Here is a 72,089-nt window from a genome sequence, read left to right on the forward strand (position 1 = left end):
TAAAATCTAACGGAGGGGTTCAAATTGACTGCGATTGAAAGTTCAGGGGTTCAAATTGAGAGGTTTTGAAGTTTATGAGACTTGTCAAAACGCGCGGTAATTCTAGGGTTTAAAGTAAAGTTTCCCTTTAAATTATTATCATATTAACTTATCAAGCTCTGCTCTCACTCCCCCACGCCACGCCTTCAGATTCTGGCAACGCCACACCCACACAGATCGGAGACGCCACCCTAGGATGACAACCAACAATGCTGCCACCCACCATCCAGTGCTTCTCTCCTCAAACGCTCCTCTCGCACCTCCCTTTCTATTCCCCTTCGTTCTTTAGAACCCACACATTCCGCCTCTACCACTTCTGGAACTGAAATCATCGGCTATGCCCACCCACCACGACACCAACTCAGACAACCATCGGCGATGCCCACCCACGCTTTGTTTTGTTTGCTTCCGAAAATGGGTAAGAATTTTAGGGCTTTGAAGTTACGAGTTTGAAACGGAATTTTTGGGTATGTGATAGATTACCAATTGTGGGCATGCAATTTCTGTGTGTCTTTTTGTCGATTTGCGTTGGTTTAGTTTTCGTAGATTTTGGGCATTCGGTTGAAACCCAATTTTGTGACAACCCGCTTAATATGACATGACTATTTTTTTTTTCTTTTAAAAAGCATTATCTACAATAAAGCGGATTGTCACAGTGGCATGGCGATACCGCAGTATGTCATGAACCCATGCATTAACCTGATTGACAGTATAATATGCTACACAGAGCGACATGCATCATCAATGATTTGTCAGAGTTCATATCTTTGCAGCGGAATATAAATAGCGTTAGACATATGTATCACATCAGAGCTGATTAATACATCTAAGTGATTAAAGCTTACATACAAAAGAACGGCTATACAAAAGTGTCACATGCGAGACGAGCCATATACAAAATAATAATGCCTAAGCATATACATGAATGCTCTACAAAAGAGGGCTATCAACTAGTCCAACAAAGTAAACACCCAATGTATCTAGGCCTCAGAATCCGTGGTAACCTAGATACATGGCTACAGGGACATCGTCTATTGTCTCTGTACCTGCATCAACAACATCGTCTGCACTTTGGGAATCACCACCACCCATGATACAGGCGGAATCATGAGTCCGCCGTCTCCACAAAATAGAGACGCTCAGCAGTATAAAACTTACTAGTTTTATCCAAAATAACAATTGAACTTTGTTCACACTACAAGATACATAGGCCAACGATAAAACATAGGGAAGTCATCATGCAATGTCTAGCCATAACAATATACATATATGTTCCGTCCCATACCAGTCACATATGCATATTGATACGTCTAGTAAAATCATCATCATCATACAATCATATGCTATGCATGCTTATGCTTATGCTCATGCTCATCATCTTGTGATAGTTCCATTGTGAGGCCAGCTCTCAATTGTGAGACAATACTCAATCACCACCAGAGTTATACATGAGGCCCGCTCAACGGTAGTGAGACCATACTCAATCACCACCGGAGTCATACATGCGGCCAGCTCTCGGTAGTGAGACCACACTCAATCACCACCGGAGTTGTCACCCTGTTTTCAATTATGCATTGGGCTAACTCAACAGTAGTGAGACCATACTCAATCACCACCGGAGTTGTCACCTCGTTTTTCATTATGCATTGGGCCAACTCCACAGTAGTGAGACCATACTCAATCACCCCGGGAGTCGAACCCCGTTTCCGTTATGCATGGGCTAGCTCTACGGTAGTGAGACCATACTCAATCACCACCAGAGTTGAACCCTGTTTCCGTTTCATTTCTCATGTCATGTTCATGCTTATGTCAATAAATTCTTGAACTCATATGCTATCATAACTCATATCATAAAATCATAAAATCATATCATAAACTATGTCAACCATCAAAATGCTCATAACAACATAATCATCACATTATCTTGTAAACCCATAAAATCTCATAGAAACATTACATCAAACATTCATCCAACATATCTCATGGAACATCATTAAATAGTCATATAATCACAAAACACCTTGTATCAATCATTCATCCAAAACATATTTTATACTTTAAAAACATAGTATCTTTTTGCCTAGTAAGTAAAATACTTGCCTTGATCCACTTGGGTTCTCTTAGCAACCTTGACCCACTTGCGAGTACCTATATATTTACATGATAAATACATAGTTAAACTCTATTATAGGATTTAACAACACAAACTTCACCAATATACTTGCATCCCACAAGCATCTCTCACTACAAGGGGACCCATAGAATTCATTTCCATGAAACCCATGAAAACCTAGGATTAATATGCACCTTAAATGTAATTAATCCATTTTAAATAGCATTCCTAGTGTTCCTATACCAAAAGCCCCAAATTTAATTCAAACTATAAAATTAGGGTTTACACCCATATTTCAATCGTTGGCAAAATTTAAGTTTCATTCCATTAATTTAACAACCCAATGCTTAAATAACGTGTAGCAATTCACTACACACAAAAGCGCTAAGCCAATTTTAGGAATTTAGCCATACACCCAAAAATTGACCTAACTTAGAGGAAAAATTAAGGATTACAAAATTACCTCAATCCAATCGGTAAATTGGATGTTTGAATGCCAACAAACGAAACCCGGTACTTGGAAATGGTAGTAAAGTGGGTTTGAATCAAAGCCCAAACTCAAACCTAGTTCATACATGAAAGAGAGTGAAATTGCTTGAGTGAGAACAATGGGTTTTAAGCCATAAAGAAAAATGTGTACAACCTTCTTAAGGGTGATTTTTGAGTTCAAAACCCAACTCCAACAATCTTAAACCCATATGGAATAGCAAGAGAAAATGAGGAGGAGAGAGTGAGAGAAATGAACTTACTATTTAGTTAACTATTTGCTATGGCTTCACTATTAGAAGCTCAAAATCCATGGCCAACCTTCATGCTTCACGTGGGAGAGGAAGAAATGAGAGAAGAGAGGAAATGGGGGAGACTTTCGGATGGGTTGGTTCTTCTCAAGTGAGGAGAAGCTAAAAAAATATGGAAGGAAGCAAGCTCAATGTGTAGTTCACGTGAGCCAAGGGAGCGGATAAAGGTGTGATGCAGAAATTACAGAAATGCCCCTCTAGCTTAAATGAATTTGAAGAAGAATGGGCCAAAACTTGACATTAATACTTGGGCTCAAAATGGGTAGTTTAGTTCTCTCATTAAATGGGCTTTTCATTATGACCCACAATATAAGAAATAGGCATCTTAATATCTTATATTATTTTACCACACAAATTTAACTTATTTTTATTTAGGGTTAAATGCTCCATACCCCCTAGGGTTTTCCAACTTTATTTTTTTCCCCCTGTGGTTTCATTTTTATCATCGGAGGTCCCTGTGGTTTTGATAAGTGACCAAATTAGTCCATCTGTTAGGTGACCGTTAGGGCTGACACGTGGACCAATCAAACGTCGACACGTGGCACATATTTAATTTTTTTTAAATTTTTTTTTAAAAAAAAGACGAAAAAAATTGGGGGTGACCGAGCCACCCCCTTGGCCATTTGGGGGTGGCTGAGGCCATGGGGGTCGCCTGGCCACCCCCATCTGGTCGGATGGGGGTGGCCGAGCCACCCCCTGGTCGGCCACCCCCTTAGAGCCCAAGGGGGTGGCCGAAACCACCCCCAGTGGGTACTGGGGGTGGTTTCGACCACCCCCTTGGAGCCCAAGGAGGTGGCCGAGCCACCCCTCGGTGCCCAGGGGGTGGCTCGGCCACCCCCATCCGGCCAGATGGGGGTGGCCAGGCCACCCCCATGGCCAAAGGGGGTGGCTTGGCCAAAGGGGGTGGCCAAGCCACCCCCAAATGGCCAAGGGGGTGGCTCGGCCACCCCCAATTTTTTCCGTTTCTTTTTTTTTAAAAAAAAAAAATTACATTTTTTTTAATTTAAAAAAAAATTTAAAAAAATTAAATATGTGCCACGTGTCGACGTCTGATTGGTCCACGTGTCAGTCCTAACGGTTAACAAACGGTCAATTAATAGATGGACTAATTTGGTCACTTGTCAAAACCACAGGGACCTCCTGTGACAAAAATGAAACCACAGGGGGAAAAAAAATAAAGTTAAGAAACCCTAGGGGGGTATGGAGTATGTAACCCTTATTTAATCATAATAAAGTCATTAAATAATTTATCGGTCATTACAAATTTTGTGAAGATTTTGGGAATTTTGGGCATTTGGTTTCTTGAACGTTATAGACCTTTCCTCTCCTTTTTTCTTCTTCTTATTTTTCTCTATTTCTCTTCTTATGCTCTGTTATGGAAAAATCAAAACAAAATAAAAATAAAATAGAGACTGCTATATATCTTATTTTGCTTATATACAATTGTCTCTTTGTCATCTACACGATTGATATATGCATTTGGTATGTTGCTTATATATTTGTAAGATTCTCAAGGTTGCAATGTTTCACATTTTGGAGTGCATATATTTGTATGTCGTTTATATGTTTGTAAGATTCTCACAGTTGTAATACCAACTCTAATTGTTGGTATGTTGTTTATATATCTGTAAGATTCTCACAGTTGCAATGTTTCTATGTTGCTTTTGACAGAAAATGGTGTGTCTATGTTACCTATGTTTGTAATTTGTGTATTTTTAGCTGGTCAAAATAGTGAGATAGTTGGGTTTGTCGCTGGCTGCAATTCACCAAAGAATTAGGGCTCGTATTTTTATGTTAAAAGCTAAGAAGATTGCTCATGGCAAAAAAAATTGTCAACGACTTTTGGATCTATACTCTTTGAATTACTGGATTGCATATAGTTTTCAATGTTTTATCATCATGGAATATGTTCAATAAAAATTAAAGAACATAGCGATCAATTTACCTTTTCAAAGAGATGCCAAGTGAATATTTGTACGCAAATTGTCATCACACAAGTCCATCTTCCTCTATATTAAAAAAACAAATTCAGTGCATTATAATAATAAACGATGGGGACAAGCAGTCTGAAAGGGGGCCATTATAGTGATACCTAACACAGGGAACCAAGCACGTGCATTGCACATGCCATCCCGACTACTTTTTTGAACAATGTTTTGACCATTTTTAGAAATGAAATTGAACCATTTGTAACAATTTTTTAAAACTAAACCATACGACGTCGTTTTACACTTAAAACCATTTTTTTAAAAAAAAATTAATTACCGTAAAAACAACATCGTTTTGCATTTCTATATATTCATCTCTTCTTCCTAACCCTAAACCTAAACGAAAATCACTCAGCCTCTCACCGTCTCACGCTCACGCTCATGCCGTCACTCTGCATCTCTCTCCCAGTCTCTCGTCTCCCGCCGTCTATTCTCTCGTCTCTCTTTCGCTGTTGTCCTTACCTCACTGTCACTCGGTTTCCCTGCTGTCCTCACCTTGCCATCTCTCATCGATTTGGTGGATCTCGGCAGTAAGGTCCACCAGCTCCCTTGCTCCTTCAAGTAGGACAACCCTTCCTCTATTTCCCACTATGTCAAACCCAAACCCACTGGTAATCTCCACCGTCTCTCCCTCTCTCTCTCTCTATGCCTTTGTAAAATTCTCTGAAATTTGTGCTCTTTAGTAAATGGGAAGGGATTGAGGTGTAGGGGTTAGAGCTGCAGGAAGCCCATTTCAGAGGAAGGAAGTTGCAGGGAACGGTCATTCCAATTCCATAGGGGTATTCTGGTTTGTGTTCTCGAGCCCAAGCTCGTGCCCTCGAGCTCGACCAAAATAGACGAGCTCGAGCTCGAACAGTGTTCCAATCCTCTCGAGTCGAGCTCGAGCTCAAGCCTAACCCTATAGTAAACAAGCCGAGCCCGAACAAAGGGAAGCTCGCTCAGGCTCTGCTCGTTTACACCCCTATATCTAATAATGCTTTGATTAAAAGGATGATGGCACAATAAATTATACAGTTATGAGTTATACCATATGATATAATGATTAATGATTATATCGAATATTTATTATTATTTACCATATATATTTTATATTTCTTATATGTGTTTATATAATATATACATATACATATACACAAATGACACATATATAAATAACAAAATAAAAATAAGTTATATAGTATATTAGTATATTTGTTATTATTGAGTAATATTGACTATATATTGTTATTTGTTACTTAATAAAAAACGTATGAGTCAAGCTTAATAAGCAAGTCGAGTCTTATACGAGCTTGCCCACGAGCCTAACCGAGTTGAGCCGTGCTTGCTTCGTTTAATATTTGAGCCTTTAATAATTGAGTCAAGCTTATACGAGCTGATCCCGAGTTCGCTTGCGAGCAGCTTCGCTCGCAAACACCTATAATTTGAAGACTCCTAAAAGTGCATTGTTCGAACAAGTTTTAACCTGGCCGTGTTTTTTCCTTTTCTCTTTTATCTTTTTATTTCACATTCAAATGACACGTGTAGTTTATAATATTTGTTCTGTTCTCTTATTTTTGTAGTACAACAGCAAACAAAAATCGACAAAGAAAAGGGTTTTGGCTAAAACCCTAATAGAGAAGGAAAAGCGACATCGTCTCTCTAGTTGTTCTCTCCGTCCAATACTAGGTAACCCTAAACCTAACCTCTGCAACATTGATAGGATTTACAATCTTCACTTTTTCTACAGAAGTTTTAACCAACTTAACCGCAATGTGATTTGTTGATTCTGAAATTTTGCTTTCTGGTTTTCCAAATTTTGGTGTTTTGTTTTTTTTTCTAGTGGGCAGTTAATTTGGTGTATGATGGCTGCTTTTGAAGGAAGCAAACGGTCTCAAGCTTCAACAACTCTACCTCCACGCAAAATCAATGTCAAGAAATTCACGGAGTCTCGAGGTCCCGGAGCTTGAGGCTCTTCACTCAATAGTTGCGGACCGGTTGAGCAAGAATTTCAGGTCTCGGAGGAACAAGAGATGGAGAACCATTGCATACAACAATCAGGTTGTGTGGAAGAGATGCAGGAAGAGGCGGAAGTTAGGAGGAGAAGTTGCTAAGGGCAATGCTTTGGACGAAGATAAGGAGAAGAAGGCTCCTCGGCGTGTTCGTCATAGCGTTGAGCTTCGAAAGAATCCAGAGAATGGTTTTGTTACTTCTGAAGATGGGACTAAGAGACTGAGAACGCATGTTTGGCATGCAAAGCGATTCACAATGACGAAGCTCTGGGGGTTTTTTATCTTCCTCTGGGTTTGCAGGGAAGGTAATGGATTATTATTATTATTGCTTTTTTCTTCCTCAAAATGTATGACTTACAGAGATATTTCAAAGTCCATGAATCTTGTTTTGAAATCATATAGGATTTTGATGTGCAAGTGCTTGTGCCATTAATTGCCTAATCGGAGTGTGCGTGTGTGTTAGATGCCATACTATAGTTTTATTTTATTTATGATGGGAAATATATGTGGCTAACTTATGAGTAAAGATTTTAACTTTATTATGTAGTGTAAGGGATTCTAGGGCGCTCTTGAAATGGTTCAAAAACGGGGTGCTCGTACATGATGCAAGCTATCATGTTGCTGTCCAATTGGAGTGTTGGTGTGCCAAATACTACATAAATTAATAGATAATATTTAGTACGTTTTAACTCGCAAGTGCACAAGATGAAAACAATAGTATAGTGCAGCAAGTACGAGATCGATCCCACAGATATTGTTGATTCTATTTAGAATTAATTAAAATATCAAAGTTGTCACGAAATTGATATTGATATGTTGAAAAGAAATAAAGATTAATAAAAGGTAGGACTTTGATATGCACCACTAATCATGCTCAAATAATATAACAATATGCCAATGCTTTAATCATATTATGAATACTTAATGTTTGCCAACCTAAGGGTATGGGTGTCTACTCCTTAAGCTATTGATCTTCCTAAGCAACGAATTAGGCACGGGTGTCTACTCTAATTCTTTTCTTTCTTAATGAATTAGGCATGGGTGTCTATTCTAATTCTTTTCTTTCTTAAAGGATTTAGCATGGGTGTTTACTAAGTTGTTCTTTAAGAAAGCATAAATCTATGGAAATCGACAAATACATGAGGCCTAGGGCATAGGTGTCTACTCTCGGTTCCCCATGTTGATAAACCCAAGAACTCGAGGTGAGATTCTTTTGTTACTCTATTAAACCCAGGACTCGATTATCCAAATTGATTTAATTAACTAGTCCGTGCCACATGCATATAATGGCCAATCACACACATATGAGGAATTCAATAAAACAAGTATTAATCAAGTTAAGTATCACAATATGATTATCATAAAGGCGTCAATATTGAAATATCTAATAAACATAATTAGGACTTCAATCTAGCGCTACTAAAGGTTTAGTTACACATAATTAAAATAAAACTAAAAAGAAAAGGGAAAGAAAGAACCAAAAACCGCTCCTAGAAGTAGTCTCCAAATTCCCTTCTCTAAAGTTGTCCCCTCAATTGTGTAAAGATGGTCTATTTATAGACTTAAGAATACTCTAGAAAACCTAGAAACCCTAGTAAAATAGTAGGGTTTAGTCCTAGTGCAACTAGGACTAGAAAAACCCTAATATGGAAAGCAATAAGTCTAGCCGCAGCTTCTGGAATTCTCCAGTGCACGAGTGCGCTCGATCGCAGCCCATGTGCACTCAATCACACGGCTGCGATCGATCGTGTATCTTCTACGCTCGATCACAAATGCGATCGAGTCTTCTCTTGTGCGCATGAGCGCACGCCTTGCTCTTCACGGCTGGACCTCTCTGGAAGTGCGCTCGATCGCAGGTCCGCTGCAATCGATCGCACTACTAGAATGCCTTTTCTTGCTTTAAATCTTCTAGCTTTTTTCCAATTTTGTCTTTTAAGCCCGATACTTCCTAGAATGCTTTATTTTCTTCCAAAAAGCTATAAAACAATGAAAATACAAAAAGGAAAATAAAATAGCATAAACTAACAAAACTAAGGAATTAACAAATATAAGTTAAGGGCTAAAATATGAATATTTTGGCACTTGTCATATCCCCAAACTTACATATTGCTAGTCCCTTAGCAATACAAAACTAAAAACAAAATGAAAAACAAAAAAACAAAAAGATAAATCCATCTTTCGTGGGATGTACGATTACATTTAGTGTATGCTACAAGCCTTTTAAACCTCTAGGCATTCCCTGGAGGACGAGTGAAGTTTCATGAGGGTTTTTCAGGAATGTTACCCACAAACATTATGCAAAAGTTCAGGTTATCCAAAAATTGAGTGTCACTCAAAACCGTGATTTTCATTCATTAGCAAACTTAAAAAGATTTTCTCTTTTTATATATATAAATATGTCAAAGTATCCATCTAATAAGTCATCCAGTTTTACTCAAGACATAGAAACATACACATCAGACTTTCATGTCATACCCCACAACTTATGTGCTAATGTGCTTCTCTAAGATCAGATCAAACATGTGAATTCTCAATTGCCCTAAGCAAGTAACCAAACTAAAAAACTCTATCATTAGATCATGTGTTCAAAATTTTAAGCTCACCAATGAGAATCAAATCACAATTTTTAAGATCAACCAAAATTTTAAGACAACATGAACATGCATATTTTTTTCTTTTTAAAAAATGGGACAAAGTGCGTGTAAAGTGTCTCCCATACCCCCAAACTTAAATTACACATTGTCCCCAATGTGTGTATAACATGGAAATATCTTACCCGGGAGATGGACGAAACTGTCTAGAATAGCATGGCTCATAGCATACCCCCAAACTTGAATTGAAGCACACTTGTCCCTGCAAAACAAAACACTATAGTAACAAAGGAAAACAAAAACAAAATAAAAATAAAATAAAGATAAAATAAAAATGAAATAAAAACAAAAAAAACAAAGAAATAAAAAGGATATGCTATAGGGTGCCTCCCATGAGCGCTAAGTTTAACGTCTTCAGCCAGACTGTGGCACTTTAAACTTGAAGCATCTGTCTTTCCTTCTCTTGCACCAAAGGGAACAAATTTTTTCTATTGCAAGGTGATTCCAAATGTTTATAGATCGGGGAGGACCACTTTGAGTTTTCTCCAACAGTTTCTCATTCGGGAGGGAATCATGAACTGGATAGTACTCAAGAAATTCGTCTATCTTGTTGTCCTCAATTTGCTCATCACATAACCCCAGCAGACTTCTCTCTTGGATTCTTGGTAATTTGGGAATCGGAGCTGATGTTGAAGAAGTCTCAATGCTCTCTTCCTTTTCCCATTGTAGCTCCTCTAGAACCTCAGTTTGCTCATCTTCTTCTTCCACCTTGTTGTTCTCAGGAGTGGAATCCAATAAGGCCTCAGCTTGCTCACGTATCATGGCAAGGTCCAGATCAAATTCATATTGAGCAAAGTGCTCTTTCAATGGATCCTCCAGACTTGACTCACTAAACATCTCAGCTTGCTTGAGGAACTTGTCAAGATCCAGGTCAAATTCAAATTGATCAAAACACTCATTCAATGGATCCTTAAGACTTGGCTGATTAGAAATATCAACATACTTAAGTAGCTTGTCCAGGTCTAGGTCACCTCCAAATTCATCAAAGCACTCTCCTAAAGGATCCTCAAGACTTGCTTGGCTCATTAGAAGTTTCAGCTTGCTCTAGTAGCTTGTCCAGGTCTAGGTCACCTCCAAATTGATCAAAACGCTCTCCCATCGGATCCTCAAGGCTTGGCTCACAAAAACTCTCCTCAACAGTTTCTTCATTCCCAAGTGTGTTGGTTGTTTGCTCATGATAGTAAGTGCACTCATCCTCCATGTAGTGCTTATTAGGATTGGCCACCAACTGACTTGGACACTCTTCTTCTTCTTCTTCTTCTTCTTCTTTAAGTATATTTGATATTGCTTGAAGTGATCCTCTGTATTGGCCAAGGTGGATTGCAACTGTTGATAATAGGCCTTACTATGGCTAAGAAAAGCTGACATTGTTTCTTCTAAACTAGCATGCGCTTCTTCTAACGCAGAATTCTTCGAAGGAGGTATCTCTTCTTGGTATTGTTGAGGTAGAGAGGAATATGAATAGTCATATATGGGAGATGGTTCCTTTTCATGGAGTTATTGTGCTTGAATTCCAAGAGCTTGAGCTTGCCACGAGAAATTAGACTGTTGGCTCCATGACGAGTTTTAGGAATCAAAATAGCTGTCGTTCCCCAATGTGTTTATATGCCCAAAAAAATCGTTAGAATTTTGTCTTAGTGAGGGACAATTTCTAACATGGTGATAAGGGTCATGACAAAATGAACATGGTCCATGAGGTGTCGGAATGCCTCCCCACATGTGTGAATCAAAAATAAAATAACAAAAAGTTAAAATAAAAAAAATAAAAACAAAATTTAAAAATAGAACTTTCTAATATGCAGACTCGAATGACCCTGCATAAAAAGAAAAAAATTAGATCTGTAATTAAAACAATTTCTATGCTACTGTCCGGATGTGCGATCAATCGCACTTGCTCATGCGCTCGATTGCACTGGTACGCTTGATCGCCCAGGAATGGGCGCTCGAGTGCACCTCCGGAGGCAGAACAGTAACTGCGGAAAATTAGAAAAACATAAAGAAAACTAAAATAAAATAAGGAAAAAAAAAAAGGTCCAAACAAAATTAAACAATCCTCGGAAACGGCGCCAAAAACTTAGTGTGCCAAATACTACCTAAATTAATAGATAATATTTAGTACGTTTTAACTTGCAAGTGCACAAAATCAAAACAATAGTATAGTGCAGCAAGTACGAGAACGATCCCACGGAGATTGTTGATTCTATTTAGAATTAATTAAAATATCAAAGTTGTCACGAAATTGATATTGATATGTTGAAAGGAAATAAAGATAAATAAAAGATAGGGCTTTGATATCCACCATTAATCATACTCAAATAATATAACAATATGTTAATGCTCTAATCATATTATGAATACCTAATATTTACCAACCTAAGAGTATGGGTGTCTACTCTTTAAGCTATTGATCTCCCTAAGCAACGAATTAAGCATGGGTGTCTACTCTAATTATTTTATTTCTTAAAGGATTTAGCATGAGTATCTATTAAGTTGTTCTTTAAGAAAGCATAAATTTATGAAAATCGACAAACACATGAGGCCTAGGGCATGGGTGTCTACTCCCGGTTCTCCATGTTGATTAACCCAAGAATTCGGAGTGAGATTCTTTTGTTACTCTATTAAACCCAGGACTCGATCATCCAGTTTGATTTAATTAACTAGTCCATACCACATGCATATAATGACTAATCACACACATATGATGAATTCAATAAAATAGGTATTAATCAAGTTAAGCATCACAATATGATTATCACAAAGGCGCTAATATTGAAATATTAAATAAATATAATTAGGGCTTCAATCTAGCCCTAGTAAAGGTTTAGTTACAGATAATTAAAATAAAACTAAAAAGAAAAGGGAAAGAAAGAACCAAAAACCCCTTCTAGAAGTAGCCTCCAAATTCCCCTCTCCAAAGTTGTCCCCTCAATTGTGTAAAGATGGTCTATTTATAGACTTATGAATACTCTAGAAAACCTAGAAACCCTAGTAAAATCGTAGGGTTTAGTCCTAGTGCAAGTAGGACTAGAAAAACCCTAAGTTTAAAAGCAATAAGTCTGGCCGCAGCTTCTGGAATTCTCCAGCGCACGAGTGCGCTCAATGGCAGCCCGTGTGCGCTCGATCGCACGGCTGCGATTGATCGTGTATCTTCTGCGCTCGATCGCAATTCTTCTCTTGTGTGCACAAGCGCATGCCTTGCTCTTCACAGCTGGACCTCTCTAAAAGTGCGCTCGATAGCAAGTCCCCTGCGATCGATCGCACTACAAGAATGCTTTTTCTTACTTCAAATCTTCTAGCTTTTTCCCAAATTTGTCTTTTAAGCCCAATACTTCCAAGAATACTTTATTTCTTCCAAAAACCTATAAAACAAAGAAAATACAAAAAAGAAATAAAATAGCATAAACTAACAAAACTAAGGAATTAACAAATATAAGTTAAGGGCTAAAATATGAATATTTTGACACTTATCAAGGGTCTGGAGGTAGGCATTCCCTCTTCTTTGTTACAAGATTTTATATTCTACGTCTTTTTCCCCTTTCTGTTCACATTCTTAGATAATAAGGCCTCTTAGGACTGAGGAACAATGCCTTTAATTGTTTGTTATAACAGCTACTTAAAGCTCCATGAGCCCGACAAAAACTATGGTGTAATATGTTTCTCGTCTGTTATGAGATTCTTAATCTAATCTCGTGTTGTGTGTTTCCAGGATTCGTTAAGGTCAGTTCTAAAAATGGTAATGGTGCCTTCCCCTTCGGCTCTTTCTGAAAATATTTCTCGCTCTGTTATTTCTGGTGTCTTATATGGAAGTGCTATGGTAGGTTATCTCATTAAGCCCTCTGTTATGGACAAGGATTATTATTTAAGGAGTTGGATATATGAACTCCTTGTTCTTTGCAGCTTCATCATGTTGGAGCACCTGTTTCTCAGTCAATTGCTTCTGTGACCTACATGTGGCGACCCGTTCTTCAATAGAATAGAGATAGTGATGCCATGGATCATGATGGTGATGGATGTAACAAGCCAGAAAGTATTGAGTGTTCTTCCTTTCGCCAGATTTGGGTGTGGATACATGTTTCTGCTTTAAGTGAAGGATTTGGTGCTCTAAAACTTGCTTGCCAAAAAGAGGTACGAATTCTAAATTTGGTTCTCATAAGCGTATCATATGTTGCATTACTTTTTTAGAAGCCCAACCTATTGAAGCGTATTGGCTTAAACTCCCAACCTCCAATGAGGTGTCACTTGGGAAGTCCTCTATATTCGACCAAGCTCATAGCTAATGGTAAAACATGTTTATAATGTATGCCATTATATCCTTAGATAACAATTCCAGTAATAGATTTTGCATTTGTCTAGACTCATAAATGGTAAAATAGAGAACCAGCTGAGCTAGTGTTTAGATCACATGCTCCTGTAATGTTGATGTTATATTTGTTTCATGTCTTCTATCTTCAGATGGATGAGAGGGGATGTTTGGTCAACTGTTTTTCGCGTAAAGGTCAACTTGCAAAACTCGAAGTATTGGCATCAAAGGCATTCCAACATCTTCAAAAGATATTACATCCTGTTGCTTGGTAAGTTATTCGAAGGTAGAAATAGTTTGTATTAAGTTTTGAAGTTCAGGATGGTTCTAATGGTGCTGTCTGGCTGTACAGTTCTTCTGAGAATTCTTGGCAATTGAAGAGACATTTAACTGCGGTGTTGGACAATGACTCTCAGTTTAAGAGGTCTATTGTTCTTGAAAATGGAGAGGATTTTTGTACTCATGCAATTTTGTCTCTTAGAGTCGAGGATCCCCGCATAATGCCTGAGACAGGGATTACAGATCTTCCAGAATCACTTTCTGCTGGTTTGCTCAGTGTCCCAGAAGCTGAAATTAAAGAGCATGCTGCATTAACAGGAATATCAGACAGCAACAAGGAGTTGCTCTCATCAATTTGTTCAAAACCTGAAGGAACTATTTATTATGACAATCAGTTATGGAATAATAGCAGCAGAGTAAGTTCCCCCGTGGAAGAGAGTGTTTTGTGCATGGAAAAACATAACCTGCATATGGATAACTTTTGTCTTGATGATCCAAATTCAGGAGTGTTGAACACTTCAACCAAGGTGCAGTGCTCAAGATCTTGCCCTATTCTGCTTTTAAAAAATAATAACCAAAAGGGTTCACTTATAGGGTAACTCCTTGCTTCCGGTAAAATTTTCAATTTGGTGTTACTAGAATAAAATTGTATTACATAATCTTGTGCTTGGTTTGTGGTTTTACATTTAACTTGTGTGCTACTGCTCATGTTCACTTAGTGTCAGTATTTGTTGATGTTTTTAGGCACCAGTGTGAGAGTAGTGTCGTAAGACAAATATGGAATAAGTGTCACTTTGCATCATAAGGGTAAAATTCGCAGTTCTTTATGAAATGTAGAAAAAAGCCTATATATATGAAATGTAACTCAAATTTTAGATCCTAAGTCTATGTGATTAGCCTTTTCATCAGCATGTGCTCAGCCCTCCATATTGGAGATTTAGTTTTAAAAATAAAAGATCTTGTATTGGACATTAATGTTTTAGAAGAAGAACATCATTTTGACTTCTGTGATTCATTCCATTTAATATTTAACTAATGCTCAAAATGAAGATAAGCATCTGGATTTTATTGAATGTTTATTGCAAAATTTTGAATTTGAAGTGGTCTGTAAGATAAGTGATGAATCTGTTACACATGTTTCTGGAGGGAGCAAATTGTGATTCCATTTTTTAAAACCGCCTTAAGCTACTCAGTGGATTAAACCAAAATTATTTTCTTCTTGTCTGTATCATTTGTTTTGTGCAAAGCTAACATGGTGAGGAAATATTGATTTTGTCAAGCATGAAATATCCAACTTTCAATATTTAGTGTCTCATTGGTGTTTGTTTTATTTTCTATCAGATGGTCCATTGTACTCCCCTTAAGTTGGGTCAGGGCCTTTTGGGCTCCTCTTGTCTCCAAGGGAGCTCATGCAATAGGTTTGTGAGAGAAGCACTGGGTTGCATGTGAAGTAAGTCTTTTTTCACCTTACAGCTATACCTTTCATTACTAGATTATCAAACATTTATAGTAATCTTCTCTCTTGTAGATAGGGTTGCCATTTTTTCCTTCAGATTTTCCTGATTGCAATGCGTACACAAACTTTATGGCAACTGAAGCTGCTGCCTTTAATCAAAAAGCAGAACGTTGTCCTCCTGATGTAAGACCTTGGAGAGTTCCCATTCCACCCCCATGGGACGCTGTCCGGCTTGCTTTTAACCAAGGACTCACTAGAGTTGGAAATAGGGAAATTCATGGTGAGGAAGATATGGTTGATGGGAATTTATTGTCCAACTCTGACACTGAATATTGTAGTATGTCATCGTTTGTACGTCGTGGTAATCAATTTGATGGAGTGGTAGCAAGGACATACTTGGTGCTGACTGATTTCATGAGAGACATCCAAGGTGATCGTTTGCTTCTATTTCCTCAATTACCAGACAGGAAGACAAGTATTTTTAAGTTTATGAAGGATGAAAGTATGTTTGGCCCCAGCCTGAATCGTATTGCCCGTTTTAGTCATGATGGTAAATTATGTTTTCTTCGAATTCTTCTCCATGCTTATAAGGAAGGCGTTTTCGAAGAGGGAGCAGTTGTGTGTGCACCTTAACTTACTGATATATCACTGTTGATTACAAGGTAGTTAATTCTTGAAACTTGTCTATCTTAGGTTAATATTAGACTTTTTTTTCCCTTCACTTGACAAAACTAGTCCATTTTATTTTCCCTTAGTATCTTGAAAGTGTTGTTACTATCGTTATCATTGCAGGTCAGGAAATGAGGAGGGACGACTTCAAATGCCTCAATCTGCTGTGAGATCATACTTCAAGGAGCGATCTTCTTCTTCTGCTAGGTGGGAACTCCACATACCAGAAGATGCTGTTGTGAGGGAATCTCATCGGTGGCCAATCGGCTTTGTCACAACTGGATTTGTTCGAGGGAGGTCGGTATCCGCCACCTAACAACTGCTTAATTCTATTTGCTTTTGGCCATAATAATATAAATAATATTGGGTCGGATTTGTGTGCAGCAAGAAGCCAGTGGCAGAGGCTTTACGTGAGGCAGTCTTGCTTGCTCTGTAAGAATTCAATATATAATTAAATGCTAATTGACAGAAAAATTAGCAGCGGAATGAATAATTATATAAATACCTCTAGCCATGCTTTTGCTCAAGCCAATTGAAGAACAGTTTCACAGCAACCAAATCTAGAAAACAAAAAATATTGAGAGGTTCTTCTGACCTATGCCTACCAGTAAGTGCCAATTGATGGAATACACAGGCTTTATTTATAGGTAGGTCAGGGGACCCTCAATTAGAGCTGTTACCTTAATTATTCCTCCCATCAAGGAATAAAAATCAAATCAATACAGCTAATTGATTCCACAAAATAAAATCTTTAATGAAATCAAATACTTGTTCCACAAGAATTAAATCAGTGATTTAATTCAGAATATTTGATTGAAATCAAATACTTGTTCCACAAGAATTAAATCAGTAATTTAATTCAGAATATTTGATTTACACAATAAGCTTTAATTGGAATAAATTATTGAACACCGTAATTTTATAATTACAATAATATATGTGACATAAAGGGACATACTTTAAATGGAATTTCTTACATTCTCCCACTTGGCCCTTATGACACATAAATTCTTTATGGTGTTCAATTCTATGATATGGCCAATACTTTATTTATTCCAACCATTCATGGAATCCTCCCACTCATTCAAGGAATACCACACACGAATCATGGCGGTAAAGCTTTTATATGATAAGCTGTCCCTTCCATGTATCACGATGTGCAATACCTCCCTAAATGAGTACTTTATGGATAATGTACTTTATGAATGAACTTCCTATAAGTCATTCGGGTCCAACTTTAATTTTATCCCCACGGATAAGAATAATATATATGCGCACAAAAATCTTTATAACATAACCTTTATGTCTATAGACCAATTAAAGAGAAACTAAGCACAAATGAATTAATGAATCTCATATATTCCACATGACTTTATACTTTCTTTACCGGTAAACCTTTAGTCATGGGATCCGCAATCATTAATTCAATACTTATATGCTTAATAGACACTTATTGTCACTTAATGTTCTCTTTCATAGTGATACTTTATGTCGATATACATACTTCTGCTTCTACTCAGTTTATTCTTAGAAAAATAACTGTAGTAGAATTAACTCAGAAGATCTTTATGGGTCTAACTATAAAATCGACCATTTTGAGACCTTAACAAAAATGTCTCAAGCATAATGCCTGTGTAATTAATTCACAGCATGTAATGACTTTTGCTTTCATGGTAGATGTAGCAACTGTAGTTTGCTTACTGCATCTTCAGTACACATATATACTGAAGTTGATTCTCTACTATTTACACATTTAGCAAAAATCAAACCTGAATAAACACCACCAAATGGTAAGTGCATTTTTAGGTTGAACTGTAGCTCTTGGTTCATTGCATATTCCATAATACTATATTGACCCAATAATCCAACTGATGTCAGGTCTAATGTAGACCTGTGCATACATATGGAATATCTGCCTTTGTTCCAATACATTTTGGGATATTTTCCCCTTTAATAATAGGTGCTACTGAAAATTCATAGTTCTTCATTCTGAATTTCTCCTAAAACTTCAGTGAGAGGAACTTTATGTAGCAAACCTAAATTAGTGCTTGCAAGCAAAATATTATCTATACATAGGACTAAAAGAAATGTAATTTTACTCCCACTGACCTTAAGGTATATACAATGATTAACAAGGTTCTCAATAAACCCATGTGAGGTAACAACCTTGTATTATATACCACTAGTGAGAGGCCTATCTTAGTCTATTAATAGATATCCTTAATTTGCAAACTTTCTGACTGTTATTAATAAAACCCCTTAAGTTGTCTTATGTACACCTCCTCCTTAAGATCCTTATTCAAGAAAATTGTTTTTCACATCCTTTTGATATAGCTCTAAAACAAAATGAGCTACTCATACCATGATAATCAATGCCTTCCTTTTGAGTAAGATCATTGGCTACAAGTCTAACTTTATATCGTTCAACATTACCCGGAAGCATCCTTTTAGGTTTTATAAACCCATTTGCAGCCTATGGCTACAACTCCCTTTGGTAAGTCAACAAGATTGCAGACTTGAATTTTAGCCAAAGATTTCATCTCCTCCTTCATGGCATTGAAACACAATGTGAAGTTATCTCCACCCAAAAGATGTGAAAACAAATTTTGGATCGTTCTTAGGTCCGACATAAAAATCAGACTCCTAGAAGTATACAACATAATCACTAGAGATTGTTGGTCGCCTTATTTTAGAAAATCTTCTTAATCCTACTTCATTTGCTTTTGACAAAGTCTGAGTAGGTTCATTCTGAACTTGTTCCTTATGAGTTGACTGTTCTGAAACCGATTATGCTTAAAGATAATCAATTTGATTTTTCTTAAGCACAATCAAACACCCTTCATGTGAAGGGCTTCAGTCAACTCTTGTGCTTCCTCTAATTCAATCCCTTGAGGATAAGCACTCCCACTAAGTTTAGTGTCCTCTAGAAATTTTGAATATTAGACTCAACAATTCTAGGACTAAATGAAGAACTGTAAAGCCTAAACCCCTTGGAGTTTACTGTATAACCTATAAAATTCCGCTAGTTGTCCTTGAAGCTAATTACCTTAGGTGTGGATTATAAATCCTCACTATAGCAAGACAACCCCATATGTGTAAACAATTTGAACTTGATTCCTTTCATTCCTTAATTTATGTGTCTTATGGACAACTTTGAATGGAATCGAGTTAAATGTATACACAGCGGTTTTCAAGGCTTCACTCCATTAGGAGAATAGAACATTACCTTTCATGTCCCATTTTCGTGTACCTACCATAATACTATCTGCCTCTATCAGATCTTACGATCTTGATTTTCTTTTGTTTTGTTTCTCTATTTCTACCTTATAGGTACTGAAAGCATTTAATGCCCAAACCTTATGATTTAGAAGATAGAGATACATGAACCTTATATGGTTATTACCGAAAGAGATAAGACATCTCTAACCATTTAGGCAAGAAGTATGGAAAATGTTACACTTGTACATGATTTCAAGAATTTCAAAAATCCTTTTGTTGGCACCTTTAGTGGTATAGTTGGTCTGCTTTTCCTTAATGCAGTCCACATAAATACCAAAGGTAATAAATTTCAAGAGTCGCAAAAACTCTATCATTTATCAACCTTTTGTTCTTTATAGAGATATATTCCAATCTCCAATGCCATAATATAGAGGATTTTCTCATTCATAAGACTCTTCTTTATGTCAACATTTATATGCAGGGATTAATTTTCCAAAAATTGGGATCTAGATAAATTTTAAATAGACCATTAATTTAATATTCCACCAAAAAATTTTAACAATATTCAAATTTGATTTTAACAAACTAAAATAGAAATTAAATTTCTAAAAGAATTGTGGAATATATAAAAAACATTACTAAGGTCAAAATGACATAACATAATTTTTTAAAATTAATCTATAGATCCCAACAACCCCCAATTGTAAATAATTATTATTTAGAAAACCCTGCATTATGTTGACAACGTGGACCGCTAAACCAAATTCAATCCACATAGTCCTTAGGAGAGTCAATAAAAGAGATTCATGACACACTAGGTGTATGAGATTACCTTTATTTCAAGTCATTTATGATACTTTATGCAATCATTCTTTATATGTCCATAATTTTCCTTAGTGTAAGAGAAACAAGTATCTTAATTGCCATAACACTTTGGTGGCACCTTGTTCTCATTCATTAACTATTGGACATGATTGCCTATAAAGGTCTTTCCCTTAACATGAGTAACTTTCTGGATTCTCATGTCTTAATCTCTCATCTTCTTGAACACGCATGATCAGAAGTTCCTTAATTGATCAGTTATCCTTATGTGTGCCACAAGATATTTGAAAAAATATCATATTTAGATGAGAGAATAAAATTGACCATAATGACTCAAAAACTCAACCTTTAGGGACTTCATAATGAGCTGTTATGTCCTTCATTTTCATAATGTGCTCAAGCACATTTTGAAACTATAAAAGGTTTTACTTTAAAGCTTTTCTATTAGGGTGCAGGCCAAAGCCTTATTGGAACTCACTAAATGTTCCTCAATGACCTTTCTTTGGCCTTAAAACATTAAGGAATAAAACCCTAATGCTTCCCTTGATATGAGATTTCATGAACGTTGAAACTTAAGCGATTTAAATCACTACAATCGTTCATGTTTAATAATCTCATGTGGCATACTTGATTCCGTGGGAGAAGGTGATTCGTCCACACGAAACGTCAATTCAGTCTCCAAACACCCCAAAGTGAAAAGCACATTTTTCTTTTTAGTCAGGAAAAATTACCACTAGGAATTATTGGAACATAAAATACTAATAATTAAAGCAGTAGGAATACATCCAGTAACCAAGAAAAAATTATATACTTTAATGCTATGAAATAACCTTATTTAAATTAACCAATGTTAATTTAATAGTAAATTTCAACCTACCTGTGGGCAAAGGTGCATCACGCATGAAATTTACTCTTTATTAATAACACTAATAAATTTAGCATTAATAAATAAAATTTTCCGTACCTGTGGGCCTAAGAGAAATTTTATTTTCAATGTTAAATTTACTATCTTATTCTAATTAACTCATAAAAATAAAAACGTCCCTGTGGGGATTGGCAAATTAAATTTATGAATTAATTACAACACGATATTAATTTTCTTTATGAAGTTCATATATATAATCTTGATACAATTATCATTATAAAATCGGGATGCTGTGGCTCTCCCAAAAATTATTATGACAATTATGACTTCATTAACATCGAATTTATTTAAATTAACCAATGCTAATTTAATAGTAAATTTCAACCTACCTATGGGCAAAGGTTGCATCACGCATGAAATTTACTCTTTAATAGGACTAATAAATTTAACATTAATAAATAAAATTCTCCGTACCTGTGGGCCTAAGAGAAATTTTATTTTTAAAGTTAAATTTATTATCTTATTCTAATTAAATCATAAAAATAATAACGTCCCTGTGGGGATTAGTAATTAAATTTATGAATTTATTACAACATGATGTTAATTTTCCTTATGAAGTTCACATATATGATCTTGATGCAATTATCATTATAAAATCGGGATGCTGTGGCTCTCCCAAAATTATTATGATAATCACTACTTCATTAACATCCAATAACTGTATAGATGCCACAAATAAAGTTTTCAAGAATAAAAGACAAAACCATCATATTAGTGGGTAAATAGTATTTTTCCAAAGTACAACCGGATAGTGTCCCAGATAAGTGAGGGGGCGCACAACGGCACACTTAAGTCCCAAGACTTACCTTGCCAGAGCTTTCCGATTGCAATTTTGGATAGTACCATAAACATTCACCAATACATGAGGTTTAGTTAATTATTCTTAGGTCCAGGCATCAAACAATTTATATTTAAACAATTAAAAGAATAAATATATCCTTAAGTTCATGCATTAAAGAAACAATAATTTAATACTGAACAATTTAAATGATAAGATGAATAAAAATGCAACATAAAAGCATAATAATCTCAATAGCCTAATGGTCTTAAAGTGACCTTAAGTCTTAAAGTGACCTTAAGCCCATTATACCTTAAGAACCCAAGTTCTAAACCCAATGAGCCCCTTTTTTTTTTTTTTTTTTTTTAACTGAATGGGCTATCGGGTTGGGCTTCCTTATTGGGTCAGCCTTTGGTTTCTGTATTGGGTTGGCCCAATCGGGTTAGCCCACTTAATAAACCAAGGTTTTTTTTTTTTTTTTTTTTTTATAAACTGAATTGGGCTTGGGTTAAAATGAACCCATACCCAGTGGCCCAAAAGCACTTGACCCGGTTCCTTATGGGTTAGAAACCCTACCCGGAAAACTTAATCTCAACCCGGAAATCCTAACCCTTGCGCTGCCGCCACCCAGCCTTCCTCATGCGTCGGCCAACGCAGGGCCGCCGCTCAATGGTCATCTGAGATCGGCAACCACCAGAGTGGGCCGTCTCATCCAACCAACGAGCCGCCGCCGTTGTTCTTTCACAGGCGTCCGTGATGGGCTGCTGCTTGCTTCATGCGGCAGCCGTGCAAGGCCACCGCATAGCAGCCCCATACGACGCAGACCGGCAGGAAACGTAGCGCCGTTCAACTCGCTTAATGCGCCGCTCCCTTCATGCGCCGGCCACCAAGGACCGGCGCTCTGACCGGACGACAGCAGACGACCGTCAGCAGGAGCTTCGGCTCCGTTACCCACAGGCAGCCCGTACAGGGCTGCCGTTGCTTTGAGCCTCCGGCGGTCCTCATCGGGCCGCCAGCACTCACTTTATGCGTCCAACGCCGCTGCTGTGGGGAAACCGGTAAGTTCTGGTTCCGGTGGGCGGTGGATATTCTTTTGGCTGGCTTCTCTTTCGGCTATCTCCACGTTTTGTTCCAAGTTTCACAGAAACAAGAGAGGGGGCAATTTGGTCATAAACAAAATAGTAAGTGGTTATGGCCTTTCATTTAATTTCAATAGAAATAAAACAAAACAAAATATATATCAACATGGCTGTGGGTTCCATACTTTATGCTCCTCACCATATTTTTGTTTCAAAAATCAATAAACAAAATAAAATATTGTTGAAACAAAATTATAATTTTATAGCAGACATATCTCAAAAATTAAACTGAGCAAATATGGCATAGAGGAGGCTCTGATACCACATGTAAGAATTCAATATATAATTAAATGCTAATTGACAGAAAAATTAGCAGCGGAATGAATAATTATATAAATACCTCTAGCCATGCTTTTGCTCAAGCCAATTGAAGAACAGTTTCACAGCAACCAAATCTAGAAAACAAAAAATATTGAGAGGTTCTTCTGACCTATGCCTACCAGTGAGTGCCAATTGATGGAATACACAGGCTTTATTTATAGGTAGGTCAAGGGACCCTCAATTAGAGCTGTTACCTTAATTATTCCTCCCATCAAGGAATAAAAATCAAATCAATACAGCTAATTGATTCCACAAAATAAAATCTTTAATGAAATCAAATACTTGTTCCACAAGAATTAAATCAGTGATTTAATTCAGAATATTTGATTGAAATCAAATACTTGTTCCACAAGAATTAAATCAGTAATTTAATTCAGAATATTTGATTTACACAATAAGCTTTAATTGGAATAAATTATTGAACACCGTAATTTTATAATTACAATAATATATGTGACATAAAGGGACATACTTTAAATGGAATTTCTTACATGCTCGTCTTAGGGAGGAGCAGTGGAAGAGTATGCCCAGAAAGTGAAGAAAAGAGATCTACGTGCTGGTTAGAAATCTAAGATCTTCATCGTATAGGCTTGCTCTTGCGACCATCGTCCTGGAACAAGCGGAAGATGTGGAATTTATGTGAGCTGCTGGAAACTCATGGTTTTTGTAAATGTCCTGTTGAACTTGGATAAGGTGCATAGTAAAAATTGAAACATTGGAGTTCGAATTGAAAATCGCCCAAAACTAATGTAATTTTCCCTTTAGTTTACATTGAAAGTAGAATGAGACAAAAGAAAAGGCAATCAAATCTCAATTCCATTGCGAAAATCAATACCATTATACCATGCTTACTTTTATACGAGTTGGTTCTACAAGAGCCAGCATGAGTTTACAAATTATACAAGTCAAATGAATGCAGAAACACTAGCCATAACATCAAGAGGACATTTCAGAATAACATGAAAGAGAAATGTAGCGCTGCATTTTAGACATGAGTGTCTGTACAAAGCCAAATAGACCATAACGTCTATCATAGAAAACAGTAAAGATTTTTTCCTAGTGTTAATTGTAAGAAAATAAAGACACCCATTTTCTCATACCGTACCATTATAGATTAATTGCACCCAAATAAAAAGATGTAGCCATTTGGTACCTATAGGACTTATTTAGCGCATCTGTCTCAAATTTAGAATGGCTTTTGTAAAGAGAAAAAACTATTTTTTTTTTTTTTAATTTTAAAAAGATGGATCGGAGATGGTCTCTTTTGTAAAATTTAGCTGGTTTTTAATTTTCACTTTGTAACCTGAATAGAAGCATAAAATGTTTCAATTAAAAACTTCTTACATGATTATCTTGTGGTTCAGATAAGGTTGAATTGATATGTTTTTTTAGGGTTGGTTTAGAACTGGACTGAAACGGCTTTGTCGTTTAAAGAGGGTCTATATATAGTATTTATTTTTTGATCAAATTCGAATTGAAAATTGAAAACAAAAAGATAGCTCATCATTGTGTAGTCCAACATTTGAACTATAATATTTCTATCAGGTTTTAGGGCAGGGCTGAAATATGATACACCACCTTGTATAAAACTCTTTCCCTTTTTTGGAAATTTGACACTTCCATTATATTATGAAAAAAGAAAAAGAAAAAGAAGAAGAAGCTAAGAGTAATGCCACTCGTTACACCTAGGGTTGGTTATCGGTCATATCAGTCAGGTTTTGGCCATTTTTGGTTACCAACCAATACCTATCGGTTAATCGGTTTCCTAACCCATTACTGACTAATAAGGATTTATACCGAAAATTATCGGTTAATTGCTTAAACCGGTTTTTGTGGGCTTTTTTTTTGGGTTATTACTGTTTGCTAATTGGGCAAAAAATTAGTTGTTTTGTGGCCCAAATACTTTTTGTTGGGCAAAAATAGCTTATTAAAAATTAGTTATTTTGAGGGTCCAAATACTTTTTGTTAGGCTAAAATAGCTTATTAAAAATTAGTTGTTTTGAGGGTCCAAATACTTTTTGTTGGACTAAAATAGCTTATTAAAAATTAGTTGTTTTGGGGGCCCAATTTTTTTTTTTTTTTTTTTTTTTTTAATATTGATCCAACACATTTTTTTTTATATTATAAAATAAAAATCAATGGAATAAACTTGACTGAGTGTGCCAAATGACTACCATAAAAGCCACGATGCTTTAATCCAGTAAATATTTTACAAAGAACAAAACGCTGCATTAATAAAACAGAGAAGCCTACCTAATATAGTTACAAACTTATTTCCATTAGTTCTTTGCAATAATCAATCTGAGTAGTATTTCAATTTATATTTCCAGCAATCAATCAGAAAGCAAAACTCCACATCCAACCACTCATTAATGAAAAACTTTGAGAAGGTTTATCGAAAGTTGATAATTTTACAAGTACAATACAATTGTATATATATACTAGAACTTGACCTAATGCAGAACAGAATCAAAAATATTACAAGGGATTCTATACTAAACAAATCTACTAGCATCTTTCCTTGGTGTCCAAGTTATTGCCTAATTGTGCAACTTGCCCTCTAGAACATATTAGATCACGGGCTGTATCCTTGAGGAAATCTTCTCTACATGCTATCATAAGTGGATTCCAGACATCTTTCCATATTGGTTCAGATTTACTGCAGCTGCGGGATTGACTTGCGCTCGATCGCATTTGGTCTGCGCTCGATCGCAATCGGGCTTGATTCTCGACTTTTGCTTCTGTTAGTGCGATCGATGCTGCGCTCGATCTTGCGATCGATCGCACTTGGACTTGATTCTGGACTTCCGCTTCTGTTAGTGCGATTGATGTTGCGCTCGATCCTGCGATCGAGCGCACTCGATCTGCACTCAAGCTCTTGATAGCTTGATCCCCCCCCCGCGGAAGTTGATAGGGGGAGGAACCACCAACAACTTGGACTTTAGAGCTAGAAATTGGGCTGATGGTAATCCTTTGGTGAACAAGTCAGTTACCTGATCATAGGTGGAGATAAAATTAATTAAAATATCTCGGTTAAGCACCTTCTCCCTCACAAAATGATAGTCCAACTCTATGTGTTTTGTTCTAGCATGGAAAACAGGATTAGAGGCCAAGGCTAGGGCACCAATGTTATCACACCACAAGACTGGTGGCATAGCTAGATGAACCTTGATTTCTTTGAGCAACATTCGAATCCAGAATAATTCTGCTGTAGTGATAAAGAGTGACCGATACCCTGCTTCAGTGCTAGATCTTGAGACTACAACTTGTTTCTTGGCACTCCAGGCAATTAGACAATCTCCTAAGAACACTGCAAACCCTGTGGTGGACCTACGGTCATCTGGACATCCGGCCGAATTTGAATCACAAAAGGCATTCAGTTAAAGATTGCTCTTGGTGAAATGCAAACCATGGTTAGTGGTGCAATTGAGGTACCTGAACACTCTCTTTGTTGCTATCCAATGAGTAGATGAGGGTGCATGCATGTGCTGACATAATTGGTTAACTGAGTAGGCAATTTCGGGCCGTGTGAGTGTACAGTACTGTAGAGCTCCCACAACCTGTCTATAAGTGGTGGGATCTGTCAAGGGTTCCCCATCAAACCGGGATAGTTTGGAGCCAGAGGTGCAAGGGGTCTTGGATGGTTTAGAGTCAGCCATATGTGTCTTGTGCAGCAATTCTGAGATGTATTTGGTTTGACAGACATGGATTCCAGAGGTATCTCGAGTGACCTGGATGCCGAGGAAGAAGCTCAATGGTCCTAGGTCTTTGAGAGGAAATTCTCTCTACAGCTGAGCAATGATACCTTGAATAACGGAAGAATGCGTGCATGTGATGATAATATCATCCACATACACCAGCATATAGATCTGAATGAATTCTTGAAGATAGATAAAGAGTGAGGTGTCAACTAGTGAACCCTTGAACCCCAACTCACAAAGAAAGGTAGATAACCTGTGGAACCATGCTCGGGGAGCCTGTTTTAAGCGATAGATAGCTTTATGGAGCCTACAGACCATGTTAAGATGAGCTTGGTAAATGAAACCAGGAGGCTGCTCCATATAAACTTCTTCAGTTAAGTGCCCCTGCAAAAATGCATTTGAAACATCAAGTTGTTTAATTATCCAATCAAAATGAACAGCTAGAGCAAGGATGACTCGAATAGTGGATGGTTTGATAACTAGACTGAATTACTCAGTATAGTCAACCCCACTTCTTTGATCGAACCCTTTAGCCAACAGCCTTGCTTTATATCTCTCCACACTCCCATCAGCTTTTCTTTTGATTTTGAAAACCCACTTGTTTCGAATAACATTATGGTGAGAGGGTCTAGGGCATAGAGACCAAGTGTTACTGGACTGCAGGGCATCATATTCTTGTTGCATAGCCTCCATCCATCTAGAGTCAGTTGCAGCTTGGCGATAAGACACTGGTTCCAAATCAAGCACATTGGTGTCATAAAGTTTGAAATCTGGAAAAGATTTGGGTTTTAAGGACCCAGTTTGGGACCTTGTGGTCATGGAGTGTGTTGGTTGGGGTGGCGAGGGTGCTGAGGGTGCTGAGATGATGGGTAAGGTAGAAGGGATAGCAAGAGTGGAATGGTCATGAATGGCGGGTGCAGGTGTGGGACTGGGAGGTAAATTATGGGTAATAGGATTGATGTTTGCTGCAGTGGTAGGTGATGAGGAATCTGAGGTTGTGGCTATTGAGGTTTGAGTTGTGTCAAGAGGAGTAGATGCTGCAGTAGGGTCAGAATCAGTAGGTGAAGAAAAAGTGAGAGGTAAAGAAACTGGAAGTAATAGAGAGGCATCACCTTGTGCATTGACCTTGGATGGAAATTGTGTAGTGGCTTGATCTTTGGCAGGGAAGGAATCTTCATTAAAAATGACATGCTTAGACAAATAAGCCTTGTTGGTCACTGGATCTAGGCACTTGTAGCCAGCATAATTGTAACCTAGAAAGATGCAAGGTTTGGACCTATAGTCTAACTTATGCAAGCCATAGGGTCTAAGAAGAGGATAGCAAAGACAGCCAAAGACCTTGAGCTTTTGATAATCTGGATTTCGATGGTAGAGTTTGAAATAAGGTGACTGATGGTCTAACACAGGAGTAGGCAATCTATTTATTATATAAACTGCAGTGAGGAAAGCATCAACCCAGTACCTATTTGAAAGTTGGGAGTGTGCTAAGAGAGTGAGACCTGTTTCAAGAATATGCTTAAGTTTCCTTTTAGCTAAACCATTTTGTTGTAAGGTGTATGGGCAAGACTTTCTGTACTGAATTCCATTATTGATGAGGAAGGATTGAAATTGGTTGGAGGTAAATTCTCCTCCACCATCAGATTGAAACTGTTTGATTTTAGAGGTGAATTGATTTTCAACAAGGAGTTTGAATTTGACAAAATTTTCAAAAACTTCAGACTTATGGTGAAGTGGATATATCCAGGTGAACCTAGACCAGTCATCAACAAATATAACATGATACTTATATCCACTGACGGATTGCACAGGAGAAGTCCAAATGTCACTATGTATTAAATCTAAGGGTTGATGAAAGATGCGATGAGAGGCATGAGAGGGCTGTCTTTTGCTTTTACCAAGTTGACAGGAAACACAAGATGCAGTTTTATTGAAATTGAAATTGGAAATAGGAAGGGAATTGTCTTTAACAATTTTATTGACAATATCCAAAGATGGATGTCCTAATCTAGAATGCCACATTATAGAGGTGGTCTTTATTCCTATGAAAGCTGTAGAAGTCTTGTGTCTCTTGAGAAGATTCCTTCCTAGCCGAAGTGGATACAAGCCATTTTCACTCCTCCCCTCCAAGAGTATTGCATGGGTTAGTAGGTCCTTGATGTAATAATGAGATGAAGTTAGAATGAAGTAGCAACAATTATCATGGCATAATTTTTGTATAGAAAGTAAATTGGTAGATGCTTGTGGACAATGCAAGATATTATTTAATTCAAAAGAGGAATGAGAGGTTTGTAAAAGAGCTGAACTAGTGTTCTCAATTTGAAGTCCAGTGCCATTGCCTACTGCAACCTCCTCAGTCTGCTGGAATGGCTGCTGAATCTGCAGATTTTCAAGTTGGTTGGTTATGTGTGCATTGACTCCACTATCTGCCAGCCATTGCTCCTCATAGGCAGAGTTGGAGTGAGCAGCCATGGTTGCTAGTTGTCTAGGTGGATTTTTGCCTTGGAATGCATAGTCCATCCTGTGGAAGCAGTCAATTGCCAAGTGACTTGTTCTACCACAGATTTGACAGGGTGCTCTGGAGCCATGAGAGAAAGAATTTCTTGGCTGCAAAGGGCCTGAATGCATCTGCCTGTTCCCCTGATTGTTATGAAATTCTGGTCATTGAGTGTACTACTGCTGCTCATGGGTACCTTGAGGAGGGCCTCCATTGAATTGTTGAGATCCACGGTTGGATTGTTGAAAGTATGGTCTAGAGGATGAAAAACCATTACTTGGTCTAGGTGTGAAACCTCTTGGTGAAAACCTGGATTGGAAAGGTGGTCTGCCTTTTGATAGTTGGGGATGTATAGGTCTTTTGAGTAGTGAGGGCAAAGGTGGAGCTATCTACTACTTGTTGTTACTGCTGCTGCTGTTGTTGTTTGAGGAGCATTTCATGGCTGAGGAGTTCATCTTGGAAGTCTTCAAAACTGATCTCATTTGCTCTGGTGTGAAATGAGTAGGTTGTGATGAAATGAGTGAAGGAAGGGTTCAATCCATTTAGGATTGAGGAGATGAGTTCTTCATCTGGTATAGGATTACCTACTGCATTTAGCTGATCTTCCAGGACTTTAGCAGATTGCATATAGTCTGCACACGCCTTTGGACCTTGGGAGAGACCCTGCAGTTGCTTTTTCAAGTGGGAGATTCTAGATTTGGACTTTGAGGCAAACTTGGTGGCCAAGGCAGTCCAAGCCTGGTGTGAGGTGTTCAGCCCATACACTGTGGCTAGAACCTTTTCTGAGAGAGATGCTGTAATTATGCTAAGAAGGTATTGATCCTTCTTGTTCCAGGTAGGGAATTCTGGATTGGGAATTTCTTTCCCTGCTTCATCAGTGATTGTCTTTGGAGGGCATGATTCTGACTCATCCACAAATCCCATTAGATCATGGGTTCGAAGTATAGGATTGATTTGTGTCAACCAGCTTGTATAGTTTCCAGACTCAAGTTTTATGAGTAAATTCTGGGTGGTGTTTGGTGGGATAAACGAAGGAATACTTGAGCTTGCCATTGATAAAAGAGAGAACTGTTTGGAAGGAATATGGCATTGGCCTGTTATGGCTTTGATACTATGAAAAACTTTGAGAAGGTTTATTCAAAGTTGATAATTTTACAAGTACAATACAATTGTATATATATACTAGAACTTGACCTAATGCAGAACATAATCAAAAATATTACAAGGATTCTATACTAAACAAATCTACTAGCATCTTTTCTTGGTGTCCAAGTTATTGCCTAATTGTGCAACTTGCCCTCTAGAACATATTAGATCACAGGTTGTATCCTTGAGGAAATCTTCTCTGCGTGCTATCATAAGTGGATTCCAGACATCTTTCCATATTGGTTCAGATTTACTGCAGCTACGGGATTGACTTGCGCTCGATCGCAATCGGGCTTGATTCTCGACTTTTGCTTCTATTAATGCGATCGATGCTGCACTCGATCTTGCGATCGATCGCACTTGGACTTGATTCTGGACTTCCGCTTCTGTTAGTGCAATCGATGCTGCACTCGATCCTGCGATCGAGCGCACTTGATCTGCACTCAAGCTCTTGATAGCTTGATGTACTTTAACAAATAAGATGAAAACATGCATTCTACTAATACTATAAAATGTAAAACTTAACAAAAGAATATCAGAATCTAATCAAATCAAGTTAATCTCAAGTCGATATATATATATATATTACTTATCAACAAGACAAGGCCTCAGCTTTAGCTTTCATGTCAACTTAAACAACCCTAAAATAACAGTCACAAAATATTAATGTGCGTTTAGAAATTCTAGTGTATATATATATATATATATATATATATATATATATATATATTACTTATCAACAAGACAAGGCCTCAGCTTTAGCTTCCATGTCAACTTAAACAATCCTAAAATAACAGTCACAAAATATTAATGTGCCTTTAGAAATTCTAATTACACTAAGCAAAGCTCAACCAAATAAAACCAATTAATGAAAAATGCTTTCACCAAAGGCAAAGAAATCCCATCTAATGTATTCATTAAAGCAGCAAACACCAGCACTAATCTGGCAATCTCAATGCATCAAATCTACAAAACTAAAAAAAAATCAAACCTACCCAAACCCAAATTAAAATCAATCCAAAAATAATAAACAAAGTATCAACTAAGTAAAGTCACTTAGTAAAATGAAAATAAGTTAAATAACCCACATAAAGGGCAACACCGATTATACAAATATAATAGAGAGAAAACATAAAGATAGTGATCAATATGGATAAACATAAACACGGTTACACAATAATTTCTATGATCTACTTCAAACATGGATTATCTTCAATTCCTTAAATTTGCTTCCTTCAATAATCCAACAAATCAAAACATAAATATGGTGAATCGCTATTAGTGATTAATATTAAAGAGTAAGAAATAAAAATAAAGTAAGAAAACAATACGATGCAAAAAACTTACCAAATCCTTTCAACAAAACATCACTCCGCAAAGTTCATCTATCAAGCCTTAATTGGCGTCAAATGTGAGGGAATTAGACAGAATTTTTACCACAATAAAATTTTTAAAGAATTAGTAAAAATAATTTAATCAAATGTGAACAAATTTGAAATTAACAAAATTTAATAATAAACACAGCCAACCAAATTTGATTTACGGACAGCCACAATAAAATTGGAGCGACTTAGTAGTGATTCATACTGATTTTTCTACAAGGTCTCACGTATTAACTAATAGGACAAAAAGGATACAACCCCAAAAACAAAATTTAATTAGACCATCCATGAAGTTAAAATGCATCAGCCATCATACCCATCACACCCAGATCTAAGCTACACAAACTAAACTCCTTTTCACAATAAAAAAAATCAACTATTACTCCATCAAAATCAAAATCCAAGCAACAACAAAAATCAAACTGAAGTTTGATTGAAACCCAAATCATTGTCAATGGATCTATCCAACCCAAATGTTATAACTTTATTAATGAGCCACAGATCCATTATAACAAGAGCAACAATCATATCTGAAGACTTGAAAAGCAAAAAACAAAGCAGGGAGACAATGAATGAAATAGATCTGAGAAACCCAGTAACAAAAGATAGGGATCTGAAGGAAAATAACCAAAAAATTATAGTCAATGTCAAGAAAATTGGAGTGACTTGGTTGGGAGCACCACCACATGCATAGATGGTAGACCCAAACTTGCCCTCTCCTTGAATATTCCCAAAAGGAAAATAACCAACCAACGAAATTCTATAGTCTAAAGATTACTTGTGAGGCTGCGACTCTGCGAGAGAGAGAGAGGGGCGTCAGTGTGCGACGGTGCAAGAGAGTGAGAGAGGAGACTTGAGAAAGCAGATAGGCGTGCGATGGTGCAAAGGGACTTGAGGGAGTTAGGTTAGGGGAAAAGAGAGCTTAGAGTTAGAGAGGTTTATATATTGAAACCAAAATGATGTCGTTTTGGTTTCAATAAAAAAACCCTTATTAGTCATTTCGGTTTTCCGATAATAAAATATTAACCGACCAATAAGCTAATCGGTATAAAATTTTTAATTGATTACCGACCGATAACTATCGGTTGCAGTTAATATCAGTTCGGTTAAATTCGGTAAGCAGTCGGTAATCGGTAACCGGTTAATTTGCCCACCCCTAGTTACACCCATTTGACATTGATTCGCGTGATGTTTTAAGTGGTTTTTTTTTTTATGTTAACCACTTAAAAACAAAAAATAATAATTTAAAAAAAAAAAGAAAAAAAAAAGAAGAACTTAGAATTGTAAAACAAGTGGGAAGAGTGCATTTGTCAAGCTACTCATCCGCACAATGAATCCATAGGATTGTCACCAACAAGATGGCAGATATTCTTCAAAGAACATAACATTAGCTTCTTGAAAACAAAATAACAACATCAAGGCTGTTACATATAGACTCCAAATGAAAATTTTGCTACATTTCTTGTATATAAGAAGACTCGAGGCCATCGGGTTCAAAAACAGCACACAGCCTATTATACCTTAATTGTATATTTAAATACAATCTCCTTAGAATTAAAGAGAAATAATGGAGGAAATTTTTTCCAATTATGAATTGTCATCCATATGTCAAAGGATTTTCAGTTTCCCCTTGGCCACAGAATCCTTGGCATGCTCCAATCGACACAATGCTTTTTGAGCCCCAGACAACCCGGAACATGACCCGCTACCCTCTAAAGTGACAGCAAAGTAGAGATAAATAGTGCATAGGAATCCCAGGAGAACTAGAGCTGTTAAAAGGAATCGGTGCCTTTGGAGGAGTGTTGACCAGCTTAATGAATCATCCCGTGAGAATTGCTTCCTGAATGACGGTGACCGACGATGAGGAGAAGCTAGAATGCTGTCAAGAACCATGGCTTATACACTACGCAGCCAACCTGAAAGTTGTGTTCAAGATGACAGGTAAAAACGCAACGCTAACACTTACGAAGTAAAATATGAAAAGGGTTTATTTCTAGCTTTTTGAGAATTATTTATAATTGAAAGGGTGTAAATACATATATACATGAACATATGTAATGATATATATAAGTACAGAACTGTTAAATATTACACGATGATTATGAGACTGACTGTAAAATAGTCACTATAAGCAGAAGCATTAAACTTTTTTATGACAAGAAACAAGGCAACAAGCAATTTAAAAGAAAAAATGTTACACGCTAATAAACTGTACTGTTACCATGAGAACAACAATGACAAAGGGTGATCACTTGTTTAAAATAGAAAATGAAAGGGTTAATATCAGCATCATAATAGATGCATGAAAAGGCTCCGAAGTGAGTGTTAATAGCCAAGTAACAAATGACGCTCAGAAAGGGAGTACGAAAAAATTCCAAGAGGTATTGGAAGGGTCATTATAGAGACATTGCTGTATGCAGCAGAAATGGAACTGTTGGAAAAACGTGTAGTGGCTATTGAAGTCTAAAAGAGAAATGTTATACAAGTATCATTGTAGCAGTATAAATAGGACACTTGGCAAAACAGTTAATTAATAACTCCGGAAATCAAGGCCACAGGATCCTTTGAACTGGAGAATATCCAATTAGTTATAGTAAAGGGGTATTTTTGTCTTTTCACTTTTTGAGTGGACAAAAATACCTCTCCACTATAATTAACTTGATATTTTCCAGTTTAAATGAAATGGAGTGGATCCTAATTCACACAAGTGGCCACACCCACCTAACTGTGAACGAGATCAGGGCTAAGTATCGTAGCTACATGTCATTTTCTCTCAGCACCTCACAAGCGCCTAGAATTTTAAAGAAGCAAGGATGAAAACTATAAATCAATCATGGAACCCCGTATGGAAAGATAAAAGTCATACACCATATGGAGGCATTATTTTCGCATACATCTAAATGGGACACCCCCCCCCCCCCCCCCCCCCCCCCAAAAAAAAAAAAAAAAAACAAACAAAAGATAATGCATAACAGAGAGAAATATCGTGTATGAATCTTGAGTAAAGTGCAAGTGTACAAAAAAGATCCACCATAAGATTTCAGACATTACAGATAATACCAAAGGAGTCTTCATTATTTATCTTCTTTTGTTATTTGTAAAAACTCCCTAGAAGCAATATTTCACATGTTCAAGCCTTAGATGCACAATAAACTAACTCAGCATTATTCTGTGACCTATCACAAACAAATGAAGACCAGTGAAATCGTATCTTATTCAAATACCCAGTAAAGTTAGAAGAGAAAGATATCTGGGGTTATTATCAATGGTCCAGTACAACTTGGGCACTAGTGACCCAAAACAGCGACCAGAAAACAATACGATTCCTGGGGATAGAAACAGTTCTTTTTTTTTTTTTTTTTCGGTATGCCAATTCCATTAGACAGTACACCCCGATGCTAAGCAATCATTCACAATAAAGTTGCTCATACAGAGTTCAACAGTCACTCTAAGGAAGACAAGAGTTATCTTTCATTAATATGCAACTTTCACTGGGATGGAGAAATGTTTCTTCAAGTGAATAAGCAGGAAAATGCTAAAAATAATTGCACAAGATCTAAGAGATTGGTGTTGTCAAACACAAGTTCTTAATTTGAAGAACTACTATTAAAAACTGTTTAATCTGTATTATTATGAATAAATTTGAACTTTTTAAATATTTATATAAGAAAATAATTGCACACAGCCCTACGGAAACACAATCTAACTTCTCTGCCTAGTTCATACATACCTTGAATAACTGTAAAACTATTCCTTACCAGTAAAAGGCCAACTTTCCAGAAAATGTCAAACAAAGTGAAGATTACATCCCTCAATTTATAATGCAGCATGCAGTGAAAAACCCTGACAAGCACTTTTACTCAACTCAACTAAAGAAAAGAGTAGTAAAAATATTTTAAAAGGATATAAGCCAGGTGGGATTTCTCAGGACTTGCTTGGAACATATCAATGTCTTCTAATTCACCATACTTTTCATAACAATAAATTGGTCCTTTAAATATAGTACATTTACTAGCTATATATTGCCAATTAGTGAGAAAATAGCAAACCATGTAACCTAGATTTGAAGCAAAAGCAAGGGTGCTGCAGCATAATTGCCTACTGACACTCTAAGGTGGTTAATAAATCCAAATTACAAAAGCGAATCCGATAGGTAATCAACCACTTACAATAAATTTGATATTAAGGTCGAACCTTCAATAAAGATATCACACAACTAATCCATTGGGAAACCAACAACGGATAGCATGACCTTTCATCTCTATATGGATAGCTTACCTCCTTGTCTATAACAAGTTTACCATTTATAAGTTTATCATTATTTCATCATCTTCTAGTTCATAACATGATGGATTGTATGTTACCTTCCCAGATTCTGTACCAACTACAGTCACCCCGCATTTGCATTCTCTGGATGTCAGGTAAGAACATCATAGCATCCTCCATGACTATTTGTACACATTTTGGGTGAAAAAATAAATAAAAGCTAATGGTGATGTAATTGGAAATTCCATCAAAGAATGATCCATTCTCCAACGAGAAAAGGTTACGTCTAAGAAATCCTCCACATCAGTATCGACCTATTCAGATAGGATGAAATATACACGCATAATTATTTTGCACAGCGATTAAAACTGCATATTGTGCAAACCATGACATTCATTCATCAATATTGATTCCGATAACATAAGCCAATCAGGCATAATTTGAGGGACCTTAATCTAGGCAAATCATCCTATCCCTTGCTTTAATATTAAGCGAAAAGGTCACCATCAATTATCTTTTCGCATTTAGTTTTATTTATTAGTTTTACATCTGATTCACAAGTATTAGTAATAAGCAAAGCAAGAACATTGACCTTGTACCTAAGAAGTTTCCCAAATCCGGATTCTAGATCTGTCTCCTCGCCTAAATCACAGTCCTAAAGTTATGCCAAAACTCACGTGAAAATACATCATACCCATATTAACACACCTACAATAAGACATCTTATCTCTGTATCTCACACTCACGCACACGCACACACCTGTCATTTTCCATATCAACAGCATATATTATAAAACCCACCTCCAACATTCATCAACAATCAAAACCCAGCATCAAAAACCAAGAAGTATGCTCAAAACATGAACAGAAATGCACATATATCAACCCAGCAGCTCAGATCTGAAACCCATAAAAGAAAAAGAAATTAATAAAGAAAAAAGAGAGAGAGAGACCTACCCTCGAAGAAAAATGGAAAATGAGATCGTTGCGGTCCTTGCGGAGCTAACGCTTTTTGTTAGCTTTACACTACGCTTCTTTCTTCTTTTTCTTTATTTGTTTTTGGGGTTCTTCCTTCTGGGTTGGCTACGCGATCTCCTTATGTCTCGGCTTCAAGGTGAAAAGATGCCGGGGCGAACCATCCACGCGGTTACCGCAAATAGCCTACCTGACATAGAGAGGGATAAGTGATGTGGATTCGCGTGTGATCCGGGGAAGACTTGTAAACTATGCTTTCTCAATTAATAAATACACTCTCTTCTTGCTTCATAGGTTGTCGTATTTATTTTATATTTATATTTATTTATTTATTTTTTGCACTTAATTTTGTTTAAAATTTTAATAAACGACCCTTGAACAATTTCAAAGCCTGGAATGGTTGTTGACTTCTTTCTGCGTCTAACAAAAGATTGATTTATTAGGTAGGGTGTAAAAGGACCCTATTACGTTTGAGAGTTTGGGTAGGCTCTACTTGTTATAGTAAGTCTCTAAGCAAATAGTCGAGTTTGAATCATATCTACTCGGACCGACTCTCACACGAAGTTGCCTTATTGCAATAGGGCAGTCTCATTGCATGGATCTTCTTATAATTATTTTTGAAGTTATCCTCTTTGAACTTGCTTTTAAATTGCAATTGACCTAACAGATTATTAGTTTCTTTCACTTAGCCTCATGTTGTTAGCGCTTTGTGATAACTTGGACACATCAAGTGACCCACATGTGACATGAAATATCCCATATTTGAAGATCACTTGATTGGAAGGCTCAGTCGGATCTCAACTGAATGAGTATCATATTTAAAGATCAAATGAAGCTAGGGCTATAAACAAGCCGAGCTCGGGCGAGTTGGAGGTGTCCAAGATCGGCTCGCATGTACTATGCAAAAGCTTGAGCTCGGCTCAAGCTCGTGACGAGCCCTAAAGGGTGGGCTCGGCTTGGCTCGCTAACATTAAAATCTTGTGCGAAATTGAGCTCGAGCTTGTCCACAATCCGAGCCGCGTGTCTTATCAAGCACTCGGCTCGTTTAAATTAAAAAAAAAAAAAAAAAAAAAAAAAAAAAAAAAAAAAAGTTGAAAATGGAGGAAAAAAATTCATGAAATTAAGTTCTTAAAAATCCAATTCCAAATTTTAAAACTGAGTTTCACAGTTGGAATTTAGAAATAAAAACAATCAAAAACTAAATACAATTAACCAAATGCCATTAGCCCCATCCATTACAAAAAGTAAAACCAAACAAATTTACAATTACACTTTCTTTTATCATTCACTTAACCCTTCTAAACAATTATAATTTACAAATACAATCTTATAAATTAAAAATCAATTTGCTGTAAAAGTGCAAGTTAACATATTCACTTCATATTGAGTCACTAAACAATTACAACTTACAAATATAATTTTATAAATTCAAGGCTTCAAGCCTTCAATTTATGGACCGAAAAATCCAAGGCATTTCCAATGATGGTATTGGTACATCACAACCACTGTAGTCTACACCAGTTACAATTAGAAATTACAAATTAAAATTTAAAAATTACAAATTACAAATCACAAATCAAATATAAAATATGCCAATACAACACGAGATTGAAACCTGTAAGCTACAAAAATCAAACAACTAATGCAGAAAATCGTGAATGTGTAGAGGAAACTCCATATAAAAATATAAAGTAGCAGCCATTTCCAACATTTTGTAACTTAGGTGTCACCTCACACAAATAATGGCATCCATGTCAAAAGCACCGCATCCAGAAATAAATCTCAAATTTTCTACATAGTGAAACATAATCCCAAATTTTCAATTGCAAAAGGAAAGTTATGTGAATATCTTAGATACTCTTGTAGAGAAAAGAGAAGCAAAAGAAGGGCTATCTCCTGAAATTCCGAAGATAGCGGATGAGTAAACTTGCCTTGAATTTGTCCTTTTCTTCTTGCAGCCTTCAAATCATTCATCAAATAATTTTTATACTCTTTCAATCCGTCAACTACATTAACCAAAACCAAAATGAGGTGAATGTTAGAACTTAGAAATAAAAAAATAAAAAATAAAAATTAAAGGAGGGTACAGCTTGGACCTCTACTGACATTGCAAAGGTTTCCTTGTCTGTTTTGAGGTAGTTTTTTGTTCTGCGTTTCTAATCTACATGCCCTACTATTCTCGCACGTGAAGGTGCGTGACTTCTTCGACGACTGTGTTTTCGGTGAAGGCTTGCTGGTGATTTCTGATTCTTATAATCCCTACTTGGTGGAGTGCTCAATTGGCATTTTATGGTTAAGCGAGCAAATAGGGGTTGTGGCGGGAAGAAGAATTTCAAGTTGCTTGTTAGTGAGGCTTCGGTTGATATAGGAGATACTTCACATGCTTTGGCTTGCGAAGCTGAATTGAGTGAAGCAGAGGAGAATTGTGAATCACAGGACTGCGAGGTTGTGATTTCGCAATTGGATGCACAGAGATTTGCTGGAAGTGTCTCTGTTGATGAATTGATTGTTAATGGTGAGGAGGTTGTTTCTGTTATTCCTGAGCTGGAGGTTCTGCGCAATTTTGGTTTCTCTGAGGCTAAAAAGGAGCTAGAAGTTGTTGCTCCTGTTGAGAAGTTGGATCAGAAGATTTTAGCACATGACTGGAGAAAATTGTTCTGCTCGGAGAAATCTCTACGTGCTTTGCATTACTTTGCTCCTTCTCATGAGGATGGAAAAGTTGTGGTGGCACCTCCTAAGGAAGGAATTTCGAAGTGGTCTCCATCTCTGGTAGGCCAATTTCTCGACAAACCTCTTCCATATTATATTGTTAAACGTAATGTGGAGACCTTGTGGGCTCAATATGGGAAGGCGGAGGTGTTTTTATTGGAAAATGGTTTGTACTTGTTTCGATTTGTTGATGCAAAGGTTCGAGATGAGATCATGGAGACAAAACTATGGCATATAGCAAATAAACCTCTGATTTTGAGGAAATGGACTCCAGGTATGCAATTATTACTTAAGATTTCATTAACTACTTTGCCTGTTTGGATCAAGCTACATAATCTTCCATTTGAGTATTGGAACTCTACTTGTCTGAGTTATGTGGCTAGTGGTGTTGGAAAGCCTCTCTGTGCTGATTATGTTACTAAAGAACAGCTTCACATTGGTTTTGCTAGGGTTCTGGTTGAGGTGAATGTAGATTCCGAGTTTCCTAAGGAGGTTGAAGTGGTGGGTGCTGATGGGAAGAGGATTGTGGTTGGTATTGAATACCCTTGGATTCCTGTTAAATGTAAGAAGTGTAAGTCCTTTGGTAATTTAACCTATACTTGCACAAAAATTGAGAAACAGGTTTGGGTTCCTGGAAGGTCTGAGCCTATTCAGCAGGAATTGTCTAAACCAAATGGTTCTGTGCCTAATAAAGCTAAGGAGGTTAAGATTGACCCTTGGTGCTGTAGTTAAAGATCAGTGGAATGAAGTCAGAAATTCTGCTAGGGGATCTCCTATTTCTAAACCTTTTGTTCGAGATAGTCAGAGGAATTGGACTAATTCTTTTCATATGTTGGCTAGAGCTAATGGCAAGTATGAATCAGGGGAGGTGAGAGGATCAGGAACTGTTTCTAACTCTCTTCAAAAATTAATTAAGCATGCTTTGAATGAGGAGAGTGCTAATCTCTTGCTAGCTAAAGGGAAAGGAATAATGGAGGAAGAGGAGGAGGTCTTGATGAGAGGTTTCTCTCCTACTACATGAACTTCCTGATTTGGAATGTGAGGGGTTTGAATCATCCCTCCAAACAATAAGAGGTGACGAGTATGATTAAGACTCCTAAGATTAGGTTAATTTGCCTTATTGAAACTAGGGTTAAGGTGCATAAAGCTGATAAAGTCAGATCCTGCATTGTTCCTAATTAGGGCTATGAATACAACTATGATCAGTATTTTTTGGGGAGGATTTGGATTTGTTGGAAGAAGTTAGATTTTGCTGTGACAATGCTTGATAAGAGTGCTCAGAGTATTAATTGTGTCATTAAATCCCTCAAGGACAATTTATGATGGTATCATTCTTTTATCTATGGGGATAACAAGGGTGTGGAAAGGAAGATGTTGTGGATTAATCTATCTTCTATGAAGAGTAGAGTAGAGTAGATAGTAATCCATGGATGTTATGTGGAGATTTTAATGTTGTTAGATCTTTAGGAGAGAAGTGGGGGTCTGATAAGTTGAATTCATATGAAGTTGAGTTTGGGAATGTTTAAATGATTTTGAGGTATTGGACCTCAATTTCAGTGGCTACTTTTATACTTGGACCAATAAGAGTGAGGAGCCTAGATTTGTAGCAAGAAAGCTTGATAGCGTATTGGCTAATGAGGTCTGGATGAGCTATTTTGGTAAGACTATTGTGGAATTCCTTCTAGGGGGCATCTCTGATCACTCTCCTGCTGTTATCTCAGTAGGTAGGTTGCAGAGTTTTGGTCCTAAGCCTTTTAAGTTTTTTAACTACTGGATGGAGCATAAGGACTTTTTGAGTTGGGTTAAGGAGGGATGGGATATCCAGGTGGATGGGTTTCCTATGTACTAGCTGTATGCTAAGCTTAAATCAGTGAAAGTTGTTTTAAAAAGACAGAACCAGTCTTGCTTTGGGAATTTGCAGAAGAGAGTTATGGAGGCTAGAGATAATCTTGATCTAGCTTAGAAGGATGTTATTGCTTCTTTGGTATGGCTGACTGTTTGCTTAAGGAGAGGGAGTGTCTTCATGCTTTTGTGTCTATCACAACAGCTGAGGAAGCTTTCTTAAAACAAAAATCAAGGAATCAATGGTTGCAGATAGGTGATCAAAATACTAGTTTCTTTCATCAATCCCTAAGGGTTCAAACTGCTAAGAACACTATCACCCATATGTGGAATGGACATGGAACTAGAGTGGAGGATGTTGAACAGATCAAGCAGGTGGCTGTGAAGCTTTATGAAAAGCTGTTAGGGTCCAACCAGATACAGTTTACTAAAGAGAAAGCATATAGGATTAGGTATCTCATTCCCGCTGCTATGTCTTCCAATAAAGTAGCTATGTTGGTGAGGGAGATTACTACTGAGGAGATAAGAGATACTTTGTTCCATATGCCTGCCACTAAAGCCCTTGGTCCTGATGGTTATACAATTGAGTTTTTTAAGGTTTCTTGGCCTGTAGTTGGAGAAGGGGTGGTGGCTGCTATAAAGGGTTTTTTTTTTTTGCCTTTAGTATGCTGCTAAAAGAAGTTAATGCTACTATCCTTACTCTGGTGCCTAAGAAGGTGAATCCTTCTGCTATGGGGGATTTTTGACCTATAGCTTGTTGCAATGTGTGTATAAATGTTTTACTAAGATCATCTCAAATAAGATGCTTCCTTTTTTGAGTGACTTGGTTAGCTGGAATCAATAAGCTTTTATCCATTCAGGAAGTATTTCAGAAAATGTCCTGTTGGCTCAGGAAATTGTTTGAGATTATCACAAAGATAAAGGGGACCCTAGGTGTATACTGAAGATTGACCTTATGAAGGCCTATGATTCTGTTAATTAGGATTTCATGTTACATACTCTCCATTGTTTTGGTTTTCCTGAGAAGTTCCTAAGGTGGATAAAGGAGTGTATTACATCTCCTAGGTTTTCTATTTGTTTGAATGGAACTCTGGTTGGTTATTTTGAGGGGAAGAAGGGGTTGAGGCAAAGGGATCCCTTATCTCTTTATCTTTTTGTGCTAGCTATGGAGGTGCTTACTAGAATTATGGCTAATCATACTAAAGATGGTTAAGGTTTTCAGTTTCACCCCAAGTGTTTGAAGTTAAAACTTACTCACTTGTGCTTTGCAGATGATCTCTTAATCTTTTCTACAGCTAGTTTGCATTCCATAAATCTCATTGAATCTGCTTTACTTGAGTTTGAAGAACTTTTTGGTTTGAAAGCTAATCCTTCCAAGAGTTCTTGCTTTTGTTCTGGTTGCTCGGATAGATTAAAGAATCTTCTGCTGGGTGAATTGCAGATGAATGTAGGGCAGCTTCCAGTAAGGTACCTGTGGGTTCCTCTCATCTCTACTAGACTGTCTTCAACAAATTGTGCGGCTTTGTTGGATAGAATTATAGGGCGCATTGAATCTTGGCTATCAAGGAATCTTTCCTATGCAGGTAGACTCCAATTACTATCCTCTGTTCTTTATAGTTTGCAAGTATATTGGACTGGAATTGTTATTCTCCCTAAGGCAATCATTAAGGCTATTGAGCGGAAATTCAATAGACTTCTTTGGAATGGGAAAGTTGAAGGGTCTGCTAAGGCTAAGGTTTCTTGGAAGGATTTGTGTTTTCCTAAAAGGGAAGGAGGTTTGGAGTTGAAAAGCTTGGAAGTTTGGAACCAGACTTCTATGCTTAGGCATGTCTGGAGTCTTTTTGCTAGGTCTGGTTCTATTTGGGTGACTTGGGTGAAGGTAAATTTGCTTAAAAGAAAGAGTTTCTGGAGTGTTGGCATTCCCCAAACTTGCTCTTGGAGTTGGAGGAAGATCTTAAAGTTAAGGGATATTACTAAGAGTTTTTTAAAGTTTGAAGTTGGTGATGGGAAGAATATTCATATGTGGCTGGATTCATGGCACCCTTTTGGTATTCTTTTGGATGTTTTTGGATAGAGGGTGGTTTATGATGCTCAGAGTAGTGTGAAGGCTAAACTTTCTTCGGTTATCCTTAATGGAGACTAGTTTTGGAGACCAGCCAGATCTGAGGCTTTGGTTGAAATCCAGTCTAGACTTCTTGAAGTAATGTTAGGCCTCCATAAGAAGCCTATATGGGCTGCTTCTAGGAAGGGTTGCTACATTAGTCAGAAACTTGGCAGATTCTTAGAAAGAAGAAAGTGGAGACTGCATGGTGGAAATTGGTATGATTTCCTCTAGCCATTCCTAAGCAAGCTTTTATCTTATGGATTGCTATGCAGGATAGGATCCTTACAGGGGCTCGTTTGCTTAAATAGGGATATCAAGGAGATGTCAAATGCTTTTTCTATCATAATCAAGCTAAAAGTAGAGAGTATTTACTCTTTGAATGCAGTTTTAGCTATCGAATTTGGAAGTTCTTTATGTTTCGATGCAATATGGATAACCCTCCTGTAATCTGGGATGAGGTTGTGCAGTTAGGGATCAGGAATTGGGGGAATAAAACTCTCAAAGGTACTCTGTGTTGCTTGGTGTTGGGTTTTGTTATATATAATCTTTGGTGCACAAGGAATAGGATCAATCACTGTGGTCAGCCTAATACTGAAGAGAAGCTTCTTAAAAAAATTATGTGGGAAGTGAGGGCTAGAATAGGGGAGAAGGGAAAATTTCCTAAGTCTCGTGAGAATATTGTTTTAATGTCTTTGTGGAATTTGCCTGAAGATTTGTTGCTGTAGGGTTGGTTTGTTTCTGTGATGCTCTCTGTGAGAGTTGTCTTTGGTTTTGGAGAGTCTGTTTTTGTTGGTTTTGGTTTTTTTGCAGTTGACGTTCTGTAGGTTGTGTTCTAGTCTTTAGGTTGGTTAGCTAAGCAGTTTAAGGATATGCTAGCTACTTGCTTGTAATTGGTGATTTGGTGTTTTTTGGTTTTGAGCTTTTAATGAAGTTGCTTATTCATCAAAAAAAAAAGAAAAAGAAAAATTAAAAACTACTCATTCAAGGAAAGGTATCCATGAAAGTATTCTACTCTAGAATACTACCGTCTTCCCTTTGAGCATCTGAGTGCTAGCAAATGGCTTTGAGAGTCTGAGACAGTAGCAAGATTCTACTTCTCATTCTGATTTTTTTTTTTTTTTTTTTTTTCAAAATGCAAATGAGTATATGAAGGAACATTGCAGGAAACCATCTTGATAAGCAGTGTGGGTGTGTGCAAGAGAGAGAGAGAATGATGGAACCCCACAACTAATAATAGAAATATATTGATAATAATGACTCATTTTGAGTAGGAGAGATCACAATAACTCCTTTCGGGTAAGAGAGACCACAATTGAATCCAATTAGGGTTGGAAACAAACCACAAACAAGTTATTGCTTAATAATTCTTTTATTTAAGTAAACTACAGCTATTATCCCTTATTTATAATTTCAAAAATACAAGATAAAGATGAACTAGAAAAACTAATTAATATTGGACTCAAAGACTAAATAACGTAGACTAGGACTCAGACTCATACTTGGAAGATAAACACTAAATAGACTCCTTATTGGACTCATGGAAGATAAGCAATAGGAAAAAATATAATTTAGGCCCCCAAACTACCAGTTATTTTTAATTTAGTCCCTCAATGTTCAAAATGTAATAAAGTAACTCCCAAATTACCAAGCATTTGCAATTTAGCTACTTCGTTAGTCATTACCGTCAAACAGGATGAAAAATTCAATACGACGTCGTTTTGGGAAGGTTAAGTTACTAAAATGCTATTTTGGGAAGAAAAAAATCAATTAAAAAAAGGCCCCCCAAAACAACATTGTTTGGCAAACCCTAAAAAAAATTGAAAAAAAATAAATTAAAAAATTAAAAATTAATTAATTAAAAAAAGGAGCTATGGGGTGGCTGGCGGCCCCCCCCCCCCCCAAGCCATGGAGGTGGCTAGGCGGCAACCCCACTCTCTCAAACGTGAGCCACCCAAAGAGTTCTTCACCGTAATCAGCCAATCGCCTCCGTGTAGCTCCTCATAAAACCGCTTCCAGCTCCGTTGCTCGCTCCGCTGCCGACCTCGGACCTCCCGCCATCGGTTTCACAGATCACTTGCTTTGGTACCCCTTTCTCTCTCTGCATATATAGAATCCAAGGATTCAATTTATTTTGGCAAATATTTTAATTTTTTTCAACTGGCATTGTTTTGTCTCTATATTTTTATTGTTTTTTTTTTTTTTTTGTTCATTTGAGTTGGAAACAATCTGAGTTGATTTAAGATCTCATCACTTTGAGTGGGTTCTTGCTATGTAGTTGATTTTGCGACAGATTTTTGTGATTTGATCCATGAATGCCTCTGTTTAGGAAATCTCTATTTAGTTGTCTGGCTCTCTTTGAGTTTCGGTGGCCATGGATTTGGTCATTAGACAATCACTTGCTGGGTTGTCTTTGAGTTTCGGTGGTCGTGGATTTTTAGTGGATGTTTGTTTGTCGATGAAGTTTTGTGTTTGTTGGGTTGAGAAATATTTAATTAAAGTTGAGAGCATGATGTTTTGTGTTTGTAAAAGGTAATTAGTTAAAATAACAAAAAAAAAAAAATTGTTTTTTAATTAATTTTTTAATTTTTTTTCTAGGGTTTGCCAAACGACGTTTTGGGGGCCTTTTTTAAATTGTTTTTTTTTTTTTCTTCAAAAGGGCATTTTAGTAACTTAACCTTAAACACCAGTTGAGTGACACAGATAAACCCTATTTTGAGCACCTATGATCTCATGGGCATTGTGAATGGATCAGAACCATGTCCTCCACAATTGATCACTGATGCTGAAGGCAAGGCATTTCCTAATCCAGAATACCCTAACTGGAACAAAAAGGAACAATATCTCCTCAGCATCATCACAGCATCTCACTCAGAAAAAGTTTAAGCCACTATATATGGACTAAACACTTCACATCAGGCTTGGACAGCATTGGCTACAAAATTTGCCTCCAAGTCTAAGTCTCGAATCTCTCACCTCAAGAAGCAACTTCAGAACCTATCACAAGGAACCAAATCATGCTCAGACTACATCCAATCTGCCAAAACACTTGCAAACCAACTGGGAGCAACATGCAATCCAATCCTTGATGAAGAGATCATCTCTTCAATTCTCAATGTCTTAAACTCTTCCTTCACCCACTTCATTACCACATACTCCTTCCACAATAGAGCAAACGACATCAGCTTGATGATTTCCAGGATGAACTTTTTAGCCATGAAATGCTACTCAATCAGCATCAAATTCAAGTCCCAGATCAATCCACCTTTGCCCTGACAACACATAGACCTATGAATTCTCAACTATCCAAAGCCAAGCCTCCGATGCATCCCAGGTTTCCTTCTAGAAACTATCCACCAAGACAAGGTCCTGGTTTTTTACCTAGGCCTTACTTTCATCAGTACAACTGTGCCCCTCAACAGCAGCACAAAGGTCCTTCTTAGTACCACAGAAGCAACTTTCAAGGCAATTCCCCATTCTCCAATCAGCAGTACCCTCGAGGGTCTCCTCTGCCAGGTCAGGGTAACAATTACCCCAACAGACAATGCACTCAAGGCCCTTTATTTTCGTATAGTACAAATAGAAGTACCAAAAAGAGTTCAACGTTTTTATTTTTGTTTATTTTATTTTAGTTTGTTTTATTTAAGGAAACGTCAATGAATTTCTTATACTGACTCGTGTCTCTATGTGATTAGCGGGTGCTATGCACAATGTATAAATGGGTAGAAGGCTCAGTGGGTGTCCAAGTTCCAACAGAGTGTACATGTTCAAACATGTTTGGGTACCGGATTCCTCCAGCTTTTGTAAATGGTAGGTGCTTTTTAACCAAATGTATTGTGATTGCGTGCAAATATATGAGAGAAAGTATATATATCCTTTTTAAAAAAATAAAAAACAAAATTAATAAGACAAAAATATTCTTATAAAATTTTCAATTAAACAAAAATACCCTTATAAATTTAGCTAAAGGAGTGATGGCCGAACAACCCCCACGGCTGTGTGGTGGTTACTCTTTTTTTTTTCTTTTTCTTTTTCTCTAATTTATAATGGTATTTTAGTCTTATTGAAAAACATTTAATTTAAGGTTATTTTTGTCTTTTTGCTATCGTTGACACTGACAATTTTTTGTATTTTAAGGGGACATTGACAATGAGATAGTAGTTACAGGCTATATAGCCTATTATCATCTATTTAGCAAGAGTAATCTTAGAAACCATCTTTTTATACTTTCAAAATTGATATGGCTTTTAAAATTATCATTGAATTTTAAATCACTTTTAGATATTGATCCAATAGTGATTATAAAAACCAAATCAACTTTATAAAGAAAACAAAATAAAAAAAGGGTCCCTAGTATTATTAGTCTAGTAAATAATTTTCTTACTTATAAGAAGTTTAATTGTCTTCATGAAAGTGCTTTTGGGAATTAATTCAAAGTTTTGTTCTGATTTCTCCATTCCCTTCATTCATTCATCACGGTTAAACGAACCTAGTTTAAAAGAAAACTCCTATCATTTTTTCTCCTTATAGACCAAGCTTTTTAACTTAACGAGCATGCTTCCAAACAGAACCCACAACTTATTTGGAACCTGAAAGCCTCTACAGATAAGTTTCATAACTTTTTAGGACCATCCACTAAAAAGAAAGCCAACAAAAAATCAGACCTTTTTGTGAGAATAAATCCAAACTTTTCTCTTAAATATATTATACCTCACCACCACCTTTCCTTAACCTCTTCACCTTCCTTGCATTCCTTCATCTATAAGAATGGAATCTCCTAATTCAATCAAACACATATAAGTTGTACTCGTCCAAGAATAAGAAGAAGAAACGTTGATGTGTCAGCCAGATTGTTTTTGGGTTGATGTCCACAATGACTACCGGAGGAACAGAAGAAGGCAATATTTTGCAAGGCCTGTGACAGCCATGGCGGCAGCGGTGGTGGTTAACCATATTCGGGCGCCAATTCAGCCACCGAGAGAAGTTAATGAGCGCGGTGCAACAAAGAAGTACTGTTTGTGTTCACCCACGCATCACCCGGGTTCATTCAAGTGTAGATATCATCGGTCCGAGTATATATGGGTAGGACGACAACGACTCAAGTCAGGGACGAAATCATAAATTTTTATTGATGGGTCAAAGCATAAATGAGAAATATATTAAGATAGAAGTTCAAAGCAATGAAGTATAGATGAAAAATATACTAAGAATTACTTCTAAGAGATCTATTTCAGGTTATGATTTTCAAATTTCTATTCCTCCAAAAATCGACAACTCTGTCTAGTTGTTTTTCAAGATTTTCAAGTTATTGGTAAGAACAACTATCAGAGTATTAAACTGAAACATTACTTGCATTTATTCATAAATTATAGACAATATTTTGTTCAATCTATTCACTGCAAAAAATAAGGTCATTAGCGGCGACTCAAAGTCACCGCTAATGAGCATTTTTTGGCCGCTATTTACTAATAGCGGCGACAAGTGGCCACTACTAATCCGCCGAAACAAAATACCATTATTTATTTCATTCAACAGTAGTCAATGGTGGCACTCAAATGATAATAAGATTTTGCTTGCATTGTATTCACAGTACATTAATTTTGAGCTTCATATACACACAATTCTAAGCATCACATGACAAGAGGCCATAACCGAACAAATCAACAATCCAAATCCAGTAAAAAGAAGCAGAGCCCTTGTGGTTAATGTTATACAAACAAATTTAACCCATAAAATTTTCAGATTAAGATGGCCACCAGAGGCAGAAACTTAACAGAAAAACACACCCAAAACAACAATTTCCAACTAAAAAGAAAACTCTACCTCTACCAATGACAAGAAGCTTCATTAATCCCCCATTGTAGTAATCTGTGTACAATTTCAATATTTGTTCCTGCAAATTGATCCCTTTTTCCATAGCATCAACCAGGCTCTTCTTATTGCCTGCAACCAAGCACAGAAAAAAAATACTTACAAAAGGAAAAGGGTGTTATCTCACAGAAACTGACAAAATCTTAGATGCACAGAGGAAAACATAACAGATTCAAGTTTACCCCAAAAGAATCTATTAAAAGGACCAGATGCAGATGTATGACCAGATGAAATGGATTTATACTCAGATAAGAATGGGACGCACCTGAATCTACAGCAAGTACCTCTCTCTCCATGGCTTCAATCTGATAAAACCAACATAATCATTAATACACTCACTGATTTTGAAATGCAGTATATTGGAAAATATATATTAACAAACAATTATATAAATAACTTGGCCAACACAACTAGAATTTCAGGCAGCATACGACAAGACACTGCGTCATTGGCAACCCATATTGCAATGACAACAAATAGCTTGGCAATCATCAAGATGAACAAGATCTACTACCAAAGTGAAAAGAAAGAAAGAGACCACAACCTTGCTTGATCAACCAAAAAAAGAAAATGACTACACTTATGAATACCAAAATCAGCATAACTGTATGCATTTGAAGAGCCTCCATGCTTGGACAAGAAACTTTCATACTGGCAAAAAACAAAGAGTCAAATTGGTTGACCAAACTACCATTACTATATCACACACAACCAATCTCTGTCTGTAAATTTTTTTTCTAAGCGATCTCTGTTTTAAATTGAAAATAATCAACAATAGCTCAAACTTGCATAAGAATTATGACCAAGTAAACAAATCTACTGTAAGGATGACCTAGAAACAACTAATGCACTGGGATCTAAGTGTAAACTCTCAAACAAAAAATCAAATAAATCGAACATTTGATCTTATCACGATCAATCGAACTAGTTCACTAGGATTGATTGGATGTTCAATTGAACATTTGATCCTATCACTATCAATTGAACTAATTCACTAGAATCGATCTGATTTTCTTATCATAATTAATCGGCTAATGCACAAGAATCAATCAGATTTTCTTACCATGATTGATCAAACATTTAAATAAGAATAAGAAATAGAAAACTTCAATAATAATATAAAAAAATTAATTTTTCTAAGCGTTTTAATTTAATAGGAAAATTTGTTTTTAATAGGAACCCAATGAACTATTATTTAAAAGAAATAAATAAATATTTACTTTTTATATAAAATAAGAATAGAAAATAGAAAAATAAAAATAAAAAAATTCACCAATAATTAATATAGAAGAAATAATTTCATATTATTGGAGGTAAATTTCTAGGAAATAACTTTTTTCTATTATATATGTAGGGTCAATAGCATCCCCCAAAATTTATTTATTATTTTTAATTTTAATTTTTAATTTTTTTTTAAATGTTCTCTTCTCAATAGCGGCGACCCCATAGTCACTGCTATTGACCCCTCATCAGCGGCGACTCTGAGGTTGCCGCTAATGACCTTTTAAGTTTTTTTTTTTTTTTTTTTTTTGTAATTTTTCTCTTCTCAATAGCAGCGACTATAGGGTCTCCGCTATTGACCCCTCATCAACGGCGACTCTAGGGGTTGCCGCTATTGAGGACTGAATAGCGGCGACATTAAGTCGCCGCTAATGACCTTTTACGTAAAATTTTTTTTATTTTTTTATTTTTCCCTTCTCAATGAGGGTCGCCATTGATGAGGGGTCAATAGCGGCGACTCTGGGGGTCGCTGCTATTGAGGACTAAATAGCAGTGACATTAGGTCGTTGCTAATGACTTTTTTTTTTTTTTTTTTAATTTTTCTCTTCTCAATAGCGGCGACCCCATAGTCGCAGCTATTGATCCCTCATTAGCGATGACTCACATTGAGGATTTAATAGTGGCGACCTAATTGTTTTTTTTTTTTTTTTTTTGAATTTTTATCATGTTATTAGCGGTGACCCTAAGAGTCGCCGCTATTTACTCATCATTAGTGGCCACGATTAGCAGCAACATAATTTGTAGCCGCTAATGGTCATTCATTAGCGGTGACCTTTAAAAGTCGCTGCTAATGACCCCTTATTAGCGCCGACTTTTGGGTTGCCGCTATTCGTTTAGTTTTTAATGACCATATTGCTTATAGTGATCACTATTGTTCATAACTACAATCACATTGTCAATGCCCTCTCCCCCAAGTTATTGATTGAGTTAAGTCAATATCCTTTTCGAATTACCAAAATTTGGCAGTGTCTCTCTTCAAGGCTAGTAAAAAGACAAAAATGACTTAAAAATTTTTGTCAATGAGACAAATATATCCTTAAGAATTTGAAAAATGAGGGTGACTCAGCCAATTTTTCAATAAGACAGAAATGGGAGTTGGCTGAACCATCCTAAGCCCACATGGGAGTAGCCGAACTATCACCTTAGGTAAACGCGTATTTATTAAAAACTCCCTAGGTTTTTTTTCTTCAAAAATTTAGTCCTTGGGTCACTCGAAACTACTAGAAACTCCATACCGTTAATTTTTGGTAACTGCCGTTATTTGAATGAAACGAACCGTTTCACTTAAGTCCACCTAAGTGGAATTTTTGTATCTTACGTGTTCACATTGGACACGTAGGATATAAAACTCACCGTTTTGGACCATCCAAAACGGTGAGTTTTATATAACTTGAGGGCTTCTTTTTTGAAACCCTTCCATACGGACCATACGGATGCTACGAACCACCTGATACAACTAGCGGCAAGCCACCGACGCAGCAGACGCCACCGACCCAGACCCCGCCGGCGACAGAACCACCGGAGACGGAACCCACCGGCGACAGTACCCACCGTTTTGGACCATCAATTCCGGCGTCACTTTTCCGGCTAGGTTTCCGTCGATTCACAATATTTTGAATCAGAAAAATCTGGTTTCGACGAAGGTATTTTTCGAAATTTCTCTGTGGGTTTTGTTGATTGACTGAAATGGAAGCCTTTAATAGTTGTGTTTTGAATTTTCTTGTTGTGTTGGAAGCTTTTGGTCGAAACCCCATCCCCAACCATTTTTTGTCCAACATCTGTCGAATATTGCACTTTTGAGCCAATATTATTGTTGATTGGCAGTGGTTGTGGTCCTGGAATGAGACAGTTGTTTTTTCGTGTGCACTAGCAAGTTGGTCAAGGGGGATTTTTTCATCTGTATAATTATTTATTTTATTTTGTTGCTTCTCTACTCAAATGGTGGATTGCCAAGGACATGAAAATAGGAATTCTTTGTGCATAGTTTACGCCAGTTTCATCATTCTACAATTGAACAGTATTTTTTTTTTTTTTTTTTTTTTTACCTAATAGTTCATGCCATACTTTTCTATGCATCTTTGTTTTTAGGTCCTCCAATATTGTTGCCACCTTTTTAGTTGATGAGAAGAAAGGTCAATTACTGAAAGAAATGTTAATCATATTAGTATTAACATTTGGAAGAAAAGTATTTTTCAATGGAGAAAAAAGTGATATTATTGTTGGGATATGATAGATTGTGGTTGGTTGGGTTTTAATGACTTTGTAAATTTTTTTAGGGAAGTTTCATCATTCTACAATTAAGCAGTATTATATACGTGGTTGGATGCTACGGCTAATTTCTTCTTATTGCATGCTTGATTACACTGCATATTTGCATGTTTGTAGGGAGCCGCCTATGCTCATATACCATCTCTAGCTACTACACTAACAACTTAGTATTGTTTAGATTACAAATTGAGCAGTATTATTTCTGCAGGGGAATCACATTTTAAACAATGTGATTATCTTTTGTTTAGGGTTTAAGGTACTTTTTTTTTCCCAGTATTGTTTAGATTACAAATTGAAGTGAGAATAATCTTTTGGCAAGCTTGATTTTATTTTTCTTTTATGAGCTTGATTATTCTCTCACATGTCAGTTATATATTGTTAGGTTCATATTATAAGATGAACAGGAGGAAGAAAAATTTCGGGATAGGAGACAATGAAAGCGAATTCTACGATGGGAAGATGAAAAAGGTTTGTGAATTTTAATTAGTGAAACCCATTAGGGAATTGTGACTACTTCTAATAATTGTGGGTTTCACTGTAGAATGAACAGTCAATGTCGTCGGCATCTATAACATCATCGGTGAAAGAGGATATGGAACCTGTGCAGTGTAGGTACGGACTTACAAGCCCAATTATAACATCCACTACTATAAAAAATCCTGGGAGGCGATTCTATGGGTGTGCTATGTATGACCGTAAAAAGGTATTTGAATTTGGATAATTTGGTTTTACGAAATAGTTATTACTTCGTGCTTGTTCGTAATTATCAGATTTTTTTTGTGTAATTACAGAAAGTTGGCCAATGTCCTTTTTTCCAATGGTATGACAAAGAAACCTGTGCTCGCGGAAGGGAAGTCCTACCTGCGCTGTATAAACAAGTTCATTCCCTGAAATGTGAAGTGTCATTACTTAGGGGCAAACTAAAGATCCAAACATATTTGTTGGTTTTTTTGTTGGTGATTTGTGTACTGTTGATTTGTCTAAGGTTGATGGGGCATGGAGGCATGGGAATGAGGCAATTAGATTATTATCAGTGAAATAGACTATCTGTTTTGTTGTTGTCAAGGATATTGTTTACTTACCTATGTTGTCCACGTGGATATATGGTTATGGCTTCTATGTAACAATTATGTAAAAATCCTGATTGTTCGTAATTATCAGGTTGTTCGTAATTATCAGGTTGGTTGATTACTTTTATGGAACAACTATTTCCATGCATTAGTTTTATTTGTATGCTGCAATTTATGATTATTTGTATGTTGCTCTTAAGTCTGAAATATTGAACCCTACAATATAATTTGCAGGCAGAATTAATTTTATCCGTCCACTAATACAATCTGGAATTGGTAATTGCCATGACGAAATTTCAAAATGTAATTCAATAACTAACAGTACACGTTTAATGCTTAATGAGCAACATTGAAGCTAACAAGCATATAAAGTCCCAAAATGAATCCCCCAATTGTTTTTATATTACAAACATAAAACAAAAAAAACCCGACATATCACTTGATTATGAAATGGGTATGCGGGAAAAAGGCAAAATGAAGAGATCTGATAAGTGATAAATGTGATCATTGCGTGGCACTACTTCTACGGCTTCTTAGTACACGTGTAGCCCTACGTGTACTACCACGATGTGATGATTCCGCTGTTGCTTCCGCCTGTGGTTCATGTTGGGATCCAAAGGATGCGTTAACAAAAATAATAATTATTTGCAGATACCAAAAAAAAAAAAAAAAAAAAAAGAAAAACCGGAAATCAATGTGAATATTACAAATTAAGCACAAGTATCTGAGTTTTTTAAGTATAAAAAAAACTGCAAACTAATTTACTAAATTACATCACCAATTTCAGCAAACTTTCAGATATTAGTGGGCAGCTATGGAATCATCGGGAAATAAGAGTTTTCTTAATAAAAAAAAAAAAAAAAAAAAAACTTGAATTTTACCGGTGACTGAGTAGCCCTACGTGTACGTACACTTGGCTGTGATGACTCGTGGGCTTCTGCCTCTGCCTGTGATTCATGTTGGGATCCAAAAAATGCGTTAAAAAAAAAGGGGGGCGGGGGGCGGGGGGGGGGGGGGAATCATCGTGAAATAAGAGTTTTCTTAACCACAAAAAACTTGGATTTTACTTGTGCCTGAGTAACCCTACGTGTACGTACACTTTACTGTGATGACCCGTGGGCTTCTGCCTCTGCCTGTGGTTCATGTTGGGATCCCAAAAATGCGTTAAAAAAAAAAAAAAAAAAAAAAGGGAAAGATTATGAAGCATTTCCAAATAATTATTATATTACTTGTACAAACACTTCTATAAATAGAAAATTTTCTAATACAAAACAAAGATTATGAAGCATTTCCAAATAACTTGTGCAACACTGAACTTCCATTGCATATACTAGATTTTAATCCTCCTTAACCTTTAACTTAAAGCACCCTCCCAAACTTCCAACTTAGAGTTAGCTCCCATTATTTATTGATTTTATTTTTCTGATAAGTGGAGTTAGCTTCCATTAAAGTATCATCAATGCAATCCTAAATAGCACTACTGAGTTCATCCATTACATAAGCAAAGACAAAATCACATCTCAATAACCAGCTTTTCAAGTTAAATGTCGCAACATACCCTTCCAAGAGTAATTAAAATTTCACTGCTTTCAATGTAACTATTGCAGCATAAATATGAAGATTCAACAAGGTCCACAGTATTTATAGTAGCTCCTTAAAGTATGTAGATGACAAGTCAGCAAGCAGTAATGCTAAACCGCAGACAAATTTACTAAATTACAACACCAATTTCAGCAAACCTTCAGATATTAGTTGGTAGCTATGAAATCATCGGGAAATAAGAGTTTTGTTAAAAAAAAAAAAAAAAAAAAAAAAAAAAACTTGAATTTTACCTGTGACTGAGTAGCCCTACGTGTACGCACACTTCGCTGTGATGACCCGTGGGCTTCTGCTTCTGGTGGGGGTTGAGTTTGTGATCCCTACAATAATTTAACCAAACATTCAGACAAATATCAACAATAATTATTATATTACTTGTACAATAATAATTAAGTTAACAAATTTTGGAATATGAACCTTATGTTGTAAAATGTATTTGTTTTACCTGTGCTTGAGCAGCATCTTTTTTCGGCTTATATTTCTTCGGTTTCCACCTCTTCTGGTCCGGGTTCAAAGGTAAATGACAACCTTTATAATTATGCCCTAAACCCCCACAATTTTCACATTTAACGATATATTCACTACAGGTTAGCTTGTAGGGGTTAGTCGGCTCATCTACAGCTTTTTGCCTACTAATCTTTGGTCGACCAGGAGCCCTTCTAATGATAGGTGGCTGGATTTCATCGCATGGATCATCAGCTGGCCATGTCTGCGGACCTTCCATGCCATAAACTCGAGCTGCATATCCTTGTATATACTTGTCGATCTTGTAATAATCATCCAAATAATCCTCCGGTTTTTGTTTATGCATGCAAATTGCAGCACAAGCATGTGAGCAAGGGATCCCACTCACCTGCCATCTTCCACATGTGCATGTGCGATGATCTAATCGGACTAAACGCCGTGGCTCGTATATGTCCTCGATCTCAAACTCCAACTCATTCTGCCACCAACTAATACAATTCCTTGCATCACTTTTTGACCTCTCCAATTTTTTCTGGATCTTTGGGCATATTGTGTAGTGCGTCGACCGGATTCCATTCCTTTTCTGCTGGAAGTGTGCCATTATTTGCAGACGAATTTCTTCAAGCATAGTCAGTATAGGCTTAATCCTAGCTTCCTTAATCGACGCGTTAAAGCTCTCAGCCAAGTTGTTTAATAACATATCACTTTTGGTTTGGCAGTTGAAAGCATGTCTGGACCATGATGCCTTAGGTACACCACTAAGGTAATCGTGTGCACCTTTCTCCATTGACATTATATTCCGCATGTGATGGTCAAACGCATAAACATTGGCTGCACGTGCAGCCCCCCACAACTCATCCTTCATAGCTTTCCCTGTGTAGCCTTTCGCTTTGAGGTTCGCATGTAGGTGCCGAACACAAAAGCGATGCTCAGCGTGTGGCAACACAGCCTCAACTGCAATTCCAAGCCCCTACACACATAAATTTATGTTAAATTATATGTAATAACATAAATGAATAAAATAACACAATAAGAACATAAATAGTATTTTACACCAAATACCTTCTGTTTGTCAGACATTATAGTCCAACCAAGTCCGCCATCTGGCCCGCATAAGTCCTCCAATAAAATGGCAATAAACTACTGCCATGAATCTCTTGTCTCTGCCTCGGCCACAGCAATTGCAATGGGGAACATATCGTCGTTGCCATCCTTGCCTATGGCACACAACAGTTGCCCCCCATAGTCCCCCTTCAGATGACAAGCATCTAAACAAATTATGGGCCGACAACCATGTATGAACCCCTTCTTGCATGCATCAAGACAAATATACATCCTCTGAAAGAATGCTCCATCTCTGTGTACAAAAGCACTACTACCAGGGTTGGTACTGAGTATTGCCATTGCATATCGCCGTGTGAGGCGATATTGCTTAGAGTGCCTACCAAAAAGTTGATGCAATGCCTCCTTCTTCGCTCTATAGCAACGATCAATAGGAACATCGACGTTAAGGTCTCTCTTCACCCTCTGTTTCAATGCATATGGTGTCCACGTGGGGTCATCCTTGAAGTCCCTCTTATAAGTGCGAACAAGATACTCAACATCGCATCTGGAGTTTTCGTACTGATTACCACAAATATGAACCGGGTAGTACGTCTTAATTTGAAAACAAGTCCTTGTAGCATCAGTAGAGGCATGAATCCTCCATGAGCAATGCTCTAATTTACAGACTGCACTCACCCTACTCGTGTCATTGTGCTTGTAGTTGTAATCAAACCCTTTCTGCACAGCATGCGTCTTCAGTGCCATCTTGAATGAACCTGAATCTGCAAATTGATCCCCAAGCTCAAACGTCACTGGAATCTTCAAGTCATGTTTCAGATTGAACTGTCTATACCGCTTCCTTTTTTTTCCAACCTCGCAAGCGTCACTTTCTTGCAAACTTGCAAGACCATCACTTTCATCATCAGATTCCTCATCCCCCAAATCGGCTCCTTTCTCACCTATGTTAATGTCAACTTTTTCCCACCATTTGGATGTCCCATCCTTCTCTTTTTTGACCTCATCAGCATCATAGAAAAGGTCCTCATCCTCGCCATCAGTTTCTTCGAAGTCAGTCAACAGCTCCTTGATAACTTCATCAATATCCTCTTCCACTTTCTTCTTCCGTGGCCTACCACCACGTCCATTTTTTTTGGTACCAGTTTTGGGCACGGTGTCTGCACCAACATTCGGATTGTCTTCCTCGTCCTGCAAAACCGGTTGAGCAACCCGTCTTCTTCTTCTTCTGCATACTGAAAAAATATATACAAAAATTAAAATAAAAAACCAAAAACAAAAGAATCAACTAATAAAAAACCATAAATAATCGTGACAACATAAAGTTCGTTGCTGGTGAATATTATTTCTAAAAAAATAAATAAAATAAGAATCCAACTCAATTTCAATTTGTATGTACCTCCTCGGCTGGTGGTCGGTTCCCCGCTTGGTTTCTTGGATGGTGTAATAGAACGGGCAGCCTTAGTTTTAACTCGTGGGCTTTTAAAATGTCTTGATTGAGAATTTCCACCTTCTCCACCTTGTCCTTGTACATCTCCATCTTGGCATGCAGCATTAGGTATGTCCTCCATCCCTAAAAGAAACAATCAAATTTGTTGTTAGTCATTCGGGAAGGGAAGGCTAAGTGCTCTCATGATATATTATTTGAAAAAACAATTAAGTTAACAAATAAGAAATAAGTATACTACCTTCAGCCCTAGGTATTTCATCCACCCTTTCACCTTCTCCATCTTCGTCATGAAGGGGAGGCCTACGTATCTCACCCACCCCGCCACCACCTTCTGCATCTCCATCATGACGGGGAGCCGTAGGTATCTCACCCACCCCACCACCACCTTCTCCATCTCCATCATGCCGAGCAGTACTAGGTATCTCACCCACCCCGCCACCACCTTCTCCATGTTGTCTTTCAACAGCTTCAAGAAATAAATGCTCCTCTACAATTATAGCACTGTCCACCATATGCTCAACATATAAATGAACATCTTGTGATCTGTACTCAGCCATAATATTTACAAAATCTACAACGTCTGCATCACTATTTAAAGATATCACTTGATTATGTGGACTATCACCGACATTATACCAACATCTAAAGTCGCTCATGTATCCTAAGTCACGAACCAACTCTTTGACTTCCCACATACTAAAATAGTCAACATCATAGCCTTTCACTTCATAGACGTCGCCACCAATGTATTTAAATGGAGTATGGGTCATTGTCCCACCGTGGTGCATGATTATATTGACAGTCATATCTGTAAACATATAAAAAAGTGTAAGAAAAAATATAAAAGAGTGTAAGAAAAAATGTTTGTCCATACAAGAAAACACAAAAGCAATAATATCTATCTATTGCATGAAATAGATTACGTGCATGTTTTGGACTCAAGATGCCCAACTTAAGCTGATTTTGGATGTTAGGTTGACATAGTTGACAACCATTCATTTGGGAAAAAAGGACAAAACATAATAGTAATAAGGGAAATCATATCTAAAATCCTTAGGTAAACGTGCTTTTATTAAAAACTCCTTGGGTATTGTTTTTTTCGAAAATTTAGTCCTTGGGTCACTCGGAACTACTAGAAACTCCATACCGTTAATTTTTGCTAACTATCGTTATAGTAATAATAAACATATACTTTTGGACATGCATGTTATAGGTGCAAAGTGCACTTTTCGCCCATTGTTATATGTGGAAAGATCAACAAATGCATACAATACACTCATAAATGGCAACTTCTTCCTTCTTTCTTTCTTTCTTTCTTTATTTTTTTATTTTATTTATTTTATTTATTGCGATCCCAATGGGGGCCACCCATACCTTTGACGGCCCCATTGGGATCGCAATAAAGGTAGTGGGATTGCCCCCATTGCTTCATTACTCTTAATCTACTCAATGTAATTGAATTATGCAAAAATACATCAATACATGTAAAAAATTTCTCTTTCTATAAGAACCATTAACCTATTCGATGCCTTAAATTATGCAAAAATTCATCAATATAGGTAAAAGAAGCAGGTTTAAGTTACATTTGCTACTTAATAACTTTCCATAGGATCAATATTTTGCCAAAGTCACCATTACATTATATTAATATACATGTCCATCATGCTTGCTAAATATTAAGAGAATGTGAGATTAGAAACTGTCCAATCTGAAAATGTTAAAGATAAAGTTTTTTTTAAAAAGGAATTTTAAACAAGCTTATAAATAAATAAGTGTTAGATTATAGTAAATCCCACCAGATTGACATGAAATTTAGCATGCACAATAGCATGGAGGGCATGTAATCCAACAAAGTAGTTGAATATAGGTACAATTATATACACTTGTGAGCGTGAGAGATTAAATCCCATATTGGAAAGCTATCACAAGAGGATATAGACAATTCATCCTACAAGACAGCTCATGAGATAATAAAAGCTTTTGTTTAATGCAAAATGTGGTTGAGGTAACGACGAAAGGAAAAAAATTTTAAATATAAAGAACAGTATATATATATATATATACCATCTTCAAATTACTATTTCATTGTCAATGTCTCATCCAAATTAAATCCCATATTAAAATAACAGATCAATTAAACACCTAATTTGACTTCTCCAAATTCAGAACATCCATACCCTTCTAGAATGAGCACGGTGAGTTGTATATTGAGCAACATTTTTTTTTTTTTTTTTCTGTTTTTTAACAGTATATTGAGCAAGTTGAGTTGTACATTAAATGGAAGGAAATTAAGCCTCACATAAAAAAATTGATAGAATCCCTTCTGCCTAACACGACAAAATCCCCCTTGACCAACTTGCCAGTGCACACGAAAAAACAACTGTCTCATTCCAGGACCACAACCAAGGTGGACCACACCCACTGCCAATCAACAATAATATTGGCTCAAAAGTGCAATATTCGACAGATGTTGGACGAAAAATGGTTGGGGATGGGGTTTCGACCAAAAGCTTCCAACACAACAAGAAAATTCAAAACACAACTATTAAAGGCTTCCATTTCAGTCAATCAACAAAACCCACAGAGAAATTTCGGAAAATACCTTCGTCGAAACCAGATTTTTCCGATTCAAAATATTGTGAATCGACGGAAACCTAGCCGGAAAAGTGACGCCGGAATTGATGGTCCAAAACGGTGGGTACTGTCGCCGGTGGGTTTCGTCTCCGGTGGTTTTGTCGTCGGCGGGGTCTGGGTCGGTGGCGTCTGCTGCGTCGGTGGCTTGCCGCTGGTTGTATCGGGTGGTTCGTAGCATCCGTATGGTCCGTATGGAAGGGTTTCAAAAAAGAAGCCCTCAAGTTATATAAAACTCACCGTTTTGGATGGTCCAAAACGGTGAGTTTTATATTCTACGTGTCCAATGTGAACACGTAAGATACAAAAATTCCACTTAGGTGGACTTAAGTGAAACGGTTCGTTTCATTCAAATAACGGCAGTTACCAAAAATTAACGGTATGGAGTTTCTAGTAGTTTCGAGTGACCCAAGGACTAAATTTTCGAAAAAAAAAACCAGGGAGTTTTTAATAAAGGCGCGTTTACCTAAGGATTTTATATATAATTTCCCTATTTAAAAATAAATAAATTGTTGGAATGACCAAACCACCCTCAAAGCAAAAAAAAAAAGAAAAGAAAAAAAGAACAAGGTCATTTGAGGTCTTCAGAACAAATTTTGGTGTTCTCCATCTCCAACTTCAAATGGATCATGACTCATGTGATATGATAATGAGACTAACAGCGGCTACAACATTCATGCGGACGTCCTTCACCAAAATGGATTGAGATTTCCTTATATTTTCTAAAATATGAGCCATCCATTTCATCTAAGAGTAAACAAATGCAAAAGTTTGTCACTGAAGTAATTAATTTTAGTTTTTAATATGTCAAATCCACTTGCTTCGATAACACAAACTATTTTTAAAACATGAGGGGCCTGATTTCTTCCAAAAAGGTCGATTCAAAATCGGCCTTCTTTCTAAAATGATTCTATCTATGTCTTGCCATTTATGCGGTCTCTTGTACTTGGTGATATATAGTGTAATTTGTATGCTCAACTTCATCTTATTGTGATATTTCTTTTTTCTCTGTATAAATGGTGAAAGGTACTCAAATTAGGTTTATGTGCTTCTTTTTTTTTTCTTCTTTTTTTTTTTTTTTAATAACACTAGCTACAAGAAAAAGAGAAAAAGAAATAAGACTAGAGGGGTGGGTCTTTCCCACTACATACTGGAATAGAAGAACTAGGGGAAATAGAGGCTTAGAGCTGGGAATGCAGCCAGAGATAAGTCTGATTGCGGTCCAATTTACAGCATAGTGGACACAAAAATTTGCATTTCGGTTGATATTCTGAGCTTCTCAAGAAGAAAAGGCAAGAATGATGGAGATGATGGATGAAATAGTCGAAGAAATGCACCAGTCTTGGGTGAGATCCGGATCCTGAATAGCAAGAGCAACAAGTGGAGCCCAAAATGCCAAACACATTCGTGGAGCCCAAATAATGCCCAAGGCAGAGAGATTTTCTGGCGTGGTTTCAAGTGCAAACTAGAAACTAGCTTCATCACTTACTACCATTGTGCCCTTTTTTTCTTTTTTCTTTTCTTTTTTTTTTTTTTTTTTTTTTTTTTTTCAATTGTTACAAAAATAGTTTGAAAAGAAAGATTTGGAAATTGGGTAGTGGTCTTAAGCATATTCACGTGTACTCGCAAGCTTCCAATACAAGGGTGGAACTAGAGCTTGCCTTTTGTTTGTAGGAAGTTATAACATTAGTTTTGATATATCATCATCAAAGAAATCGTCCCGTTATATAAATTCTTAGATTTTGTTAGAAAAGTAAGTACAGATAAAACAGAAAACGAAATGCTTTTAAGGTGCGTTATTGCATCGCTTTTCTTAAGAAATTATTTGTCACCTCTAGAATCCCGATGAATTGGGTATATGTAAAAGATTACAATAAATATTTTTTCAAGATATAATGGAGCCGAGAAAAGCCTTTGTTGTTTGATTGTGTTTTGTACAAACGAAACTATGTTGGAAATAATGTGGATGGTGCACAAAATTCTTATTGAAATAAAATAATAACAATCTGAATATTAACAATAAAATAAATAAAATATAAGAGATGAAAAGTATAATATAGAAATATCTCACAATATGCTTTAGAATCACGCAAGAGTGTTGTCCTTAAAGGTTAATTCGTGTCTTCCGGAGTATATAACTCGGTGCGATCGGATTTTGTGACATGCAACATCTCAGGATTAAACTATAGCGTCTATCTTCATTAATGACGCACTTTCAATAATGAAGAGTAATAGAACAATAACTCAATGAAGTCAAGGACAAGACGATCATTAAAAATTCGACAATTGAAGTGTTTGAATTGGCTCTTCCCATACGGCCAAATATGTCGTGGGCCAGCATCAAAGAGGAAGTCACCCAAAAATAAAACAATACCACATGATTGAGTTCTAAGAAAAATAGAGCTCTCTTCGCAAGCCAAGGAAGTGTTATTTAAAACTCTTTTGTGAACTCAATATATAAACCCATGAGTGCTTGTGAGTTTTCTTATATCATAAAGAAAATATGATGACCCAAACGGTTGATAACCGTAAAACTTTTGTTAATGAGCAAAAGCCATAAACCATATTTAAAGACTAATGGTCAAAACAATTAAAGAATTAAAACCCATGAAATTCTTAATGACCAACGGATACAAACGGAAAAGGAATGCTAAAGATGATATTTCTTTTCCATTAAAACTCATGAAGATGCTTTAATTTCAAGTCATAAAATAAAACGGTATAAAATATAAAGTGTGTTTAAGGTTTTTGAGAGAGACAGAAGAAGAAGAGAGATTTTTTTTTTTGTGTGTGTTTAAAACTGGATTGCAGTGGACTATTCATAGTTGTTAAAATAGCAGTTAATTCACTAATACACTCAAGTTCGAAATCAACAGTAACAAACAGCTATTTTAACAGTAACAAATTGGGGTATTCTAACGGTCATTAAATGTGGCCATCAAATCTTAACATACACTTAATTTTGATCGTTAAATTAAATTATTATCAACGATTATTTAATTATAACTATTAGTAACAATCACTTAATCTCAATTGTAAGATCAAAGTTAGTTCGATCTTACAGTTAACTTTACTAACGGTCCAGTAAATCTAACTATTAGATCTATCTTAGAAGCATCTTATTGTTCAGATCAAACCATCAGATCGTATAATCTTGACCATCTAAAAATAAACAGCTATGATTCAATCGCTCTGAACTAAGTACCAAGTGTGCCATCAAGGCACCACTAGCACCGTATAGCCCACAACCACCCACACGCGCGCCTGATGCTTCATATCATACTAGAATATGCACACAAGAAACTTTTCTTTCGGGACTCTTTAATACATTTCATTTAAAACATTCACAAACCACAAATTCTATTTATATATACACACACAAGAACTTATTTTACATTTATTTCATTTTTTTAAAACTTTAAAGGCATTTTTAGAAGAAAAATACAAAAGTGTCTAATTTGACACCGTGGTAGTATGAGGGTCCCCGATGTCACTTTTTAAAGTCTAAAAGTGTAAATAAAAATGTAATATAGTTCATGGGGTTAAATATTTTCTCCTAATATATATTATATTTGTTGATTCCTTTTTTCGTATCTTTGTTAATTTGAATGGCAGGTTTGTGCTACCAGACTTGCAAATATGGCTATGGCCCTTGTGAAGCTTCCTGTGAGAATTCTTTTATGGTTCATTGATATTTGATCGTATCCCTTGTTAGCTTGTAACTTCAATTGTAACTTCTTTTTCAGATTTGGGTAATACATTACTTGTGATTGAATGTATTTTGCTGGTTGAGTGGTGAAACATTGATTAACAATAAACACGATTTATCTAGGGTTAAATATATTTTTAGTAATATTATAATTAAGAATTGTAACCTATAAAAGATAGAAAGCTCCTACTATTAGGATGGACCGTAATACCTCATTTTTACAACCTCTAATGAGACGTTGACACATTATCTAGAACCACCAAATATAAAAAACATGAAAGCACTAAATTTATTTATTTATTTTTTTTAAAAAAAAGTCTACAATTTTTTTTTTTTAACCACCAAATATAATAAACATGAAAGCATTAAATTTTTTTTAGTTTTCTGGTTTTTTCCTTTCAAGAGATCCACCAATCTAACCCTAAAACACCCACCACCTGCTCAGCCCAGTGCTGCCGCTGGAATCCTCTCTCGGCGCACTTGGTTTGTTGGATTTTTTGTTCAACCCGTCAATCGTGGAGGAGAGAGAGGGGTTTATTTTCATTATCGTTGGTCGAATAAAATTTTTTTAAAGAGTTTTTTTTTTTTTTTAATTATATTCTAATAAAAAAGAAAAAAGAAATTGGTAGTGCTGTTGAAGTAGAAAAAGAAAAAAGGAGAAAGAAAAAGCTGGAAGCAGGAGTCCTTTCATACAACCGAATTTGTGTCAACTTTGTTTGAGATTCAAGTAACGATGGGTCTTGTCTTGTACGAGGACCCACCTGGCTGTAATGCTATTGCCTGTGTCTTGGTGCAACCATTTCTTGTTACACTTGGACCCCACTTGTTTTATTACCTCAACACATACAACATCTCTAACGACCCAATTCATTCTGCTATCAAATCTTTTCAAGCTCAAGCCTTTCCGATGATGTAATCTTGATCATTCAGTTATGCTAAAAGTTTAAATAAAAATAAGACAAGATTCGAAGTCCCAAAAAATAATTTTAATTAGGTTGTAGTATAAATGGGATATTTTGCACTCTCAAATAGGAAACAAATACTTAAGTTTAAAATATCAAAAAATAATATAACTATTTACACCAAATAATTTCATTCTTTTTAACAAAATACCTCATAGACAAAATACCAACTGGTAAAACTACTGGAACTACCGTCTTGGTTGGTTTGGAAGCTCTAGTATCGAGGGCTCGGAGGTGGTTAGGAGGTGGTGGGCGTTGGGTTAGAATGAATAGAAAAATATATGATATTTATTTGAATAAAGATACGGTATTTTCATCTTTATTATATTTGATGTTTTTATCTGATGTATCGAATTTCTATTAAATGCTGTAAAATGATATTTTACACCACATCTTGATGGAAGGGGCTCTTGAATTCAAAACATGATATCACACTAAATCATTACTTATCACAGAGCTTAAGCTTATAAAAAAGAATTAAATTCAATATATTTGTCCGGTAAAGAATTAAATTCAATATATTTGTCTGGTCTAAGTAGTGGCTGGTTATAATAGGGAAAGAAGAGTGGTCGTTATAACGGGGAAAGAAGAGTGTGGACCAAAAGCCCTAATTTGCAATGTGCCTCGTTGCTAGTAAATAGATGGTCCAAAAGCCCTAAATTAGTCTCCCAATTCATTCAATGCATTCCCAGTACCTTACCAACCACTGCCCCTTACCAATTACAAAATATTAAGACTGTATGGGCATCTACCCAAAGCAACTAAAATCCTCAACAATTCTCACCAACTGTACTTGCATCCTGCATGTGCAACAAAATAGGTATGCCCATAGCCAGCACAAAGTCCAACAAATTGCAATATAGTCTATTATTAGTAAGCACTTGAAAGCATCGGTAAAATTTCTCTTTGATTTCTAAATAGTCGATCCCTAAACGATTGTAGAGTACACAATTAATATGTACCGCCCTTCATATAATTAACACTAGCTAGGACGTATGTATAGAGTAATTCTATTTGATAAATGTTTATTTACATTATAACGTTCATCTTACGTACATTTTTACCAAGTTGACATACTTTATCTACTATTAGTTTTTTTTTTTTTTTTTTCCTTATTATTAATTAAATGGTGGGTATATAGAGTAGGCCAACGCAACAGAGATGTACACGAGATGGATGCGATAATATAAAGAAGTATTTGTCAATTTTATTTAGTTGACTTATGCATAACTACTATACAATTGAATGAAGTGGAGTTAAATAAAGATCAACCTTTAGATCATCACTTGATTTTTTTTTTTTTTAACAAGTACTGATTCAAAAGCTGATTGGTGAAATATGTGAATCTTCAAACCAATTTGGAAAAAATTTCCTTCAACCTACTCTAATAAATGACAAGTGTCATCTTTCATGTATTTTCTTTAATATATTAATAATTATTTATTGTCATTCCACTAATTTAGGAATCAAAACATTAATTTTTAAAAAATTAAAAAATATTGAAAGACATTTGTCACTTATTAAAAGAGGTCGAAGGAATTGGAACCGGGTCATGTGCATTCAATGCTAAAAGCATAAGCAATCTAACTCATTAATTGTGCCCAATTCTATGACCAGTCAACTGCCCCTTAATCGTTTATCTAGCTTGTCTTCCACCACAAAAGGCTTAATTAAGAGGATGAATAAAACTTAATTGATGTGAGTAATAAGCAACCATAAAATGTTGCTTAATTCCAGGATTAGTTTCTCATAATACCCTCTTAATAATTACCCTTTATAATCACGTTCCTCATATAAATAGGGCACTGCATGCATTTACACTCTTTCCTACCAAAAAATCCCACTTCAAGTTGTACAATATTATTTCTTGTTCGATCTTCTTCTTCTTCTTCCATGGACTTGAACAGTTGGTGGAATTCAGGTACTACAAGCTTCAAGCCTGGCCTAAATCATGAGAAAAATGGGTACAAAAGGATTATGTCATTGGATTTAATGGTGGCTCGATCCAAGATATCAAGGTTGAGATTGTTATGGAGGAGATTTAAGAAGGACAAGAAGAAGTATTTCGATTGTACTTCCAAAATAGATCATATCCCTTCATATAATCCTCATACGTATTCCCAGAATTTTGATCATGGGTCCATGTGGGCCGACCCCGACAACCATTCTCGGTCGTTCTCAGCTCGGTTTGCTGTTCCGGGCAGGATTTTTCAGAACAGTCAATTGGTTGGTTGATTGGAGATCATATGAGAAAGACAATGGTGGGTTTGAGTTTTTTTTTTTTTTTTTTTAATATTTATGTTTGATTTTGTTCATTGAAACCCTTTAGTTAAGTTTAATTTGATGATATGTACTTCTCCCTTTGTGTTTTTGTATTGGTAAAAAAAACTTAGATGCCATATTTTGTGATGATATCATTATCTTCTAGCTTCTTCTTGTGCCATTGCCATTTCTTTTCCTTCTCTTCCTCTCTCTCTCTCTCTCTCTCTCTCTCTCACACACACACACACACACACGAGAGAGAGAGAGAGAGAGAGAAATACACATCATAAATGACCAAAAATGTTTAGTGTTTGGCCTATCATCTTGACTTTATTAAAGTTGCAGCTACCCATTACAAGCAAGAGTGTGCAGCAGGGCCAATGGAGTTTTGTTTTTTAATTTTTTAATTTATTTTTATTTTTATGCCCTTTGGATTTAGATGACATTATTACAATTGTGATGATGAAAAGAAAAGTTTTAGCTTGAAGGAATGCTCATAAGTGTTAAATAAGTTTAGCAGTTGAAAATAGAAGGCTGTTAAGGTGTTGCTTCTCTAATAAACTTATTACAATTGATAGGTTTTATATTCTTGGCAAATTAAGTGTCAAAATATTGGGTTTTTGAGTTGAGCAAGTTCAAGAATTCTAGTTTAGGAATAGAGTCTAGCAAGACCAGTTAGAGTAAACTTTTCTTATCTTTTTATTCCAACGTCCGATGAAGGAAAGTTTGGTGGAATTAGAATGCTGATTCAAAGGGCTTCACAAAAAAATAAAATAAAAAAATAATAAAAAAATCAATTCCAATGTTTACTAAGTCAAAATCGGTCTCAACAGCCTGCAAATATGGTACTAAAGGTACAATCAAACTTGGATTAATATTGGATCCATTGAAGTTGCGACATACAATTCTTCTTTAGAATTATTTTTCCCTACATATAAAAGTCTTACTATGCACAATTTCTAGAGGGAGAAAGGCTACTTTTAAGAAAAGTTGGAAAGTGAAACTAAAAAAGAAGTTTCAGATCGTAGCAAGCGAGTTCGTTCGTAGCATAGATTCCATATAAGAAAGTTAGAAGTTTTGGAGCCACTGTGGTAAGAGGCAAACATGATCATTTCTTTGGTTACATGACTTGTCTAGAGTACAAAGGTTTGTGAGTATAACCAAATATTTTTTTCTACCGGAATTCCTTTTTAATTGGTTGAACCTTGGAATGGCTTTTCTTTTAAAGAGTTTTTCAATAGTTTTCACGTCATTGCCAAAATTTATGTGTTTATTTATTTTATGTTTGCCTCAACTTTGGTACTGATACCTTTATTGTATGAACGTTAAAAATAAAAAAATAAAAATAAAAAATTGAGATATTTTTTGAATTATTGTTAAAAAAAATTAGGATAAATCTTTATTTTTCAACATATAGATAGATATGAGATATGATAGTGTAGTAACATAATCATATAAAAGAATTTTGTTACATGAGTGCTCCACAGTAACCATGTAATTGAAATGATTTTGATATTTGCACAAAATTCCGTACACATATCCGCTGTCGTTTTGCAGTGGTCGTCTACTATGCAACAAAATTATTGGAATCATGGTTAGTGATGGGAGAGATTAGAAAAATCAACTTTCTTCATTAAATCCTTCAGTATATATGTTATCCATTTTTTCCCCTTTGTGGTAAATTTTTTAATAATATTCCATATCATCATATAAATGTTCTTTTTTTTTAAAAAAAAAAAAAATTAAAAAAAGAATCCATTATTTTCTTGGGATAGTACTATTAGAAAAGTAGTAGTTATATAACATTAGGGGAAGGTGTGATAAAAAGCAAAATTCAAATTTCCTTTTTTTTTTTTTTTGGTGGACACAAATAATGGTATCATGTTCATGGCTGTGTGGGTTACAGCATTATAAAATGGCATGTCATGGTAGTTGAGTGGTCTAGAGCTTTCGATAGGGGGGCCAAAATAGAGTGTATAGTTGCTTTTAATTGTCCAGAAAGTACAAACAAGCATGTGCTACAAACAGTTTACAATGCAAATCAAATTCCAAACCAGCACATGTTGATGCAATTATATTAGAGAAACTCTAGTAGCCAAATGATTTATAAGACTAAAATTGAACTATTGAGAGTTATTTTTTGTCTCCAGAAAATTAGTTTTTTTTTTTTTTTTTTAAGTGTCTATAGTATAGACTGTAGAAGGAATTGTTTATTGTTTTTTTCTCTCACTCTCTCTCTCTCATCTTCTTCCACCAGAAAATCATATGTTATCTTCATCGGCTTCCTTCACTAGAAAGTCATTTTCCTTCACCCAAATCAAAACATCGAGAAAAAGAACTTCAAACAACATTAAGTCTCTAATTTTGAACTATGGAAACTCATTGTAGTGATTCCAATGGAAACCAAAGAAAAGCCACAACCAAAAGAGCCGCCCAGAATCCATCGATTGGACGAACCCATGGTCAACCGCATCACGCCCGAGGAGGTGATCCAACGGCTAGTATATGCCGTCAAGGAGTTGGCTGAGAACAGTATCGACACCTACTCCACCTCCATAAGCATTGTCGGCAACGACGACAGTGTCGCCCATTACCACTGCCAGCAAATCCCAAAATTGTTAGAAATACGATTGCAAATTCAAACTTTATGAAGAACATGTAAAGATCTATGTTATTGAAATTAAATATCCAAACAAAAAATATTTACTTGAGTAAAACGACTATTCTTTGGCTTTTGGGCAAAAACTTTACTCCTCAAGGGATTATGAGACATTCAAATTTTTTACTAATATTTGACAATAACTAAGGAATTGTGGGCTCATTTTTTGCTCTTCAAAACTTAAACTTATTCTTGAGAGTTATTCTCAAGAATAATTGTTCGAAGTAAAAATTACTAAACAACAATTGTAATTGTGTCTTTGCAAGAGCTATAGAACTCTCAATTTATAGGTATGAAACACTAGGAGAGGTGGGAGCACCAATCACGTGGGACAAGTGGTAGAAAAACTAGTCAATAAGGACTTCTTTGGTAGTTATATCTACTTATTCTTAAACTTTCTCTTAATATTGCCCATGTACACCCTTTTACCCCATGAATTGGGGTTGCACAATCCTTGTGACCATTTGTAGTGACCCAAATAATTAACTAAGCTTAGGTAGCTTAGTTAGGGAGTTAATTTGAGCTTTGGGTCACTAAGGACACTAGAATGGTAATTTGGACTTTTGGACGGAAGTACGCTACGGTTAGCGGATGTATGCTTCTATTTGTAATAAGACGTACATGGGGGGCCCCCCGTACGTAAGCTTTGCAAATAGTACACAGACATACGTGGGACCACACAGACATACGCTACTTTTTGGAA

At 36.3% G+C, this 72,089-nt stretch overlaps 3 protein-coding genes, 1 long non-coding RNA gene and 1 pseudogene across 5 annotated transcripts; 3 read left to right on the plus strand and 2 right to left on the minus strand.

The window, feature by feature from the left end:
• Positions 1-6,775: 6,775 nt before the first annotated feature.
• On the plus strand, positions 6,776-24,127 carry LOC148584973 (ribonucleases P/MRP protein subunit POP1-like; annotated as a pseudogene).
• A 5,954-nt stretch (positions 24,128-30,081) lies between these two features.
• LOC132187954 (retrovirus-related Pol polyprotein from transposon RE1) lies at positions 30,082-30,732 on the minus strand. Its single transcript, XM_059602378.1, has one exon. The coding sequence runs from the start codon at positions 30,730-30,732 to the stop codon at positions 30,082-30,084; it is 651 nt and encodes a 216-aa protein (XP_059458361.1).
• Positions 30,733-33,571: 2,839 nt separating this feature from the next.
• Positions 33,572-37,709, minus strand: LOC148584974 (uncharacterized). 2 transcript variants are annotated; one of them, XM_088517119.1, is made up of 2 exons: positions 37,427-37,709; positions 33,572-34,123 (listed from the first exon to the last, which is right to left on the minus strand). In XM_088517119.1, exon 2 carries the CDS (start codon positions 34,098-34,100, stop codon positions 33,816-33,818), a length of 285 nt encoding a protein of 94 aa, XP_088373245.1. In that variant the 5' UTR covers positions 34,101-34,123; positions 37,427-37,709; the 3' UTR covers positions 33,572-33,815. The 2 variants fall into 2 exon arrangements, with proteins under 2 accessions (XP_088373245.1, XP_088373244.1); XM_088517118.1 differs by having other exon boundaries at positions 37,431-37,706.
• Positions 37,710-39,737: 2,028 nt separating this feature from the next.
• Positions 39,738-44,142, plus strand: LOC148584975 (uncharacterized). The gene is made up of 6 exons (XM_088517615.1): positions 39,738-40,728; positions 40,886-41,158; positions 41,843-41,982; positions 42,165-42,642; positions 43,271-43,878; positions 44,074-44,142. Exons 1-6 carry the CDS (start codon positions 39,738-39,740, stop codon positions 44,140-44,142), a joined length of 2,559 nt encoding a protein of 852 aa, XP_088373741.1.
• A 1,882-nt stretch (positions 44,143-46,024) lies between these two features.
• On the plus strand, positions 46,025-49,280 carry LOC132188539 (uncharacterized). The gene is made up of 3 exons (XR_009440894.2): positions 46,025-46,185; positions 47,796-47,910; positions 48,946-49,280. It is a non-coding gene; the product is annotated as an uncharacterized LOC132188539 (long non-coding RNA).
• The last annotated feature ends 22,809 nt before the right edge of the window (positions 49,281-72,089 follow it).

This window comes from Corylus avellana, chromosome 6, assembly GCF_965113065.1.
Source record: "Corylus avellana chromosome 6, dhCorAvel1.hap1.2, whole genome shotgun sequence".
Classification (NCBI taxonomy): Eukaryota; Viridiplantae; Streptophyta; class Magnoliopsida; order Fagales; family Betulaceae; genus Corylus; species Corylus avellana.

Bases quoted from the DNA above. Each gene is read 5' to 3' on its own strand.
- LOC132187954 (XM_059602378.1), bottom strand. From the start codon at position 30,732: ATGGCAAGCTCAAGTATTCCTTCGTTTATCCCACCAAACACCACCCAG.
- LOC148584974 (XM_088517119.1), bottom strand. From the start codon at position 34,100: ATGGTTCTTGACAGCATTCTAGCTTCTCCTCATCGTCGGTCACCGTCA.
- LOC148584975 (XM_088517615.1), top strand. From the start codon at position 39,738: ATGGTTAAGCGAGCAAATAGGGGTTGTGGCGGGAAGAAGAATTTCAAG. The intron at 40,729-40,885 runs GTAAGTCCTTTG...TTGGTGCTGTAG, and splicing joins TCCTGTTAAATGTAAGAAGT to TTAAAGATCAGTGGAATGAA. The intron at 42,643-43,270 runs GTTTTTTTTTTT...TGTGCTTTGCAG, and splicing joins GGTGGTGGCTGCTATAAAGG to ATGATCTCTTAATCTTTTCT.